At 49.6% G+C, this 70,525-nt stretch overlaps 1 protein-coding gene across 3 annotated transcripts; it reads left to right on the top strand.

Moving 5' to 3' along the window:
* Positions 1 to 28,249: 28,249 nt before the first annotated feature.
* TRIM29 (tripartite motif containing 29) lies at positions 28,250 to 60,434 on the top strand. 3 transcript variants are annotated; one of them, XM_054176095.1, is made up of 9 exons: positions 28,250 to 29,304; positions 37,553 to 37,648; positions 38,949 to 39,182; positions 39,523 to 39,721; positions 43,989 to 44,072; positions 47,424 to 47,483; positions 48,732 to 48,833; positions 49,990 to 50,066; positions 60,402 to 60,434. In XM_054176095.1, exons 1-9 carry the CDS (start codon positions 28,447 to 28,449, stop codon positions 60,423 to 60,425), a joined length of 1,734 nt encoding a protein of 577 aa, XP_054032070.1. In that variant the 5' UTR covers positions 28,250 to 28,446; the 3' UTR covers positions 60,426 to 60,434. The 3 variants fall into 3 exon arrangements, with proteins under 3 accessions (XP_054032070.1, XP_009899703.1, XP_054032069.1); XM_009901401.2 differs by lacking the exon at positions 60,402 to 60,434 and adding an exon at positions 53,426 to 53,574 and having other exon boundaries at positions 48,735 to 48,833; XM_054176094.1 differs by lacking the exon at positions 60,402 to 60,434 and adding an exon at positions 53,426 to 53,574.
* Positions 60,435 to 70,525: the final 10,091 nt, after the last annotated feature.

The following is a 70,525-nucleotide window of genomic DNA, read 5'->3' as shown; positions in this document are numbered from 1 at the left end:
GCAGCTACGCAGGAGCTGGTGGGAATGAGCATAATCCCCTGCATGGCTGAACGCATTCATCCGACTGGATCAGACCTGACACAGCAATGTGGCCTGGGAGAGTCACCCCCCAGCTGAGGGTGGCTCTGTCACCAGCTCAGGCAGGTTGGAATCTGAGCCCAAAGCAAAAGGTTAGGCACATTTTAGCCATGCTTTGCTGTGTGCTGAGTGCACGGAGCCAGCACTGATGGAGCCAGCACTCAGAAAGGACCTTGAGCCCTCTGAGCTAGTGGAAGGTGTCCCTGCCCTTAGCAGAATGAGCTTCAAGGTTCCTTCCAACCCCAACCAATCTATGAATCTATGCAGCAGTTAATGTAGCAGGAGGGATGGGCTGTTGGGTGGTTAATGGCTTCCCCTCACCCCTGACCTCCAAGGGGCCAAGAGCAGAGTCAGCCAGCACAATCCTGTCTGAAATTTCTTCCCCAGGGATGCTCATTTCCATTTCAAGCTTCCCTGTGTACAGAGAGGTACAAAAAAATAAGATGATGTGGAGACTTTTCCCACTTCAGTTATGAGCAATGAACCTCTCCCTTGCCCCTTTGCCTCCTGTGTTTAAAGGCAGAACTGCCCCAGTTGTGTTTGCAGCGAGAGGGTGGTGCATGTTTTTCTCTCCAATTGGAAGAAAACCTCATTGGTTGTTTCCCTTTTCATCCTCTTTCAAAGACAATAAATGCCTAAGGAGCTTCTGGGCTGCACTTGAGTGATTTAATAATTGACCTAATAAGACTACAACCCAACTCATGAAGCTGTTGCTTGTCTTTGGAAGACCAAAAAAAAAATCAGCTTCAGAAAGCAGCCAGCTCTGCTCCAAGTTCTCTCTTCCTTTGGCTAAAAGGAAGCTCTTCTTCTTCTTCTTCTTTTTTTTTCACCCTGAATCATAAAATGCCCTTAGTTCAGCTTTACAATTGAGCTCTTTCCCCTTCCAATCCTATTCCTCAGCAGAGTGCCATATGTTTCATACTTATGGCTTCCAAATTTTCTCGTGCTTGAAAGCCATTTGGCACTGGAGCAGCTGCAGGCAGCCTGGATTGCAGTTTATTTTCTTCTCCAGAGCAAAGGAAAAATCCCCATTTTGTGGAAACTTACTGACACACAGCAAGCAGGAGCACAGGGGGTCAGGGGTTGGAAGGGACCCAAAGAGATAGAATCATAGAATCAGTCAGGGTTGGAAGGGACCACAAGGATCAGCTAGTTCCAACGCCCCTGCCATGGGCAGGGACACCCCACACCAGATCAGGCTGGCCAGAGCCTCATCCAGCCTGGGCTTAAACACCTCCAGGGATGGGGCCTCAACCACCTCCCTGGACAACCCATTCCAGGGCTTCACCACTCTCATGGTGAAGAACTTCCTCCTCACGTCCAGTCTGAATCTCCCCACCTCCAGCTTCATTCCATTGCCCCTAGTCCTATCACTACCTGAGATCCTGAGCAGTCCCTCCCCAGCCTTCTTGTAGCCCCCTTCATATACTGGAAGGCCACAATAAGGTCACCTCAGAGCCTTCTCTTTTCCAGACTGAACAGCCCCAACTCCTTCAGTCTGTCCTCATAGGAGAGGTGCTCCAGCCCTCTGCTCATCCTCCTGGCCCTTCTCTGGACACCTTCCAGCACCTCCAGATCCCTCTTGGAATAGGGGCTCCAGCACTGGAGGCAGTACTCCAGGTGGGGTCTCAGCAGAGCTGAGCAGAGGGGGAGAATCACCTCCTTTGCCCTGCTGGCCACACTTCTCTTGCTGCAGCCCAGGATCTGTTTGGCTTTCCAGGCTGCAAGTGCACACTGAGAGCTCCTGCCAAGCTTCTCCTCCCCCAGCACCCCCAAGTCCCTCTCCTCAGAGCTGCTTTCCAGCCAGTCACTGTCCAGCCTGGATTTGTGCCTGGGATTGCCTCCACCCAGCTGCCAGGACCCTGCCCTTGGTCTTGTTGAACCTCATGAGGCTGGCTTGTGCCCACCTCTCCAGCCTGTCAAGATCATCGAGCCCAACCCTCCAACCCTCTCCCCAAACCCCCAACCTCAACAATTTAGGTTAGAAAGCAGCCTGGAGGAAAATGCAAATGTTTTTATTGTTTTGTTGTGGGTTGTTTTTTCCCTTGCAGCTTTAGCTGGAAAGGTTTCCTGTGCTTTCCTGGAACATGACTGTGAAGTTTGGCAAGTCCTGTTGGTCTGCTGAGCCCCTGAATCAAATCATGATCACCCCTCAAGTTAACCAAAATACCTCTTGACTTCATCTAGGGACAGATGCAGTGCATTCTATGTCACCTCATCTCCTGTGGTCTTAAAATTCAGAGCAGAGAGTTTAGTGAGTGATATTAGATTACATGTTATTATCCTAATTGTGTTTGCTTCCCATCAGAACCCCTGTGTGGGGTCTAACCGTGGGGAGCAGCTTGCAACTGGCTTAAACATCTGGGGAGAGTAGAATCATAGAATCAATAAGGTTGGAAAAGACCTCAGAGAGCATCAAGGCCAACCTATCACCCAACAGCCCATGACTAACCAAACCATGGCTCCAAGTGCCACATCCAATCCCTTTTTGAACACCTCCAGGGATGGGGACTCCAGCACCTCCCTGGGCAGCACATTCCCATGGCCAATCTCTCTTGCTGGGAAGACTTTCTTCCTCACCTCCAGTCTAAACCTCCCCTGGCACAGCTTGAGACTGTGTCCTCTTGTTCTCGTGCTGGGTGCCTGGGAGAAGAGACCAACCCCCACCTGGCTACAACCTCCCTTCAGGTAGTTGTAGAGAACAAGAAGGTCTCCCCTGAGCCTGCTCTTCTCCAAGCCCAGCTCCCTCAGCCTCTCCTCATAGAGCTGTGCTCCAGACCTCTCATGAGCAGGGGGAGAGTGACTGAATAAGCCACCCTGAGCAGAGCTGGTTGTATCACATCTCTATTTTAAGGGCCCTCCAGCACAACCTCACAGAGCTCATGACCAAGAATGGAGGAAGTGGGGCAGACATTCAGCATCACCAGAATTCAAGCCTGATTTAGCCCAAGCTGGAAGGAATGAGATGTTACACTTGGAATTAGTGAATGAGGTGGAAAATAGGTCTGGTGACTGACAATTAGAAGTTCAGAGAATCATAGAATGGTTTGGGTTGGAAGGGACCTTACAAACTATCTAGTTCCAATCCCCTGCCATGAGCAGGGACACCTTCCACCAGCCCAGCTTGTTCAAAGCCTCATCCAACCTGGCTGTGAACACCTCCAGGGAGGGCACATCCACAACCTCCCTGAGCAACCTGTGCCAGTGTCTCCCCACCCTCAGTGCAAACAATTTCTTCCCAATCTCCAGTCTACATCTCTCCTCCCCAAGCTTCAATCCATTCCCTCTCCTCCTATCACTACAAGCCTTTGTCAAAAGGCTCCCTCAGGGTTTCTTGTTGAAATCCACCAACTCCAGAAGTGAAGTCAGTCACAGTCACCCCACCCTGGGGGCTTCAGTGGAGGAGATGAAAGAGAGGGCTGGTTCAGGTCCAGGTAATAGTGATAGCTTCACCCACTGAACACAGCTCTTGACTAAGGCTTGTTGTAAATCTTTGAGGGCTGCTGCCAACAAGCCATCAAACTAGAGATGATGGAAAGAAATCCTCCCTGTTAGTTCCTGCAGTCCCTTCCTGCAGCTCCCCAAACAAGCTGCTTCATCTCCAGCTGCTGGGGGCCATTATCCCAACGCCTGACTCCTGGAAACAGTCCACTCTTCCTCATCTCTGTCTTCCTAGCTCAAGGTCCTCCTGCCTGATGTCCCTGCCAGCAGATGAGATGGAGGCAGGCCAAGGGACAATCTGTTCCTCATTGAGGTCATCCTGCAGCTTCCAGCTCGCTGCTGATGTGGCGTTTGGGGGGTGGAGTGGGAAAAAAAAGAAGATTAAAATGAAAAAGTCTCTTCCTGGCCTCACTTCCAGCACTGCTGGGGGACTGAGGAAGCAAGAGGAGCACAGAGCCAGCAAAGCAAACCCAGCTCTTCCAGGTAACCCCTTACACACCCCCATCCTCCTGCCAGACCAGTGGCTAAACCACAACAACTCACCAGCTGGGCACAGCCCCAGGACTTTAGAGGAACATTTTCTCTCTCCCCATTCAGTCTTTCCAAGGCCTTTTGCTGTGCTTGCCTCTCCCCCACTTATTTCAGAGCAGGGGCTTCCCCCAGCCCTGCTCCCAAAGGCCCCTCTGTGCTGGGGAGCTCCCCTTCCCCACAGCCCAGCCAAGCTGCTGTGTCAGTTTAATGACCCAGCTCAAAGTGCAGCTGCCAAGTCAGGCAGTTTCTCAGATTCTGGTGAAAAATCACAGCTGTCTGAGAGTTTCCTGTTGCTCTGCCTCCCCTTGTTTGTCCCCTGACTAAGGAGGTGGGGAAGGTCAGGCTGCAAAAGCTGAGAAGCTTTCAGTGCTGGGAGGTTTGGGGTTTTTTCCCCTTCCTTCCAGGGCATCAAAGGCAAGGTGCCTCTGCCTCCCTTTTCTGTAACATGTGGGAGAAATAAGCAGCATCTCTGGAGAAGCTACCTGCTCCCAAACCCCAGAGCTCCCAGCCCTCCCTCGTGGAAGAACTGGGCTCTGAGTTTCAAACCCCCCCAAAGAGGTTTGGCTCAAGCTGTTATCATGGAGCTGGGAGGGAGGCTGTCAGCCCTGCTGTGCTGCAAACCCAGAGCCCACCCCATTAGATGGTGTTTCATGGAAGCAGGGAAGTGTGCAAGAAAGCAGAAAGAGGGCACAAGAGCTGGAGTAGGACAAGAGCTACCGCTGGGCAGACTGCAAAGCTCCCTTTGTGTGCCCAAGGCACCGTGGCACGAAGCTCAGAGCCTGGCTAAGGACAAAACAAGATGGTCCTGCTCTCAGCTGCCCTGCCAACCACTGCCAGGCTGGACGAGCCCACGAGTCACTGAGAGTGCCAGGCCTGAGAGGATGCATCATGCTGTTTGTGGGGCTCTGCTGTGAGGAAGTCTGGAGGTCAGAATTAATTGAGCAGCTCCTAGCACTGCTGGAGAAATCACATTGTATTCCCTTCACAGCTCCTGGGGCAGCATTGTGAGAGAACAAGAATCCCTGGCTGGGCCAGAGCCACAAAAGGGTCAGGGCAGTCTTGTCTGTATTAGTGAGACAAGAGATACCTTTTGCTGGAGATAAGAGGCACTAACCACAGCAGGGGGGAAGCAGAGCCTGGCACTTTGTGCTCTGCCTGTTTAGAGCAGAGGCAGGAAAGCAGGAGCTCATGAGGCACATGCTGCATCCTGGTGGCGTGCACAGAGGGGCTCCTGGCCCTGCCAGCAGGCTCAGCAAAGGCTTTTACAACAGGGGGGCTGAATTAATGGGGAAAGCTGCAGCCCTGGGGATGCTGAGGGAGTTTGCAGAACCACTGGCAGCAAAGCCTGGGCTGTGGAAAAGAAATGTTCTGCTTCCTTGTCACTGACACTTCTGCTAGCTGTCCCAGGGAGCAACTGGGGGGGCTGTCACAGCAACTGATACTGAGGGTTTCCTTGGCTGCTCCCAGCTGTACCAAGAGATGAGGAATGACCCCAGGTCTCCAGCTCCAGGACAGCATCCCACTGGGTTATGATTCACAGTTACAGGAGCGAGGAGGCCGGGACGTGCATGTAGCTTCTTGCGTGCTAATCACAGCTGAGGATGGAGGTAGGGGAGGTAGGAAGTGTAGGGGGATGAATTCCCATTCCCTGCTATGAAGAGATCCAGACAGCCCACTGAGTCAGGGTGAGGTCAGCAGGGTGAGGCCAGACAGGCTTTGGTTCCCCCAGCAACTGCCTTTCAGTTGATGCCTTCTAGCCACAGCCCCTGGCATAGGAATCACACATACCAGGGGAGCCAGCTTACCCCTTTGCCTCTCTTTCTCACCCTAACCTTAGCTGAAGCCCTTCCCCACAATCACGTGGCAGACATGGCTCCATTTCAAGGGACAAAGTGCAGGAGTTTCTCATTAACAGAGAATGAAAACTGCCTGCTGTGATCCAGCTGCAGTAACTCTGTTGGAGGAGGGAGAAAAAGTGCTGTGGGGGAAGAAGGAGGTAGAAAAGGAAATCAAACAGGCACAGTTGCCTCACAAAGCCTGAGCCACGAGCTCTGTGCCTTGTGGTGTTGCCCCTGTGCTGCCTTCCTGATGCAGCTTGTTGAATGCCCACTGACCCCAGCATATCACACTGCAGAGGATCTTGCTCTGCTCCCTGAGCTTCTTGGGGTGTCTCAGCTGCAACGACCTTGACTTCAGCGTAACACCCAGCAAAAGGCCCTCTGGACACACAACAGCTATCTGAGGCTCCCCTGTCTCACCCAGACATCTGCAGCCCATCCCAGGATGTTGGGAGCAAGGAGCAGGAGCCTTCCCAGGCTGTTTAGGAGCGGAGAACTGAACGAAAAGGAGGAGCAGGAGCAAGGGAAGTGGTTGCTGCAGTGTTTATATCTCCCTCTGCTCTGCCCCCAAAAAGAAGCAAGTGAGATTTGATTGCCCCCAGGCAGCTCCCAAAGAATGTCACTGGATTTCAAAGGAAAAGGCCTCTTTTTTTTCCCCCTTTTTCTTTTCTTTTTCCCACCTACAGAGCTGGCTGCAAAACCAGCCAGGGCAAGAACAAAAAACCACCAATAAACAACCCCCCCAACCCATACTGTTAGTGAGAGCCCAGTACTGCCAAACAGGCAGAGCCACGTGGGCCAGGGCTGGGAGCAGGAGCGAGACAGGGAGGGAAGAAACCAACCCTTTATCTGCTGCCCGGGTTGCCTGGGCTGGGGGTGATGCATAGTTAGCATAACTGGGAAGGTCAAGTTTCATAACAGCCTGCAGAGAGGGATCTTCCTTCTTGGAGGAGCTAGGGGAGGGATAAGGAGGAGTGTCCGAGGAGCAAGCAGCCAGATGGGCTCTGGCACGTGGAAGCCTTTGCCATTCCGCAGGGAAAAAGAGGAATTTTGGCACAGGGCTGTGTGCATCACAGAGCCTAGGGAGAGATGGGAGAGCAACCCAGGCGACCTCCTTTGACGGCAGCAGATTCCCAAGCTGGGGAGATGAAGGAGCAGACAGGGCAGAGGTGGAGGTGGGGAGCCAGGTGGCTGTGGGAGAGGTAGGGTGACAGCAGAGGGCAGAAGGGAAGAGGCTGAGTTTGGCTGAAGCAGGAGCAGTGTTTTCCTTCCACCGCACTGGCTCAGCACCAGAGAAACCCAGTCCCAGGAACTGTGTTTGTAATTGTTTATGAAGTGAAACAAGCTGCTTTCCTTCTACCCCAACACACACATTCACTTGCTGGCACCTCGTGCAAGCAAGCTAATCTAAACTGAGCAAGGACCTGCCAGCATCTGCTGCAGCTTCCCTGAGCCTCCCCTTCCCAAGGGAGCTTACAGGCGGTAGAATCATCTTCGCCTTGTCCTCCCGGGAAATGCCTCTGCTCTTCCCCAGAAAGGGCTGGTGGTGTGGCTAGAGTGGCACAGTGTTCCCTTCCCACCTCCTGCTAGAACCTCTTGTTGAGGGTGAAGGGCAGGTTGCAAGAGACAAAGCCCTGATCCTATTGCCATGGAGATGTTAATTCAAGCTGAGTTCAAAGGAAATTGTTCCAGCTAAAGCTAACAAGCCTGGCAGGAAAGCCCTGCTGTCAGTTGAAAGAGGCCAGCTTCTCATAAAAAGGGAAAGGAGGTGGGGTCAGAAAGAGGGGGCCCCCTTCAAAACCCAGCTCCAAATAGACACAGCCCTCTTCCCTGCCTTTGAGCAAAGCCTCTCCCCGAGCACCAAAGCCACCAGCTGTGAAGCAAGCCAGCAGGTGATGCCAGGCAGTCTTCCCATTCCCGGACCCTTACAGAGCAGCAGCAGCAAGGCAGGAGGTGGAGGAGGCAGGAGAGCAGCCTGTGCCACCCAGGGCAGATGTGGTGGTGGGCAGGCACTCAGGCTGCCACAGCTGTGCTGGGTCCTCCCCACGCAGGTTGCTCTGCACTGGTACTTGCTGATGGCCACACACAAGGTCCCACACAAGGCTGGCTGCCTCCTGCCGTGCACCGGCAAGCACGGCGGGCAGGGGGGGAGAGGGAACCCTGAACAGCAGTGTCATAGCTCCTGCCTGGCTGCTGTGCAAACATTAACCACAGCATGTGCTCTTAGATAGAGATTAGAAAGATATTAGGTAGCTATTAGGAAAAAATTCTTTAGAATGGGGGTGGAGAGACACTGGCACAGGTTGCCCAAGGAGGCTGTTGGATGTCCCCTGCCTGGAGGTGTTCAAGGCCAGGTTGGGTGAGGCCTTGAGCAACCTGGGCTGGTGGGAGGTGTCCCTGCCCATGGCAGGGGGCTTGGAACTGGATGATCTTAAGGTCCAACCCATTCTGTGAATCTATGGGATAGCTGCCACCATGCTCAGGAGGCTGCAAGGGACTGGTTGGGGACAGGGTATGAAGCCCAGGGCAGTGAAGGTCTCAGTTTGTCACTGCTGCCACTCAGGTTTCCATGTAACCCGTGCAGCTCCAGGGTTTAGTGGAAGTATTTCAGTTGGTGTAATGATTAATTCTGGCAGGTGAGATTTGTTGGCTGGCACAATACCTGGTGCTCCTGCCTGGTGCTAAGGGAGTGCTTTGTCTCTGAGAGCTGAGGGTGACAATTCACAGCCTCTCTGAGAACGACCCTGTCATTATTTAGCATTGGTGGGAGGGGCGAAGGGTCCACTCAGAGAGAGGGCAGGTGTGCCCTGGCACACAGAACACCCCTAAGCTGACCCTGAGCAAGGGAATTGTGGGGGTGTGAGAAAAGCAGGGGCCAGAGGCTGGAGTGGACAGCAGAGAGCACAGAGCTGCAAGGTCAACAAACAGCTCTGAAAGGGATGATGAAGCAACCAGCTGCCAACCTCCTCTCCTGCCCTGCAGGGGCACTTTGAACAGCTCCTACCCTGCATCGGAGCAGGAGTGGGCCTGCTCAGTGCAAGAGCTGGAGAAGAATTATGAGCAGCCCAGCTTAGTATTAGAGAAATTAACTGTGGTTAAAATCAACAACAACAACATAAAATAAAATAATAAAAGGAGGAACAAAACCCCCAAGCTCAGAACAGCTTTTTCCAACTGAGCTACAGTATCTCCCCATCTACTCCTCCAGTGCCCAAAGGAGAAGTAGCTACTGGAGCTGAACTGCTCCCTGCCAGCCAGAGCAGATAGAGAAAGAGAGGAAGGTTTGTGTACACCAGATAGCCCTGGAGAAAGTCCTGGCTGGCAAAGAAAGTTGCTGAGGGAGTCCTCTGCAGCCCCTGGCCACCGCTGAACACGGAGCTGCCTTGCAAGACTTGCAGGAAACTGCCAGCAGTGTAGCTCCTCTCTCATCCCTCCACCTCCCTTTCCCTCTTTCCCTTCTCCATTACCTTCCTTGCTGCTTCTCTGCAGCCCCCTGCTTCTCCTGCAAGCTTGCCCTGCTGCTGGGCTCAGAACTGCTGCCAGGGAAGTGGCAGGGAGCAGTAAGAAAGCGCTGACAGCCGGTTAGTGCTGCGGCTTTCACGTCCCGCTGCTTTAGCAAGACTTGAGCTCTCTCCCACCTCTTCCTTTTCTTTCATCTTCCCCTGCTTCTGGGCTGTAGCTGGAGGCTGCAGCTGCTGCAAAATCAGGTGAAATTTGCTAATGGATAGCAGAGAGGTTTCCCACAAATCAGAGCAAGAACTATTTTCTCTCCTCTTAACTTTTCCTCTCCTCCTCGCAGGATGCCTTCCCCCTTTTCCCCCCACCTCTCCCTCTCTCAGACTCCTTTCCTTGCCAGCTGGCTCTTCTCCACCTATGTCACTGCTGAGAGCATGAGGGGCTCCCTCCTGAAGCAACACTGACTTGTGGCCTGCTCAGCAACGTGCCTGAGCAAGAGGAGAGAAAGTAAGGAAAAGGGGAAGAGCACACTCAGGTTACTATTCAGGCAGTGAAAGTGTGTGCAGTGAAGCAGAGCAGGAGACCTGAATGTTCTGGGGTCAGAAACACCAGTAGTGACACTTGGCATGGCTCTAGCCTCATTCCTCACTGCCCTGCAGCCTCAGAGAGGGTCACAGCGTGCCTGTGGCCTTACAGCCCTGTGTGGGGAGAGCAGAAACCAGCCTGGTCTGAAATGCCTCTTTGCTGTGCAGTTCAGAAACCTCCAGATTCTGAAGGGCACTGAGGTCAGCCCAGCCACCCCCAGCCCCCTTTGGCACCACTGAAGAGATGGGCAGCACAGCAAACCCTCCCAATGACTCAGCTGGGAACCTGCACAATTAACCTGCAGGGTGCAGCCCTTCCATGGGCACTGCTCCCAGCACAGCTGTGCACAGGAGCTGAGGAGCAGCAGCAGCACTTCTCAGGAGCTCTGTCTGCTCCTCCAGGAATGGGAAAGGATCTGCTGGAGTAGTATTAGGAGAAATTGCACACTGCCTTCCTGTAGGAAGAGAGAGAGGTTTGGGGTTGGTTTCCCCCCACCCCCAGCTCTGTCTACCAGTTTAGAAAAGAAAAACTGGGCCCTCCTGGGTGGCCACAATTAATTCAGTTCCCATTTGTATCTAGCCTTTATGCCCCTCTCTTGCAAAAGTTGCTCTGACATCCTGCTGAGCGAGGTAGCATTTCTGGAGTCATCTACACTAATCTCTCCCCACACCATCCTCTTTTCAATGTAGGCACTGAATTCGGTGCTCTGGTCCTGTGCTAATGCCGAGATGGCACAGACTTGCTAAAAACCCTGATGAAGGATCCAGGATCTCCTCCACTCTCCTGGACCCAGAGGGGAGAAGGTTTTTCTCTACATCCCCCCCTCACCAGAAAGCAAGCCCTGAATTTTGTTTCTACCAGGAACTTGGCAATTTAATACCTTTGCCTTCACTTGCCCCACATTCAGCCCTTTCCCCCACTGATGATTAAGTCCTTCTAAGGCAGTATTTCGACCCACATTAATCCCTACCTCGTGCTGACTGCAGAGCATCACTGTCTCTTCCTTCCTTGCTTTGCTCTTTCTGTTCTGCATTCAAAGAACTTGGAACTGCATCTTTTTAATGCCCATTGCAAGATTAATCAGCTTGGCTTTTGAGAGCTCTCACTGATTCCTCCACATGCCAGCTTCTAAGCTTGCTGCTTTCCTCTGCTGCTCTGGCCTGTTCCTACATGCCTTCCAGGCATTCTGATAACGGTTAGCATCCTTTTGAGGTGGCTATTCACCCAGCTAGACCTGGAAATTTCCCTTGGAAGTCATTCCCACCCCCCCACACTTTTGGTGGCTTTTTTGTTCTTTTTGGTTTTGTTGTTGGGTTGTGTTGTTTTTCTTCCCCTCTGAGCTCCTGAGGCCAATTTTCATTCCTGTGGATTTCTCTCAGCCAGCAAGGACTCGCTGATTTGAAACCAGGAACTTTATCTGCAGGATTTGTTTGCCTTTCCATTTAATTTTAATGGAATCAGCTGTTAAGCTCTGAATCCAAGGTTGCTTTTGCAGTGCAGTGCCCTCATTGCTTATCAAAATCCAGGCCAGGGCAATACCTTTCTTTCATTACTGGTTGAGTGAGTGCTGGGGAGGAAATCCATCCACTGTCACCTGCCACAATGTATTCCCTGCAGTTATTAGTGACACTGGTAGAATAGAATAGAATAGAATAGAATAGAGTAGAGTAGAGTAGAGTAGAGTAGAGTAGAATAGAATAGAATAGAATAGAATAGAGTAGAGTAGAGTAGAGTAGAGTAGAATAGAATAGAATAGAATAGAATAGAATAGAATAGAATAGAATAGAATAGAATAGAATAGAATAGAATAGAATTGATGAGGTTGGAAGAGACCTTCAAGATCATTGAGTCCAACCTATCACCCAACACCACTTAATCAACTAAACCATGGCACCAAGCACCCCATCCAGTCTCTTCCTAAACACCTCCAGTGATGGTAACTCCACCACCTCCCTGGGCAGCACATTCCAATGGCCAATCTCTCACACTCTAATCTCTCTCTCTATGAAGAATTTCTTCCTAATATCCAGGCAACCATCACCAGAACAAGAGGACACACTCTCAGGCTGCATCAGGGGAGGTTTAGGCTGGATGTTAGGAAGAAGTTCTTCATAGAAAGAGAGATTGGCCCTTGGAATGTGCTGCCCAGGGAGGTGGTGGAGTCACCATCCCTGGAGGTGTTTAGGAAGAGCCTGAATGGGGTGCTTGGTGCCATGGTTTAGTTGATTAGGTGGTGTTGGGTGATAGGTTGGACTTGATGATCTTGAAGGTCTTTTCCAATCTGGTTGATTCTATTCTATTCTATTCTATTCTATTCTATTCTATTCTATTCTATTCTATTCTATTCTATTCTATTCTATTCTATTCTATTCTATTCTATTCTATTCCATTCTATTCCATTCTATTCCATTCTATTCTACCCTACCCTACCCTACCCTACCCTACCCTACCCTACTCTACCCTACCCTATCCTATCCTATCCTATCCTATCCTATCCTAATGGTTGGACTTGGTGATCTTAAAGGTCTTTTCCAACCAGAGTGATTCTCTAACAGCAGCCACTAGATACATAAGTGCAAAAAGCTGACAGCACCAAGCATGCTGTGGACCAGCTGCCTGCTCTAATGCCCTGAGATGGTGCAGAACTCTGCTCCAACATCGTCAGTGCAAGACACAAACCAAAGCAATCAGTGCAGAACAGCAAGAGAGAATCTTCTTTTCTCTTTAATCTGCATTTGAGTTCCTCTCCAAGAAGCCCTTCCATTTCACCTCCTGATGTTTCTGCCCCCTCCTTGATCTTTAAAGCATTACTTCAGCTTGCTCAGGTGGGCAGCAGGCCAGGCTGCTGAACGATGCTGTTTGCTTGGTTTAGCATTGGCTCCTGTCAGGAGGAGCCCTGCTGGCTGAGCACACCGTTTGGGGCCATATGTGGTGTTATTTACACGAGGCAGGGAAGGCAAAAAATACATCACTTGGTGAAACATGAGTTGAGAGAAGAGAGAGATATAGGCAGAGCAGGGGGGGAATGTGCCCATCTGAGGAAACCAGCCCAGCCCACAGGAGGAATTAGCACAGTGCTCACAGAGAGGAGCACTGCTTTCCAAGCAAGCTGCAAGGGTCTGCAGCAAAGCCTCATAATGGGAGAAGAAATTGGACAGGTTTCTGGAATGGCTGCACAGAAGCTCTACCACCAGCTGAGAGACTAATTTAGTTTCTGGGTTTTTTCCTCTCCTCACCCCCCTCCCTCTTTCTCTCTTTGAATAGGAGAGCAATGTGGCCAAGGGCTCAGCTCCAGTCAGATTTCAGAGGCTCAGATGGGGCAGCCTGGGTCACTCGGTGGAGGAATAAACATCAGGGAAAGCTGAAGAGCTTTCTTAGGTTGTGCTTGAACTAGAATGCTTCAGAGCAGCACAGGAAGCACTTGAAATCCCCAACAGGTCCTGGCCTGTCTGCATCCATCTGCATTACCTGTTGTGAGGTAGAGCAGCCCCAGGACTGCACTACATCCCACAGCAGCTGGAGCAGGTAATGAAAGCAGAGCCAGGCAAGGGGCTGAAGCTGCCAAGAGCTCTGTCATCTTCCTGCTGCTCAGCACAGCAGTGCTCTGCTCTTGGACTGATGCTCAGCAGCAGCACTGCAGTTCTGCCATCCCCACTACAACCAATCTCTCCCCAGCACAGCCTGTCCCAGTACCCTGACACTCTTGCTGAGGGATGATGTGCCAGTGGAGGTGCCAGCTTCTGGAGTAAGATGTGAAACCAACTGCCTGACAGCCTGGACTGTAAAACTCCCCTTGGCATCTTCTGCCAGCGTTATCTTCCTCCCTCAGCCAAACTCCAGGTTAGAAACTGAACAAAGCAGCAGTGATGAGCTGCCAGGATTGTAATGAGCAGCTCCTGCAGACGCCTTCCTTGCCTCTACCTGTGATCACTCTCCTCAGAGCAGGTGCAGGGGTGTGTGCTCCCAGACAGGGGCTCTGTTTACTCCTCACTTGTTCAAATAGCAGCAGTCACAAAACCCCTCTCTCATAACCATCACTCAAGCAGGGAAGTGGCTGATTTGGCAAGGAAATTGTCATCAAGAGCAGTTTGCTGGAGCTGTTTACACTGTGTTTCTGAGGGTATAATGAGCCTGCTGATAAGATAGTGCAGGAACCAGTTGAATTGAATGAAGGTTGGGGGGGGGATATGGTGATGGGAAAGCTGCTGGCTGTATTCTGTCAGGTGGCTGGGAAATACCCTGCTGGCACTTAGAGAGGCATTTGCTCTCTGCATTTGTTTCAGGACCCTTAAGAAGAAGAGCATTCTGCAACGGGAAAGCAGGCCTAAGAGAGCTGGGATTTCCAGGATCATGTTTTTCTCCCCCAGGAGGGAATGTGGGGTGATTTCCCTGCTGTAAACCCAACTACCCCTTCCCAGCACCTGAGGCATTCCAGCAGGGAGGAAGAGACTAAGAGGCTCCATCGAACCCCCAAGGAGCCCTGCTGAAAACTAATAACGAAGGCATTCAGCCTGCTGGGGACCTTGCAGGACGTGCATGGACCAGGGAGCAGTGCAACAGAGAGAGATTGTCCTTGCTCCTTCTGGGCTGCAGGGCCTAGCCCAAAGCAGGGCAGGCAGCATTTCAATAGCAGTGCTTTCACCTTTCTAGCCAGGAAGATTGTATCTGGTCAAGCTCCAGTCCTGTCCTCTGCCCCTGACCTTAGCACAGGCACAGGAAAAGCTCTTTCTCCTCCCTCCCACCACACTTCCAGGAACACCAGGGGTAGACAGGTCCAGGCATCCACCTTACCATTAAAGAGCAGAAAGGGGGCTTGAGGTAACATTCCCCTACCTCTGCTCAGCTCCAACCTCTGCTGGGACAGGCAGGCTGGGGGGAACTGGCCCTGGCTGTCCTGTCCTGGAGGGGTATTCCAGCATAGCTGTGTTTTGTGGAGGTCCCCTTCACCTGGGGCTGCCACCACACATGTGTGTGCCACGGAGGACATCTAGTGGCTGGCAAGCCACGCCGGGGTGCCCTCACCCCACAGCTCCCTGCCTGCTGGGGGCAGGGCAGCAGGTTGCCCTGAAGATGCTTGTCCCATGGCTCACTCAGGGTGGGAGCAGCAGGGCTGAGGGCTGCTGGGGCTTTCTCTCTCCCACAGCTGTCTCTCATCTCCTCTCTCCATCTTCAGTGTTCACTCACAAGCCCTAAACCCATGGACATCATGCACTCCTGTAGCATGGAAGGGGAAAGTGAGGCTCAGTACCTGTGGCACCCTCCCAGCCCATGCCCTCACACAGCAGGCTGTGTGGGAGGTTGTGCCAATGCCACATGCTGTGGGCACATGGCAGAAGTTCAGCAAGGAGGGGTAAGTGCCTCCTGGGTACTCCCAAGCTGGACTTCCAGCTCTCCCCCAGTCCAGTGCAGGGCATGGGGATGAGCAGGATAAGGGGAGCTGGAATGGGCCAGAGGATGCTGGGGGAAGTGTGAAGATATGGCATAAGGAAGGGGGCATTTGGGTGGCCAGTAGGGCTGGGGGTCCTCTCCCACACCACTGGGATGCTAAAAGGGCCCTGTTCTGTAAAAAGCTCAGTGAAAGCATTCTGGGAGGGACCTCTCCACTCACTTTTTCTTTTCCCCTTGCTGTGTGGGCAAGGTGTGACCCCTGAGCACAGGGCAAGCTGAGCACAGCAGTCCACCAGGTGAGAGACATTGGAAGCTTCCAGCAATGCTCAACAGCACTGCATCCATCAGAAACACTCTTTAGCAAATCAGCTGCTCCTCAGCTAGCTGCTGATCAGCATGCAGGCTCCTCAGCAAGACACTGTACACGCTGCCTGCCTCCCTTTCCTGCTGCCACAGGGCTGGATGGCCAGGAGAGGGATGAGGAAGAGGGTGGGGGCAACTCCCTCTCTCTCCTATGGTGGCAGAGGTGCCTCTGAGTGCCAATATGTCCCCCTGTCAGGGGGAAGCCACCCTGGCAGGCTGTCCTAGCCAGCACAGAGGGTAAGATCATTGCAGGCAGGACACAGGGAGAGAGGCAGGGGCTGAGGCAAGGGCAAGCGCGCCCTTCCATTGCCTGCAGAAGAGAGCTGCAGCTCCTGCAGGCCTCCACCTTTCTCACCCAGCCTTCCTCCACCCTCTTGGCTTTCCTTCCTGGGTGCCAGCCAGCCCCATGACGCTGGGTTAGGCTGAGTTTGGACTTGATGGAGCCTCAGACTTCAGTGCAATTACTGTAATAAAGGCCAGGGGCTCATGCGTGCGTGGAGCCGACTGGAGGAGCGCGGATGGCTCCCTGAGCTCCCCAGGCTCCAGGGGCTCCCTGCCCTGCACAGCAAGCATCACCCCTTCTCCATCCACTCCCTGGCATTCCTGGGGGCCGTGGAGCTGCAGTGCCAGCACATGGCTCAGAGCTGCCTGGGAATCTCCCCCGTTCTTTGCCCTCTTTCACAACCATACCACCAAGGAGGAGGCCAGATCCTGCCTCTCTGCCAGCTGCTCCCTGCCGGAGATGCAGGCTTTGCCCGGAGGGAGCAAGGTGGGGAGGCAGGAATGCATGAGCTTTTGGGCCCTCTGGCTGCTGGGCACTTTCCAAAGCTCACATGCAGCTGCAAAAAAAGTTTTGCAACCTGAGCAGCCTCCTGCTCTGTGGGGCCAGCAAGCAGGCATGGGGACGGTGCTGGCTGGCACGTAGGGAGAGACCTGGCCTGAGGCTGTGCCCCTCGCTGCTCCTGCCACAGTCCAGTCTGCTACCCTGCAACTTTGTTATGGGCACTTAACTCAACACACAGGGCTGCTACTGCAGTGACAGAGCTGCCACTAAGTCCAGAGGAGAGCTCCACATGCTAGCCACACAGAAAGCCCTACCCTGGGGAGGTAGGTGAGAGGATGGGGTAGGCAGGCATCTGTGGGCAAGGGTGCAGGGGGTGGTCATGTCTGTGCCACTAGAATCTCACTGTCTCCCCTGAATTTGAAGCAGGCCCTGCTATAGGGCTTTCTTCAGCTGGAGAACCCTTCAGGGGGTTGTTCTGCAGGGTGAGGGGGAAGAGGGGAAGAGCTTTTTCTGCCACCAGGTCAAAGATGAGTGAAGCAGAGGCTCCAGTGCAGTTGGCAGGAAGATGGAGGCTGGTTACAAGGGAGGCTGTGAGGGGGATTCAAGGTGCAGATGACCCTCTGGGCTGCCCAGGGCAGTGAGCATGAATCTGGAGAGAGGCAGGAGCTGGGACAGAGGTGGGATAGCAGAGTGAGATCCTGAGCTCCTGCCATCTACCACAAGCCTTGGAAGAAGGCACAAACAGGTGCTGGAGGGCTGTGAGCTCAGTGCCAGTGACGTCCAGAGCTGCCATCAGCAGCCTGTCCCTAGATCCTTTCCAAGGCAAACATCAAACATTTTCCATCAGATATTGCTCTCCTTGGGTGCCAAATTTCACTCCCTTTTGTGCAAGCCAGGGCTGGTGTCCACATGCTCCCATTTGATTGCAGAACCCTTCCCAAGCCCCAGACACTCAGCAGCCCCTGGATAGGAGCAGACAAGGGACCTGGGAAGGCAACCACTGCCTGCCCCCGAATGCCAGCAACCAAAACACAGGCTCTGTGCTGCTGCCTGATGGAAAGCAGCCTTGCTGACCTTCCCTGGAGCTTGCTAGGCCTGCTGCTTTCACCTGGAGAAGGGGATGATGTGACAGAGTTGTTTCCCAGGCAGTTGCCACCACTCCAAGAGCAGAGGGTGGGATTCTGCTGCACAGGGATTCTGCTGACCAAGGACAAGCAAGTCCAGGCGAGGCACACAGCACAGCACTGCTCCTCATGAGTAAGAGTGGTGGGTGCTATCCTTCCTCAAGCTCTGGTCCTGACCCTTGCCCTGCCTGGGCTTCTGGCAGGTTGTCCTGTAGCCATGGCAGTGACCAAGGAAGGCTCAGGCCCCAAGGTCACTTTCTTAACTATGTTTTGTATTTCTCTCCCAGAATTGTTCAGATTTGTATCTCCTTCTCCCACAGGAGAGTGATCAGAGGCCTGGCAGCCCTGCCACATGAGGAGAGGCTGAGAGAGCTGGGTTTGTGCAGCCTTGAGAAGAAAAGGCTAAGGGGAGACCTTATTACAATGGACCAGTACATAAAGGGTGGCTGTCAGGAGGATGGAGGCTCCCTTTTGACAAGGAGTCCCAAGGGGTGATGGGGACAAGTTCCTGCTTGGGAGATTCCCATTGGAATTCAGAACTGAGGACAGTTAGAGAGTGGAACCATCTCCCAAGGGAAGCAGTGGAGTCCTCTCCATTAGACAGTTTGAAGCCTCAGCTTGGCAGGGTGCTGAGCCAGCTCATCTCAACTCCACTCTCACCTAGAAAGGTTGCAGCAGATGATCCTTGGGGTCCCTTCCAAACTGGCACTCTGGGATGCTGTGTTTTCACTCTTTGTCTCTCCCCTTTCACCTTTGCCTCATTTTAGTTTTGCTATCCTTTTTTTTTTCCCTTCTGTATTTCCAGGGGAAGGGAAGAGGGGAGTAAATCAAGAGGCACACAAGTGCTCTCACACACAGGCTGGATGTTTGTCTTGCTCAGTCATTGAGTGAATAAGCAGCCTTGTTCCAACATGTTTTCCCATTTAACTTCCCAGGGGCTTTTCAGAATGAGAATTCCTCTGAACAACCAGACACAAGAGCTGAGCTCAGAGTCATTTGCTGAGCACGATGGCCTCATTCCTCAGGCTTCCCCCCGCCTCCCCCCCCCCCCCCTCCCCCCATCCTGTGCTCCTGATTTCCAGGAACCCAACAATGACACAGACCAGGGGCCCACCCACCTCCCATCTCCCTTAAAGCCTCCCCAGCAGGCAGGGAAGCCCAGCGAGGTCAGGCTGCAGCTGAGCTGTCTCCTGGCATGATGGAGCAGCAACCCTGGCACAGACAAAACCTCTGATGGAGCTTTCTGTGCAGGGAAGAAGCCACAGGCGGCTGAGACCTTGCCTGCTAGGGTCATGCACATCTGTGAGACTGCTCAGACCAGCCCTGCTACCCTGGGCAGGTGATGACTTCTCATCCCTCTAAGCAACTTCCCTGCAGGTGGACCTGTCTCAGGAGGCTGAGCCTGCTGCAGACATACAACTCCAGACACTAAGGCTCTTGCAAGAGGTGAAGAAAGATTTGGGGTGGGTGGGCAGCACTTGTTTGGGGTGATGAGAGACTGGCCAGGGCTAGAGCTGATCCCACAAGCCTGCCAGCATGCTGGCACCAGCACCTGCACTGTGAACAAGCACAGCACAAGGGCAGGAGGCACCCTCCCCTTCCTCAGCCTCACCTGCAGTGCTCTGTGGGGCAGAGGTTGCCCTGTCCTGCTCTCCCTCCCACCATGCTCAGCAGCTCAGTGGCCATGCAGGCCTGGACACCTTGGGAGGGGCAGAGACACATTTTCTGTCTCCAGGGGAGGCCAGGGCAAGGAGTGCTTCTCCATGCACACCTTTTTGTGCTGCCCTTGCAAGAGACAGCCACTGCCTGGGGAGAGGCTTGGCTTGCTATTGCCAAATCCACAGGATTTCAGAGTACTTTGTGTGCTCCAAAGGGCAACTGCAAAGTATGCTGAAAGTTAACATTTCCCAGCATTAGAGGGAAAAGAACATCCTCATGGAAGAGTACACAGAGGTCCTGGGGGCTACAGAGCCACTTACACCCCAGGACCAAGTCCTTTCTTTCTGGAAGGAGAGCAGCCTGGTGCAGCTGTTCAGATATCAATAAATTCAGTTCTGCCAGCTGCAAAGCAGAAAGTGTTTTATTACTTCTTCCACAGCCCCCAAACTCATAAGATTGTCTGACCTGTCAATTTTACATAACTAATAGCTGCCTCTTGTAGCCTGCTTTGCTCCCAGAGATCCCACAGCACTTTAGAAGCTTATAAAGAGGTTGGAGCAGAACAGAGCACAGAAATCCTGGTCCCCAACTAAAGAATGTTCCTTCCTGGTGTGAACAAACACCTGAAAGGTGCAACCAGCTCCATCCAACTTCACCCATTTCAGCTTGTACCAATCTCCAGTGCATGAAAAGGAGGTGGGAAAGAAAGCAAAACCTGAACACCAATAGAACAGAACAGAATTAACCAGGTTGGAAGAGACCTTTGAGATCACTGAGTCCAACCTATCATCCAGCACCATCTGATCAACTAAACCATGGCACCAAGTGCCTCACCCAGGCTCTTCCTAAACACCTCCAGTGATGGGGACCCCACCACTTCCCTGGGCAGCACATTCCAATGGCCAATCTCTCTTTCTGGGAAGAACTTCTTCCTAACATCCAGCCTGAACCTCCCCTGGCACAGCTTGAGACTGTGTCCTCTTGTTCTGGTGCTGGCTGCCTGGGAGAAGAGACCAACCCCCACCTGGCTACAACCTCCCTTCAGGGAATTGTAGACAGCAAGGAGGTCTCCCCTGAGCCTCCTCTTCTCCAAGCTAAGCAACCCCAGCTCCCTCAGCCTCTCCTCAATGACACAGAAACCAAGTTAATCATCCAAGGAGGTGGAGGGGGGAACAAAATCCCTCCTGGCCTCTACAGGCAACCAGCAGAAGTCTTGAAACAGAGGCTTAATTAAATAATTAAACCCAACATGGACATGGTGCAACAAGTCTTGTAAGCAGGCTGAAGGCATGCAGTATCAGCCATGCAGTTACACAATCTGCTGGTGACTGCAGCAGGCTCATCCTGAGTCCACTTGGGGATCCTGGTGTCCAAGACTCTGTTTCAAAGGCCACCTGTGAACTCTGCTCCTGTGATGTTCAGAAATCACCTTCTAATTCCTAGCTCAGACTTTTAAATGATGAAACTCACCCTGGCTGATCTTACACTAGCACTGCCCTTTAATTCAAAGAGATTTCCTTCTTTAGCTGGAATTCCCTTTCCTGCCCTCAACCTGAATTTAATGCTGACTACTCCTTTTCACCTTCAGCCATTTCAAAGTTGAAGACTCAGCATAACCACTAGAAAGGGGTCCTCCTCCAGGCAGTACATATCCTCCAGTCACCACCTTTTGTCCTGTCACACCCCCTCTCCCTCCCTCAGTGAATCACCTTCCTTCTGCACGCTCGCTGAGTATCGTTGTTGCACAAGAGGCCTTTAGAGCCTACCTGTAACTTCTTCCAATAATTAAGATTCTTCATTGTCCAGCTCATAGCCTACAGGCCTATTTAAGCCCTGGGAAGCTTGTGTTTGGCCTAGCATTGCGCCCTGGAGGAGCTATTCCAATGCTCATGGTACCCTAAAAATCCAGGTCTTTGTGTTCTGAAGCCAGGTCCTGACCATCTTTACTGAGCTCTCAATTCAGCATGCCAAATGCATCCCCCAGGCAACAGGATCCTCCTGGTTCAGTTTTGCTTCCCTTCATCCTTGGACTCAATGATCTTAAAGGTCTTTTCCAACCTCAATGATTCTCTTCTCTGAGTTTATTCCCTTACCACTTCTGGTGCTAAAATCTTGCAGCATCTGTGGATTTCTTCGGTTAAAATCACAGAATCACCAAGGTTGGAAGAGACCTCAAAGGTCCTCAAGTCCAACCTATCACCACAGACCTCATGACTAAACCATGGCACCAAGTGCCACATCCAATCCCCTCTTGAACACCTCCAGGGATGGGGACTCCACCACCTCTCTGGGCAGCACATTCCAATGGCTAACAGCTCTCTCAGTTTTGCTTCCCTTCATCCTTGGACTTAATGATCTTAAAGGTCTTTTCCAACCTCAATGATTCTGTTCTCTGAGTTTCTTCCCTTGCCACTTCTGGTGCTAAAATCTTGCAGCATCTGTGGATTTCTTTGGTTAAAGTTACCTTCCATTTGGTCCCATGGAACTGAAAGGTGGGTCTTGAGTGACCTAACATGTCCCTGCCCATGGCAGGGAGGTTGGAACTAGATGATTTGATAATCATAGAATCATAGAGCTGTTAATGGAACTATTTGATAATGGAACAAAACTAGAAATGGGGAGATTCAGATTGGATGTTAGGAAGAAGTTCTTCCCCAGGAGGGTGGTGAGAGACTGGCACAGGTTGCCCAGGGAGGTGGTGGAAGACCTCATCCCTGGAGGTGTTTGCAGCCAGGCTGGATGTGGCTGTGAGCAACCTGCTGTAGTGTGAAGTGTCCCTGCCCATGGCAGGGGGGTTGGAACTGGCTGATCCTTGAGGTCCCTTCCAACCCTAACAACTCTGTGATTTTCAAGATCTCTTCCAACCCAAACTACTCTATGACTCTACTCTGAGACACAGAGCTGATCATCACATGGAGGCAGTGAGCCCAAGTTGCCACAGACATCTGAAGTCCATCTTGGATAAATCTCAGCTCTGGGAGTACCTCCCAGCTTTAAGCACACCTGTAGCATCCTTGTGGGTTTATTTCTCCATGGGCTCTGTACAGGACAGCTGTGTACAGGACAGCTAAGCACAGGACAGCTGTGTACAGGACAGCTCTGCTGAGCTCTCTGGCTGCACTGCTGGCTGAATGTGATCCATGTGAAAGCAACACAAAGCCTTGAACTCGTTCTGCCTGCTCTGCTCTTGCACTGGGAGCTGGTTGGTGCTTGGTCATTGCCCAATGGCATCTCCATGCTTGATGGATTGATTTCATGTGCTCTCTTGTAGCAGGGCTAGCCTGCATGCATTTCAGCAGACGTTTGCTGGGCTGTGGGTTTCTCTCATTTCATGGTGTAAGAAATGAGAAAGGACTGCAAATATGTAGGCTGTGAAAGGGAGTGTGAATTAGTGGGCAGAGCAGCAGAGCAGGCAATCAGCAGGCAGGTTGCCTGCTCCAAGCTGGGTTGGAGTTGTTGTGAGAACCAGGGCCAGTGAATCATGGGCTGGTTGATCTAATTCTCTGTGATTCTCCATGACTTCATCAGTCAGTGGTGTTTGCAACTCTGCTCCACAGCCTGTCTAAAGGAGTGCCCTGGGGTTGGCTTAACTGTTTCTGTCCTTCTTAGCTTGCAAGGGACCCAAGTTTTTCACTTCTCCCATCCTGGGGAAATTTATGTTTCAGGTACCTCCCCTGTGAATATGTTTTGTGCAGCACAGTGGGAACACTTTTGGTACAAGCAATAAACTACACAACATTACAATGAGAAAAAAAAACCTGAGGTCAAAACAAGGACAAAATCATCATGGAATGTTAAAATCATCATCATCATCACCAAGAATTGCTGTACCTGAAGGGGACCTGCAAGAAAGCTGGGAAGGGACTTTCTACAAGGGCTTGTTGGGATAGGATGGGATAGGATAGGATGGGATAGGATAGGATAGGATAGGATAGGATAGGATAGGATAGGATAGGATAGGATAGGATAGGATAGGATAGGATAGGATAGGATGGGATAGGATAGGGTGGGATAGGGTGGGATGGGATGGGACGGGACGGGACGGGATAGAATAGAATAGAATAGAATAGAATAGACCAGACCAGGTTGGAAGAGACCTTCAAGATCATCATGTCCAACCTATCATCCACCACCATCTAAATGAGATAAGAGGGAATGGATTGAAGCTGGAAGAGGGGAGATTTAGACTGGAGATTAGGAAGAAATTCTTTGCAGTGAGGGTGGGGAGACACTGGCACAGGCTGCCCAGGGAGGCTGTGGATGTGCCCTCCTTGGAGGTGTTCAAAGCCAGGCTGGACGAGGCCTTGAGCAACCTGGGCTGGTGGGAGGTGTCCCTGCCCATGGCAGGGGGGTTGGAACTGGGTGATTTTAAGGTGCCTTCCAACCCAACCCATTCTATGAATCTATGACTGTAGAAGGCTCACAGTCATGAAAAACAAGAGAAAAAGAACAAACAAAGACAGGCTGCATGGAAATCCGAGGGGAAGCTTCCTTTTTTTTTGCAGAAAAACTTCAGCCAGTGGCAGAGTCTCTGCCTCAGTTTCCCTAATTGCTACATGGGGCTAGCAACACAGAGGCTATTTTGCAAAGGTGTTGTCAAGTTTAATTTGTGAACCTTTGAAAAGCACTCCGAGCTCTGCAGATGAAAGGCTCTGCAGATGCCAGCCGTGGGTGGATGCTCTGAGTCAGAGGCACAGCCGTGGCCATGCTGTGCAGTGCACTGGAGAGATAGGAGACACTTGGCCTCTGCAGAAGAGGTAGGGGTAGCTGGTGCAAAAACAAAAGCCCAGATGATGCTTATACAAGTGTGAAGTCATGCCACAGAAATCGGGAGCCACCCTCTGGGAGGTGCAAAGACAAAGCCTGCAATGGAGACATCCGGGCTGCACTTTGGTTTGGCTTCTGAATTGGATGGAATACATTTGTGTGCACCAGGCTGCTAAATGTGGTAGGGAGCTGAAGCAGAAATTGTCTAACAAACCATCCTTTAACTCCAGGCCTCCTCCTGTGATTGATTCCCAGGCAGAATTAGCCAGCACTGGCCCTGGTTCTGAGCACCAACAAGGTCCTGCACACCTCAAGTTTCAAACAGGTGTGAACAGCAGGTTTCCCAGAAGGGACCTGAAATAACAAGCCAGAGGTGGGGTCCATCTGCAAAGAGGGTTTTTTTGGCATGAAAAAGACATGGTGAGGTCTGAGGAGGTGCAGCAAGACCATAGGGAAAAGACTGGGACTGGCTTTTGGCCTCAGAGCAAAGCTACAGTCCCTAGAGGCTTGGCAGCAGGAGTGAGGCATTTAGCTCTTGCTGGTCACACATGGACCTGCTGTGGCTCCACAGGTAACTGTGAGCAGGCCTTGCTCCAGGCACTAATGTGGGATGCTGCGAGAGTGAGCAGAGGTTGAAAGGGGACTGGTGAAAGGGACATTACACACATCTGACTGGCAGCAGCAGGGAATGTCCCTTGCCCACACACCAGTGACTTCCTTTCCTTCTGCAGACTTGAGGGAGGCTCAGCCCAGAGTGCCTGCAAACAGATTCTGCTTCAAGAAATCCACTGTGCACTTGGCTGCCTTGGTCTGTGTGTGTTCATGCACCTGAGTCCCCTCTTTCTGCCTGACAGAGAGCATTTCACCTGAGGATTCTCCACTGCTAAGTCTCCATCTTTTAGTCTGGAGAAGAGCAAACTGAGAGGAGATCTTCTTCATGTTTATAAATATGTGAGGGGTGGAAGTCAAGGAGAAGGGGCCAGGCTCTTCTCAGTGGTGTCCTGGGACAGAACAAGGGGCAGTGAATACAAACTGGAACACAGTAAGTTCCACCTCAACATAAGGAAAAGCTTCTTTGCTGTGAGAGTCCTGGAGCCATGGAGCAGGCTGCCCAGAGAGGTTGTGGAGTCTTCTTCTCTGGAGACTTTCAAGACCCTTCTGGATGTGTTCCTGTGTGACTAACCCCTAGGTGACCCTGCTTTGGCAGGGCTTTGGACTTGATGATCTTCAGAGTTCCCTTCCAACCCCTACCACTTCATGGGTTGTCCAAGGAGGTGGTTGAGGCCCTGTCCCTGGAGGTGTCTAAGAGCAGGTTGGATGAAGCTCTGGCCAGCCTGATCTAGTGTGGGGTGTCCCTGCCCATGGCAGGGGGGTTGGAACTAGATGATCCATGTGGTCCTTTCCAACCCTGACTGACTGACTGATACCATGATCCACTGATCAAGCAGCAAGGACAGAAGAGCAGCAGAACCTGCAGCTTTATGGAACATACCAACTCTCATGGAGGGCTGACAACAGTCATCTGAGTCTGACTAGGGCAACCTTAGATCACAGACCTTGCAATGTCTTACATCTCAGGTATTGCCTTCATCATGAACACTGCAACAAATGGAGGAGCTCAAGCCATGGCTGGCATCAGAGCAGGCCAGGCAAAGCACAGCCTAACCTGCCTTATTGGAAGGTCTCAGTCTTGTGTGTGCTTTTACACGGTCAGAAGAATCCAGCTCAGTTACTCCCAACTCTGCCTAGATTGACTGCATTGAACTCATTGCCTCTAAGCTTTCCATCACTAAAACCAAGCTGAAAAAAAATTCAGCCCTTAATCTTTTGGCTGCCTTACCCACTCCAGAACCTTAGCAAAGTGTCAGAGAGCAAGAGAAACCAAAGCTGCCTTCTTCCACGCTAGACCTCTGTGCACAGATGTTTGTTGTTAAGTGTTAATGCCAGCTTGGAAAAACTCTGCTGAGTCTTTTCTGTACACGTGAGAACCAGCACCTCCACCCTCCAGTGTTTTTAATCACTTGGAGATCTAGAGGACTGTTGATGTTATAAAGAAGGCAGGCAGGCAGCCCAGGAAGCCAGGGGAAAGAAATATCTCTGTGTCAGCCAATCTCTTTCCTTTATGAAATCTGGTGTTAAAGACAATAACATTGCCCTTTCCTATGCCAGAGAGTCACTCCTGGCTCACAAAACCCTCTGCTCCTCTTAATAAAAACCTTTGTCTGATAGAAATTACTGCAGAAGGCCTTTCCCAACAACCATTATCCACACCAAATGCTCCATACTGAATCATTACCCCTACACTGAGAGCCATAAGAACATACAGGCAGCAAGAGGGGCTGGATCTAGGAGTCAAGGCTCCCACTTGCATTTCAGCTGAGGGGCAAAACCTTTCTCTCTTTGCTTTTCTCTCATTTTGCACAGCCAAAGCCCTTGGAAGCCCTATCAGCAAACCAGGTGTTTCCTGGCTGTCTCATTCTCCTATCAGATCCAAAATGTGCTCTGTTGCTGTTTTGGGCTGCACCTCTATTTCCTCCACACCTTCAAATAAAATGAGGAATTATTACAGGCTTAAAGTTACATTCTGCAGCCACACCACCATTGCACCCTGCAAAACTTAAGCCAAGCACAAATCCTAGGCAGGGCTCATTTACAACCTGGGCATTAACCTCACAACAACCTCACTGAAATTCAGAGCATATTCTACACTGAACTGCTAGGATCTGAGTGGAAGATCAATCATCTGCTTTTGAAGTTGATGAAATTCACCAGTGTTTAGGAAAAACCTTTTCCTTCTGAAATCTGCTGTGATCCCAACAAGGTGAACACTTCCCAGGAATACAGCCAGGGGAGACAGATCTGTTTACAAACCTCTTGTCAGTTCTGGTTTTTTTCTTGCAAGAAATACTTTGGCCACCCAGCTGTAAATTATTTCCAGGTGTGTCCCAGGTATATCTGTCAGGGGGCATTTAGACTGGAGATTAGAAAGGAATTCTTCCAGTGAGGGTGGGGAGACACTAGAACAGGCTCCCCAGGGAGATTGTGGATGCCCTCTCCCTGGAGGTGTTCAAGGTACAGGCTGGATGATGCCTTGAGCCTAGTGGAAGGTGTCCCTGGCCATGGCAGGAGGGTTGGAACTGGGTGATCTGTAAGGTCACTTCCAAAGCAAACTATTCTATTCTCCAGCATCTGAAGGGGGCCTACAAGAAGGATGTCAGGTAGTGATGGGACTAGAGGGAATGGAATGAAGCTGGAGGTGGGGAGATTCAGACTGGCTGTGAGGAGGAAGTTCTTCACCATGAGAGTGGTGAAGCCCTGGAATGGGTTGTCCAGGGAGGTGGTTGAGGCCCCATCCCTGGAGGTGTTTAAGCCCAGGCTGGATGAGGCTTTGGCCAGGCTGATCTAGTGTGAGGTGTCCCTGGCCATGGCAGGGGGGTTGGAATTAGCTGATCCTTGTGGTCCCTTCCAACCCTGATTGATTCTATGGTTCTATGATTTATGGGATGAGCTACCTAGGAGACATAGAATTGTTAGGGTTGGAGGGGACCTCAAAGATCATCCAGGTCCAACATCTGAACCTTTATCTCAGTGAGAACATGCAATGAAGTTGGCACTGGGGGTTTTGTTTTACTGGTGACCTTAGTGGAGACTGCATGGCCTGTGGGGAAAACAAGCCAAGGCAATTTCTCCCTTCAGTCAACTATGTTCTGATACACAACCGGGCTACTTCCAGCTCCGGATGGATGGACTGGCACAAACTCAGCATCAAGACAAAGACAACAGGGTCCCTTAACCCCAGCATTATCCATATGTTTCCCCTCCCTGTCCTGCTGAATACAAGTAAGCCCTGAGGGGGAAGCCAGCTGCAGAATGCTTTATTCTAGGCGTTCAGGTTAATTACAACCATCATCACTTTGGTCCAGGGCTATGACCCAGTTAACAAACCCACCCACAGCATCTCCATGGCCTCTCCCACCCTGCCCATCTCTGCAAGGAGGTAACCTCAGCTCCTGGCAACGAGGAGTAGAAGGATTTTGGAGCCAAGTGGTTGAACTGGTTGCTACATCTTAATGATTTTTTTTTCATAGGGTGTGTTTTTTGGTGTTGGTTTTTTTTTTTTTCACCCCATTTCAATGTATATAAACAGCTCTTCCTCCCAAACCTGGTTAGACAAGAACCTTCCTGGGTGTGCCTTGTATAATTAACAGCACAGCTGTAGCTTCAGATCTGTCTCTTTCCTTCTGCCTGCGTCTCCCCAGCACAAGCCAGGCGCTCTCCTCCTCCTCGCAGGAGCTCCAGGTGCGTCACTTGGGCAGAAACTTTCCTGCCTTCCACCTCCCTTCCTTGCTGAGACAACGACCGGGCAAGACCCACCTGCTTGGGAGGGACAGGAGCTGGAGGAAGGAGTGAGCAGTGAAGCCCTGTTTAGACAATGGAAACAGGGAGTGCAGCAAGGACAAATGGGACCGCTGGGAAGCCAGAGGATGTGAAGAGCCCGTCGGCCCCGAAAAAAGAAGAAGAAGCGAAGAAGACCACGAGCCCTGGTGGAGGTGAGAAGGAAGCTCTGAAGGGCACTGGTGGTGGTTCTTTGGAGACAGGGCAAATCAAGAACTCCCTCTTCTCTGGGAGTGACTGGAAGAGGCCCATTATTCAGTTTGTGGAGTCGTCTGATGAGAAGAGATCGACCTACTTCAGCATGGATTCAGCAGATTCAAAGAAGATGCAATATAGCAGCGGACAGATAGGAGACATGAGGAGACCAGCCCTCTCCTTTGCAGAGAAAGGCGATCTCAGGAAGTCCCTCTTCTCCTTAGATTCCAAAAAGAGCTTCCTGCCTAGTGAGGGGGAAGGGAGGAAGTCATTGTTCTCTGCGGGGCAGATAGGGGACCTGAAGAAAACTTCCCTTCCTCTGGTGGAGACGGGGGACCTGAGAAGATCCACCTTCAACAAGCCTGACAGAGCAGCTGGGTCACGGCCCAGGGTGAAGCTTGAGGATGTTCTGTGTGATTCCTGCATTGATAACAAGCAAAAAGCTGTCAAGTCCTGCTTGGTGTGTCAGGCTTCCTTCTGTGAGTTGCACCTCAAGCCCCATCTGGAGGGAGCAGCTTTCCGAGATCACCAGCTTCTGGACCCCATAAGGGACTTTGAAGCAAGAAAATGCCCTGTGCATGGGAAGACCATGGAGCTGTTCTGTCAGACAGACCAGATGTGCATCTGCTACCTCTGCATGTTCCAGGAGCACAAGAACCACAGCACAGTGACAGTGGAGATTGAGAAGGCAGGGAAAGAGGTAATGCTCTTTTTATTTTACCTTCCCATCAATCTTTTTGATGGACCTCAACTTTTGCTCTCCAGCCTACAGTCTCTTTTCAAACCATGTCTGCAGTGTGGCAGGGGTGGTGGCTGGGATGCATGTAGTGGAGAATTGATATTGCCCAGGTTCTGCTGCAGTGCTCTCCTGACTGCTGGTGACAGCAGCATAGCGCTGGTGGTGTGCAGCAGATTGGATTGGGGTGGTGGAGGACCTGGTTTCCACCTCTGATTACACCACTGACTTTCAGCAGAAGCTGAATCAAAACCCTGTGTGGCAAGTTTAAAAACAAACAAACAAAAAAGCCCACCCAAAAAATCCCAAACTCTGTCAAGTTTTGAGAGTGTTTGTGTGGTGCTACCCCAAGCCAGAAAGGTGGAGAAGTTCAGGACCTCCAGAGTGCAGGCAGTCAGAGCAGTGACTGCTCAAGCCGGTGGTGGCTGCTTGGCTACTGCTGGAAATTGCCATCTCAGGTACTTGGAGTGAGATCATGGGGTTGTTGTTCTGTTCTGGATAGAATAGTGTCAAGCCACACCTAGGGGAAGAGTCTTTTGAAATTTAGATGAAGAAAAGAATAACCCAACCCTGGTGCAAACACAAAACATTATCCTTTCCCCTGCAGCGTTACTACCTCAGGGTTTAGAGGATGGACACCTGGGGAGATGATGCTGGCATGTGGAAGAGTGCTCACTCTACTGAAAAGTCTTCCACCTCTGTTTGCTTTAAGTGTCATGCTGTTTGCTTTCTGGGTGGAGGTGTGGTGATTCCACTAGCTCCAGTAAAGATCAGGGGCTCCCCACGTTCATTGCTGTACATCCCCGCTCTAAGAGCATGTCCTGGCCTAGAGACCTCCTGAGCTAAGCAGACAGGACAGGAGATTACAGAAAGGAGACTCCTGAAATGATAATGTAAAGCTCCTTGCCTAGAGACACACTGCCTGTGGCAGGAACTTGAAGGGCACTAAGAGCTGCTAAGTCCTACTCTTAGGCACAGCCCAAGCTGGTGGCTCTGATGTGGTGAACAAGCAAACACAAGTACCAGCTGCTGGAAATTCTTGAGCTGCTCTTAACTGGGAAGAAGATCTTAACTCTAAGGTGCTGGGCAGATTTCTCTCTGGAGGCTGAAAGAGCATCAATATCTGGAGCTTATTTCTGCCTTCCTGTGCAGGTTTTGGGTGTTTTCTTGTAATGCCATTTCCAACTTGCAGCTTTGCTGGAGCCAGACAAGGTTTCTGCCCTGTTTCAGCCAGTCTTTCTTTAAGGAAACTCCTGCAGGGCTTGCTAGCCTGCTGTTTGTTTCATAATTGCTTAAGCTCGTGGTTTTGATGTCAGCTGTGAACATAACATCAGCCTAACTCTCACCAAGCTGTGTCTAGTGTCTGCCAGGTTGTCAGATCCCTCTTAGGCCTGGAAAGAGGTTAACAGTTGCTCCCTGAGGAACCAAAGCTAATCAGAGCCTTCTTTCTGTGGCTGGCTGCACCTAGAACACCTTGCTTTTAATCAGGCAAAGATGACTTCACTTAAGATTAAAATGATGTCTGATTTCTTTCTCTGAGTCCTTGTGCCACTCCATGCTTTTAGATCCTGTTAGATCCTGTACTGTCCTGTGCTGTTTCTGCTGCTCTAAGCCTGAAGGATTTAGGGCTTTATCAATATGAATCATACACATGTGCAAGTTTCTCCTCACAACAAGTTTTGATCATGTTGTAACTTGAGTGAGCATTCAGGCAGACAAAAACAATTACCAGGGTAGCTGTTGCTTACAAATGATTATTCCTAGCCCAGATTTATTCACTTCAGGTGGAGCCTTAGCAAGAACCACAAAGGGGAATGAGCATTTCCAAGTCCCTTGTGTGCACCACCTATCCTTTTCAAGTCTTGCAAATCAGCTGAGCTGGAATGTGACCACAAATTGGGAGAGGAGGGAAGTGTGGCTGGTGCTGCTGGCCTTTGTGGAAGGAGAGAGAAAAAAAAACTCACATCAGGTCATCCTCATCCTGCCCCATTTTCACAGCCTGGTGTCCCAGCAGCTCCAGGGTAGAGTTAATACCTCCAAATTTGCTAGCTATGCCACTGGACTGGTGACCAGAATATAGCTGTATCCAGACGGACCCTTACACACAGAGTGGGTTGTCTAGGAGCAATTGGCTTACCTGCAAGGGTTTCCCCTTCCCTGGCCCTACAGCAACTCCAAACCTGGAGAGGAGTCCAGCAGAACTAGAGGGGGATTCTGTGCTGTCATACACTTAAGCCTGGCTGTCAGTTGGGGTACTCAGCAATTTGGTGGCACAATAGTGTCCATAATCAGGTGTAATGTGCTTGGTTCAGGTCTATCTATCCCTTTACATATTGCAGTATTCATGTAGGCCACAGTCTCTTTCATGACCTTATTTTTGCTATAAGCCTGCAGGGAAGAGAGGTGCTGGACTTCAGTGTTGAGAAAGCAAGGAGCAGTGTAAGATCCTTCTGCAGAATTAGGTAGTTTTGGCTTGCTCCACACTGCAGAGACAGTGCAGCTTAAGAGAAGAGGAATGCAAACAAGCCAGTACACAGACACCTATTAGGCAAGCAGTGGAAAGCCTGATATCTCCTCTGTCTGTGAGACAGAGCAAGAACACTGCAGCACTTTCCACTTATCAGGAGCCTGGGGTAAGAGTCACTCATCCCCCTTTTCCTGATGAGCTGCTGAGAAGACAAGAGAGAAAGGCTTGGGGAGGAGCAGGGAGACAACTTGGCAGGGAAGACAGAGACTTTTTTTCCCTGAGTTTCCACCCAGTGCTGTTTGTGTATTTTACCCAGCAAACCTCTAATGCCTTCCCCAGACCCACTTTGCATCAGTTTCCTGCTGCAGATTTAAAGGAACATCCCCAGGAGAATCAGTAGAAGAAAGAACCAAGAAGAAAGTCTGTGAGGCTGAACAATAACCACACACAGCTGAAAAATGAGAAGTGCCCATAGCAGCCTGTAGGCTCAAATGAAATGCTCTGGCCAGCTTGGTTTGTCAGCAGGACTGGAGCCCTCCACCCTTCATTTTGAAAGGGGATCTTTGATTCCAAACCTGTTTTCAAGGCCTGCTCTCAACACCAGACAACTTCATAGATGCCCACCAGCCAGAGAGCTGTAAATAACCCCCTGCTACTACCCAGCACCAGCCTTAGCACTCAGCATGTCAGGTCGTTTCTAGTGGCAAGCACTTGGAGTCTTTTCTTTCTTTGGCTTCAATTCTTTACCTTGAAAGCAAAGTTCACATTGCACAGCAGCTTCCAAGAGGCAGCAGAGAGAACTCCCATGCAGAAATGGAAGCTGGCTGGGTGTTCCTGGTTTCAACAAAGGGAATTTTTAAAAGGGGAGACTTCACAGAGTTTGAGCTGGGCTTTGAAGTCAGCTGCCCACGGAACTGGATCCAGAGGGATTTCCACCTGAGCCCTCTCTGTATTGCTTTCGCTGTCTGAGCAGAGAGCAAACAAGGGTGCATCCATCTGGCTGTGGAAGGATTTCTGGCCTTCCTCATTGATGCACAGCTAGGGTGCAATGTGGCTGTGAGACCTTATCTACACAAGCTGTGGTTGCTTTGTGGACACAGCTTAAATCAGGTGCCCTTTCCACAGAGATGATGCATGGACCTGCAGGATGTTCTTCCTAGCTGGAAGGCTGGGGAAGCTAACCTGCTGCAAACAGTGATTCAGGCTGGATTTGCCTGTTTGCCTGCATTCTCCACTTCCATTCCAAAAATAAGCTCATGAAAGAGACTGGAACCTCCATTATTAATATTGCAAGATGAAAGGGGTAGAGGGCAGAACCCAGAGAAAAGCTACCAGTCACAAGTAAGGAGTTACCTTTCAAATGGTGCAAAGCAGAGAGCCTTTTCTGGCCGCTGGGCACTCGTGGCATTCATTCTGTGACATTCAAGACCTGCCTGGATGCATTCCTGTGTGATCTGGTACAGGTGGTCCTGCTCTGGCAGGGGGTTGGACTGGATGATCTTTTGAGGTCCCTTCCAGCCCCTGGCATTCTGTGATTCTGTGACTTTGGCAGGATGCTGGCACATTCTCCAGAGGCTGGAGCCCACTGACCTCCAGCTCTGTTTAACAAAGGCTTAGCTGGCCAAACCTAATGACAAAACCAGCAGAAATAAGGTCTCAAACCATTTGCTTAGTTCTCAGCCATGTCATTTCCAGGCCCTGTACTGGAACAACTAGTTTAAACACTTCTTCTCTAGCTTCATTATTGCATTTGGTTGTTGCTGTCAGGCAATTAGCATAGCTCTCCCAGGCTGGTGACACAGGGGTGTTCCCTGATTCAGGGCCTAGGTTCCCAGGCCATTAAGACATGATGATGCTTGTATTGCTGGCTTGCAAAAATGAGTTGCATCATGATGCAAGACTCAATCTCACATAGACTCAATCTCACATCTCTAGGCCCTTTACTGCACAAGGGCTGGGTTCAGTTGTGGATGTTTAGGTGTACACTCTGAACACAGACTTGGGCCTCTTGACTGTCCTAGTTAGCTTGGACTCTTAACAGGAGATCCTCTTAGCTCAAAGACTCTCATTTGTCAGCCTGCTCTAGACAACCCAAATGGTCTAACCCTGTATTTCTTAGACCTTCTTCTGTGATGTTGTTATTTGTGCACTGCAGGGACTCCCCCCCACAATGGGTGGAGATGATCTGATGTCCTGCAGTAGGACCTTCTGAATCCCAAGTCTCACCTAATGGGTTTAGTTCTGGGTGGCTTATCACTGATGGGGATCTGGGAGTGTTGACCCTGGAAAAGCTGAGAAACACAAAGGAAGTGAGGAGAGAAGTTTCTTCATGAGGGATGAAGCTGAGAAGTTGACTCTCCCTGCTGTAAATGTAACACAGGATGTACATCACAGCAAAAGCAATCTCCCAGCCAGCCCCAGAGTGAGCAGGGATTTAAAAGCCTTATGAAATCACCTTTGCTGAACCCCTTCAGTTGTGGTGCATCTCCAGAGCACCCCCACTGAATCTCCCTCCTTGTGCCCCTGCCATAAGTTCTTCTACTATCCCACAGCCTCCCTGAACTTCTTTTTAACATTTTTAGCTGTAATGTTTGTCCCACCATGCAGTGAAACACCTCCCTAGCTGCTGTCTGTCCCACGGTTTCCTCCTGCCCTCAGTAGGAGCGTTTTAACCCATGCCAAGCCCAGATGACTTTGGTATTTGCATTCTGACTATTGCAACTATCTCTGTAATTTCCATGTGCAAATCATAATTCCAACTCTAAATTGTAGTGTGGGGCTGCTCTCAAACAATTGTTGCATCCCATCCCAGAGGCACTCCAACTACCTTTCTAGGTGAAGGGATGTTTTAACTGCAACAAGCTGTTAGGAGTCAGCTATCACTCTTGGGCAAGTAATAGTTTGCAGAAATCCTTTGAGAGCCATCTTAATTAAAAACTGCTCTAGAAGCCTAATATTGTTATCACCATCTTCCAGCCATCACCTGGTTATTCCCCTCCCCTGCTGCCTTTCTTTTCAAATCCCTTGTGTCTATGTGGCTGTGAAAGGTCTGCTCCTCTCCAAAAAACATAATCCTCCAGTTCTTCTCTGTGTGAATTCTCCTTGTGAGAACATTCTGATATTAGGGATGAGAAGGAAAAGAAGACCTCCCATTGTTTAGGAGGTGTCTGCTTTCCACTTTGCTAACAGTTCATGCCACTTGGATGTAGCTGAGAGGGGCAATCTGCATTCTGGTGTAATTTCTCCCATCAGTGACTGGAGTGCAATGGGAGTACTTTCATCTCGTTGCACTCCCCTGCTGTGCCAAGATGGGTGCACACCTTTGTGGCTTGATGCAGAGGACAGCTCCCAGTGTACATGAGAATGGAAAAAAAGAGAAAAAAGAGCATTCATTCCTCCAAGTTACTGTCTTGAAAATGTGAAAGCTACAGGATCAAGCTCATGCCTTTACTCTCCTGATCAGCAGCAGAGCAAATTTTCTCATCTTGGTACTCATATGGCTCCCTGATGAGCCTGTACCATAAACCCCTCCCCTGTCTCCTCTGAACCCATGCAGGAGTTTCAGCTCATGATGGCAGACTACCGGGGGCTGTCAGGGTGTATGGATTACTTTTAGAGGGTCAGTGCTCTTCTAACTCTCAGAAACAAGGACAATTTCAATGACAATGTGAGGAGGCAGCTCTTCTGGCATTGAGACAGCTTTGAGTACTTTCACCTCTTTTGTTCCCTCTTTCTTCTGTTTTCTATAGCAGTAAACCAACTCTCAATTTGCTTTCCCTCTATAAATAGAGATTTTTCTAAATTGGAACAGCTAGAGTCAATGGCTCTCAGATGCAGATGTGCTTGATTCAAGCTCAAGAAGAGGCTCAGACACTACAGTGACTGGCACCAAGACAAGAGCCCTGATGGGCAGATTGCCTTGGTCTGAGCTGGCTGACAGCTTGTTGTCTGCTCTCCTTGAGTGGAGAAGTGAAAACTTTTAGACTCCCACCCTGAGGGCAGCTATGATCACAAGGGAGGACCTGGATTTTCATGTTGTATTAGGTTCTTGGATAGGCAGAAAAGCAGTGAGAGCTACACCTGGTGTTTTAACAGCAGGGAGACTGCACTGCTGCTGAGGTTGCTGTGGGAGGGTATTCATCCATTTCTCATTTCCCCTGTCTCCAGGTGTTGGCCTAAATGTAAGAGCCTTGGGTTAACACAGCCATTTGCCAAAGCATCCCACAAGAACAGGGACTTTTCAGAATTTTCCTAGCAGGGCATAGCTCAGTTGTGGAATATTTCTGCCAACTGAATAGTTGAGGCAGAAGGCTCTGGGGAGACCTCAGGGTGTCCTTCCACTAGCTGAAGGAGGCTGCAGGAGAGCTGAGAAGGGACTTCTTACAAGGGCTTGTAAAGACAGAATGAAAGGGAATGGATTGAAGCTTGAAGAGGGGAGACTTAGAAGGGAGGGTGGGGAGACACAGGAACAGGTTGCCCCTGGAGACTGTGGATGCCCCTTCCCTGGAAGTGTTCAAGGCCAGGCTGGATGAGGCCTTGAGCAACCTGGGCTGGTGGGAGGTGTTCCTGCCCGTGGCAGGGGAGTTGGAACTGGATGGTCTTGAAGGTCCCTTCTAGCCCAAACCTTTCTATGACAGTTCCTAAACAGCTCTTGGGATGTCTCCTATAAGCAGATTGCCTGTGGTTAGAGCTGCCCTGTGAGGCATCTGTACACACATGAAATGCAGGCAGATCTTGAAATGCATGAGCAAAGGCTTTGTCATGATGTGTTGGGCAGGGATGTGGTGAATATGAACGACTGAGGGAGGGGCTGCCCAGAGTTAACGGCGCGAGGCACTGCCGGGCAGTCAGGTGTTGGTGTGACCCAGCGGCCTGGCATGCACACCAACCACCGGGTGGCACCAGGGGCTCCTGCTCTGGGAACTGCCTTGCACTAGGACCTTCTGAATCCCAAGTCTCAGCCAATGGGTGGTTTATCACTGATGGGGGCCTGGGAGCGATGCCCCTGGAAAATCTGAGAAACACAAAGAAAGAGAGGGGAGAAGTTTCTTCATGAGGGATGAAGCTGAGAAGTTGACTCTCCCTGGTAGCTGCTTCTGAGCTTCTCTGGGAATCCAGTGCAAAATGAAATGCAAATCCCAGCGAAGCTGCTGATCTAAGCCAAGCACAGTTGCCTCTACCTCCTCCCTCCGCTTTAGTTTTTGTGTTGTTCTATTATTTTCTTTCTTTTTTTCTTTCCAAGCAGTCCCCAGCTTCATCAGAACATGAAAGCTCTCAATTCAGAGCAAATTAATCCACGATCCTGTCTAAACAGAATCTCTGCTGGAGGCATCACCCTCCTGTTGCAACACTCGTCAAACGTCATTCCTTAATTACATGAAAACTGTTACTGCTGCAGAGGCACACCCTGGGATGGGCTCTGCACTGCATACACAGCTGAATTTTGAAACAGGCCTCTTCCCCCCTCCAGCTAATGACTGCAAGGTGATTAAAAGCGGCTCCATGACAGTAGCCTAAGTAGGTGGGTGCTGCTCTCTTTGCTGAGGGAGCTGAATCCCTTGACCCAGCCGGCAGCGCTGGGTCCGTGCCCCGGTGTCAGCACATGATCTCCATTTCAAGCAGTGCCAGCAACCTGTACCTGCCAGCTGTTGTTGTTCAGGGCCCAATAGCTAAGTGGGAGCACAGTGCCTCTTTGAAGCTGGCCACCCTCAGCCACAGTTCACCAGACTCTCCTTTTTCTCACAGGCTGAGCTCTCGCTGCAGAAAGAGCAACTGCAGCTGAAGATCATTGAGGTAGAAGATGAAATGGACAAGTGGCAGAAGGAGAGGGACCGTATCAAGGTGTGTATGGGCTTTCATTGCAAGCTCTCCTCTGTTTTTCCTGTACTTGTCACTTTCTTTCCACTCTCTCACACCTCCCCCCATCTTTCCTCCATTTCTCTGTCATGTCCAGCTCTTACTCACTCTGTCCTTTACCTAGTCTCTACCTCATCACTTTAAAACTCACTGATGCCAGATCTTGGAAACAACAACTCCTACTGAAGTCATCTTGCAACATGCCCTGCGGGAGATCAAGAGGAGGCAGCACAGCCTCTTTATACCACCATCCAAGGGCACCTCCCTGCTTTGAGTCCCTTGGAGTTCTTCAATCACCTGCAGCCAGGCTGATTCGGAAACAAAGGTGTGCTGCTTTCTTTCCCCTGCTAGACCACACATGAAAATAAACTCCAGGAGGGCTCTGGATTGGCCAAACAGAGATAAGGCAACAGGAACAGACACAGGTACACCAACAGATGCCTTGTTTGGAGTGGAGCAGCTCATCTCCATACTGAGATACATCTCCCTTCTAATTCTTTCACCATGAGAGTTAGGCAATGGTGTTATTGATATGTATGCTTTTTCCTGCCATAAATGAGCAGAGCAGTGAAAACACTATTTGGAGACACCCCAGTAAATTTGCATAATATTAATAGCCAAAGCCATCCTGCTCCCTTTTATGTGGTACATGCACACTGGCCTGCCAGTTCTTGCTTTTGGTTTGCTTCATGATGATGATTGTTACCATTCTTACCATTATTACTGTTGTTGTTATTATTGGAGGCTTGACCTAGAAACTTTCCCTCTGAATAGAGCTGCATCCACAGCCCTTCTGATGAATATTTCAGAGGGACCTAGAGTTCAGGTTTCCAGAATGAAAGGGTAGGAATTTGGCTCAATAATTCTTGAGGAGCCAGCTCTGTGCTTTAGAAAGTTAAATAGTGTTTTAAAGGGCCACCTGAGAGTGCTCAGCTCATGAACTGAAACAAAAGATATATAAGTTATATATAAGATATATAACTCATATATATGAGTTATATAACATATATAGGTTATATAAGATATATAACTCATAGATAAAATATATAACAGCATGCCCTTTAGATTCCACACACACAATCATGGCAAGAACAAGGAGAAACTCTTCTGACACAACATCTCTGACACCAAACCTGTAGCCACATCCTCCATGCTGAGAATGCTTGGAGCTATCCTCCCTCCCCCCATATAGCCCTCTTTAACAAACCACTCCCTAAGGAGTTTAATGGTTTATTTCTCCTGCATCTTTCCTGCTGCCTCTTCTTTCTGCCCCTTCCCTCCCCAGAACTACACCACCAATGAGAAAGCCACAGTGGACCAGCATTTCAAGGAGCTGATCCGTGACTTGGAGAGGCAGAGGGATGAAGTGAAGGCTGCCCTGGACCAGAGGGAAAAGATTGCATCAGAGAACGTGAAAGAAATCGTGGATGAGCTGGAAGAGAGGGCAAAGCTTCTGAGGGAGGACAAGGAGAACAGGGAGCAGATCCACCAGATCAGTGACTCTGTGCTCTTCCTGCAGGTAACTGAGCTCTCATTTTCCCTTTCTTTTTTCTCCCAAAGCCAAATCCTCAGCTGGTGTGAGATGCACCAACCTTCTCCGGCTCGATGCACATGTATGGCCAGGACCAGCTCTTGCATTTGAAGCTGAGTCTGCTCTGGAAGGTGCAGAATGAACTTAGGTGTGCCAAGGCCTGGCTCTTTTCTGGATGGCTACAGCTCACTGGCAGATCATTTATCTGCCCTCTCCATCTTCACTGCTCTCTTTTGCATTTCACACTACTTGGAACCTAACCTTAGCCAGTTCCCTGGGGTACAGCCTCCATATTCCTCACTAACCTCTCTCTCATTTTTTTTGGCAGGAGTTTGGGGCTCTGATGAGGAATTATGTCCCACCTCCATCTCTCCCAACATACAGTGTGCTGCTTGAAGGGGAGAGCATGAGCCCATCCATGGGACTCCTCAGGGATGACCTCCTAAACGTCTGCATGAGGCATGTGGAGAAGATCTGCAAGGCAGACCTGGGCCGCAACTTCATAGAGAGGAACCACATCGAGAATGGTAGAGTGTCTTAGATCTGCCCCCTGCCTCCCCAGGCAAAGCCTAGCACAGAGCCAGGGGAGATGAAGTGTGATGAGTGGAATCATCTCCCAAGGGCAGCAGTGGATCCCCCTACACTGGACAGTTTTAAGTCTCAGCTTGGCAGGGTACTGGACCAACTCATTGCAGCTCCACTCTTACCTAGAAAGGTTGGAGCAGATGATCCTTGGGGTCCCTTCCAGCCTGGCATTCTGGGATTCTCTGAGTGTGCTTTCACAGAGGAGAAATTATGCAAGGACCTAGGGAAAGGAGGAGAAACATTAGCTCTGGCTGGAATTCCTTCTGGAATGTCAGAGCTATCCTAGCAGACCTATGTGGGGATGGAGCCAGCTGAACTAACAAGGTGTGTAGGGAACCCAGGGGTCCAAACTAGACCCATTTCATGTTACAGCTTTGCAGCACTTCTTTGTGTTTGAGAATGGTGACCCTCCTTCAAGAGGCCAGCAAGGACACTGCCTCACACCAGGCTCCAGCAAGCCCCTGCAGGTTTAGCATACCAGGTTCTCAGCAGAACCCTGCAGAGATGCCCCAAGGCAGCTCGGCGGCTGGCTGGGTACGCTGAGAAGGTGGTGGCAGAGATGTGAAGGTACCATCCCAGCATGGCAGTTCTGAAAGCCTGTCATTAGCCTGCTTGTGGAGCTCAGTTAGCACACGTGCTGTGCTGGTGTGACATGCCATTTGAAAACAACCCCTTGCAGCTGCTGCTTGCCTGGCTGCAGCATGAAACACGCTGCAAGCAGCTGTCACTGGGAATCTGATTACAGATTTGCCAAGGTAAAAGGTCTTCCTTTTAGCATTCAGGTTAAGCTACAGCTTGAACCAGCATAACTCTCTCTGATCATATGTCTGGCTGTTCTCACCTGCCTGATGTGTTCAAGGGACATGCAGGACCAAATGGTCCTCATGTTTAAGGATGGCTGATCTATCTTCTGTGGACAGAGAATTCACTGTGAGGAACCTTCTCATTTTCTGTGTCTCCCAATTACTTCTGTAGAAAGGACTTGATCTGGCTCTGTGCAGCCTGATGTAGTTAGAGGTGTCCCTGCTGACTGCAGGACAAGATGGCCTTTGAGGATCCCTTCCAACCCAATGCAGTCTGTAAATCTTTGTCTTGCATCATAGAATCAAAGAACCATTAAGGTTCGAAAAGACCTTTGAGATCATCGAGGTCACACATAAGATTGGCAGGACAGGGCACTAGAATGAGACTCCACAACCAAGGTTCACTTGCCAGCTCTCCCACAAACAGCCTTTGTAACCTTGGGCAAGTTACTTAATCCCATGAACTGACCTCTTGCACTAAGAATAAGGTTATCTCACCAGGCTGCTGTAAGGATCTCATCTATTAATTATTGTGGAATCCTAGCTCCTATAAAAACAAAGGTCAAGAAGCTGGATAGGTCACCTGAGGATAAAATGCACCTTGCTGCTCAGGAGGATGTGTGACTCCAAAAGTGGGAGTAAGGTCCCTTCACACCACACAAGCAGCTGAGGAACTCTGCAAGGGCACAGTGGTTTCCTTCAAACTCACAGTTCCCATGCTAACACATCACCTTTTGCTTGGGCAACAGCCATGCAAAGCACTTCCTCTTCTTTCCAGAAAAGACAGATCCATGTTACTAGTTGATATGATAAAGAAAAAGGGGAAATAACAACAACAACAAACCCCCACCCAAACCTCCAAACCCAGACACAAAGCAGCCCAAGAAAAGATACATAGAGATCAAAACACCATAACAAGAAACTGACCATCATTTGTTTTGCGACATTCACCACTGCAACATCCCTGCTCAGACTCTCAACACTCCATGTGCTAAGGTCTGATGAGAAATCTATAGAATCATAGAATCAATAAGGTTGGAAAAGAGCTCCGAGATCATCAAGTCCAACCTATCACCCAACACCTCCTGACTAACTAAACCATGGCTTCAAGTGCCACATCCTATCCCCTCTTGAACACCTCCTGGGCAGCACATCCCAGTGGCCAATTACTCTTTCTGTAAAGAACTTTCTCCTCACCTTGAACCTAAACTTCCCCTGGCACAGCTTGAGTCTGTGTCCTCTTGTTCTGGTGCTGGTTACCTAGGAGAAGACACCAACCCCCATCTGGCTACAACCTCCTTTCAGGTAGTTGTAGAAAGCAAGAAGGTCTCCCCTGAGCCTCCTCTTCTCCAGGCTAAACCACCCCAGCTCCCTCAGCCTCTATAATCTGGCTGTAAGCTAATTCAAGCAGCTGACAGCCAACTCAGAAGCAAAAATCATTTAGGGACATTTTTATTTCTTCTTCTTCTTTGTTCATCTGAGGATTTGCAGCATTTCCAAAGGGGTTTTGGATGCCTGACTGCCCCCAGCACTTGTGAAAACTGGAAGAGCAGCAGCAAAGCACTTTACATTCAATGTACCATAAGTCAGGGAGTTATCTTCCACCTGCTGAGCTGGGCTTTTGCCCATCCTGAAGCAACTACTTTTTACTTGGCCACGTGTGGAACCCAGCAGCAGTGTGAATATGGTCAGTTCTAGTACCTCTGGATAAAGAGGTACTCCTTGGTCACTTAGAATAGAATGGAGTAGAGTAGAATAGAATTGAATGGAATAGAGTAGAGTAGAATAGAATAGAGTGGAGTAGGGTGGAGTGGAGTGGAGCAGAATGGAATGGAATGGAATTAACCAGGTTGGAAGAGATCTTTGAAATCATAGAGTCCAACCTATCATAATGAGGGTCCCCTCCACGTTACTGATGTCACAAGCCCTCAGTGGTACTTGAAATCCATGGGATTCAAGCCCCCAAATGGTTCAGAGCAGGGCAAGAATTGAACACTTCTGAAACCTGGCCACTTTGTAGAGGCTTTGCCAGAGGTTTAATGGCCACAGCTGGGACTCAGCCTAATGAGTCCCAAGGGATGCCAATAGTGGCATCCATTCAGGTGGGAAATGTTACTTATGGTGAGTCTCAAACTTCAGGACTCTCCCTTTTTCAAGCCACAGTTACACTTGAAAGAGGACAGCACTCTGCATCTAGTGACTGCAAGGAAACAACTCCACAATTACTTAATGGATTTAATTAACTCAGACTCCCCCTGAGTCATTATAACAAATTCATTTGCGACCAGCTTGATCTTCTAGGGTGAAAAAAAAAACCAAAACCCAACCACACAAATACTTCCCAGGAAGAAATATTGTATTAATGGAATGAAACCTGCTTAATAGCAGACTCCAAAGGGAATCCACTTTCTTCTAGTTGTCATAACTCAGCAGTGTGACAAGGAGGCAAATAACAAGAGAGCATCCAGGGAGTTTAAATAACACAGAAATAAATTTGGGAAATAGAATAAAAGTTTGTTCAGTGATTTAAGAGTGAAGAATGGAACTGTTTAAACATTGGAGCCTGCTTTACCCCTTTACAGCCCTTCAGGCATCTTTATGAGCAGCTGTACAGAATAACTTCTCACAGATTGCATTGGGTTGGAAGGGACCTTCAAAGGTCATCTTGTGCAAGCCCCCTGCAGTGAGCAGGGACACCTCCAACCGGATCAGGCTGCCCAGGGCCCCATCCTGTGGATCAGTGTTAGAGAGCCCAAACCAGGCTGTGCAGGACCTGGCAAAAGGGTAGGTTTGAGCCGCCCTGCATGCAGGCTGAACCCAGCATCCTCCTCCCAGAGCTCAGGTAGCTACAGCTGTTTGCAACTCAGGTTTAGCATCTTTCTTTAGCAAGTGGAGAAACCAACCCCTTCAGCCTTCCCAGCACTGACTTTCTTGAGCTTTGGAGTACTTGCAGTTCAAGATCTGCTGGTGGAAAGCCAGCCCTGTGCACAGGTTAAATACAAAGAAGCCAGCCCCAAACCACTGCTTTTGAAGTGGGATGCATTCTTAGCCACACAGCAGTATTTTGGTATGCCAATGCCTCGACTCTGGAGTCTCCCTATGGATTTTCAGGAGACAGAGTATCTACTGAATGGCCAAATGCTTCACCTGTGCTATGCCTCCAAGGGAGCTTCCTTTTTTGTCCCAGGCTGAAGCTCTGGGCAGCTACAGCATAGCTTCACCTCCCAGCCAGAGTCCCACAGAGGAATCACAAGGTAGAGAAACTTGTTTTCAAAGAGCAGAACCACCTCTCCTGCAGCGCTTGAGGAAGCCAAGTCCAATCTGTTATCTCCTTTCCCACTCCCCCCAGCCCTCTCAAGGCCACTAAACTGCCTCCTGCAGCTCACCCCCTGCTCTGCTCCTCTAGGTGACCACCGGTACATGATGAACAACTATGAGTGGAATCAGCCTGACAACTTGAAGAGATTTTCCATGTTCCTGTCTCCCAAAGGTATGGCACTCTGGTGGTGGCCAGGCTCCCTCCAAACACATCACAGGAGAGGAACACCATTCATGGTTTGTCTCTCCTATTTCCTGCTGCCCCATGGTCAAGATCCACCCCTCTGCATTTCTCTATGCTGGGTCTTTTCTCCAGCCTGCAGAGCTCTGGGGAGTGTTTGCCTTTTCATATCAAACAAGGCAGCAGCACTTTCCAGCTCTATGAAGGAGACTTGGGGCCACCAAGCTCTTTCAAAGAGCGCAGTTTGTAAATACAGGGGAGTTTGAATGTGTTACTAGGCTGAAGTCAGTGTTATTCTCCACCAGAAGCTTATCCCACTGTGCTACCAAGTGTGAAAGCTACACTGAGCTTGCTCTGAATTAGGTTTTTGCTTTCACCAGAAATTATACTTTTTCCCTACAGGGAAAGGATAGAAGTGAGGAATGTGTCCTGACATAGCAGGAATCTGAAGTTCCTTTCTGAGCTCTGACACTGACAAGAGCCCTGGTGTCTTGCTGATGTCCCACTTGTTGCATGACTACAGGATAAGTCTCTGCAGCAATGGACTGTTTTCACCACCTCCAGCTGTAAAATGGTAGTTGCCTGTGTGTAAATTTAGTGTTAGGACTCTCCAGACTTCACTAAGTTAGTGTCAGGACTCTCCAGAAGCAGAAAGTGTTAAAAGCCTGTAGAAAAAAAAGAAAGAAAGAGAAAGAAAACAGAACAGAAAGGGTAGCACAAAGTAAGGACCCAAATTGCCTCTGGTCTCTAGAGAGCAAGGCTCTGCCTGGATCTGCCAGCTGTTTACAGCTGCTGTTCTGCAAAGTGGGCAGAGATATGCCAGGAATCAGCAGTGGCACTCCCTTGAAGTGCAGCGTTGCCTGCTCTGTGGTTAGGCTCTCCTAGGATAACTCAGATCCCAACACTGAGCCTTTTGTCTGGATTTCCACTTTGCCCTTCTCCTCTGCTCCCAGCCCACGCTTGGCAGCTCACTGGCAGCCCTGCCTGGAGCTGTGGGGGTGAGGATGCCCTTTGAGGCAGATACCAGGGGCAGAGGCAGCTATCCCAGTTCAGCATCAAGAAGCTGTTAGCAGAGCTGTTTCCTGCAGGCCCCCCTCCAAGGTTAGAGGGCAGCCTCTTCAGCAGAGAGGAGCATTCACCAGTGGTGGGTTTGCTTTGCACAAAGCCTGTCTCCAAACAACACCTGGATGGTTATAGCTGCTGTTCTGCCCCAGCTGCTTCAGGGCTTTACAGGCTCTGTGCTGTCAGGGAAACACATGTTCTGCTAAGCAGAGCTGCTGGTGCTGGAGAGAGACCACAGACTGTCCTGCAGCCACAGCCATCGTCAGCCCTGCAGGATGAGGGAAGCTAAAAGCTCTGCAATTGCACAGGCTGAACCCACCTCTACCCAACATGTGGGGCTTTGGGTTTGGGTGGAAATGGCTCAGGATGCATCTGAAGAATGTGGTGATGGGAATCCCAAATGTATCTGTGACAGGGCTGAAATCTAGTGAGGCAAAAGGAGTGGCAAAGCCAATTGCAGCAGTGCCATGGCATGGCATAGCCTGGCTGCTCTCTGCTCTGGACCACAGTGCCTGGACTTCCCTAAGCTCCTTTCTGGAGGATCAGTTGTTGAGACCTGGGAGCAAGGGCTCCCTGGCTCCCAGATGAGATCCAGCATCCTAGCCTCCTGAAGGATGTGCTTGGAGCTCAACAGGGTCTGCTAGATATTTCTGCCAGCAGGGACACTTGCTGGATGCAGCTACAGGGTAGTGTGAGGGCTGCACAGCAGCTTGCAGCTCAGTGACCTGCTGCTGCCTGCAGTGGACTTTTGAATATACTAATAGCAGGGGAGCATTTGTTCCACCTACACATCCTCCTTTTGATGGGAGCACAGACACTGCCTTCTTCCAAAGCTACTCATGCTGGCTTTTCTACCAACAAAGTTACTTTGGCCCCAGAAAGTAAGAACAGGATTGCACACAAGGGCATTGAAAAGCAGCTTAAGCCTCTACCCTCCACCTGGGTGAGGGCTCAAGCATGACAGGAAGGAACCAGCTGCTGGAGCCACACTGCTGGGGACTTTGAGAACAGAATGAATCAATAGGCAAAACAGAGGACTTGACCCACTTAGCTTGCATGCTGGCTAGCAAAGGGATGAATAATGCCATGTACCCATAATCATTTCACACTCCAGAGCTTTCTGTGCTCTGTCCATGTGTCATGGAGGAGTCTGGTGCTGCCTCTGCTTCATCTTTGCTACAGAATTCCACAAAAGGGGGGGGGAACAGGAATTGAATAAATGAAGAAGACCACCCTGTGCATTGCATAATGTGCCCAGAATATCTCCTGAGAGATTTGTAACACACCCTCTTTCTTGCTAGGCTGGATCACTGCAATCTGCCTGAGGCCACAGTGGGAAGTTTGTTTTGCTGCACTGAGGAATGCTGCCCAAGCAGTGCTCCGTGCTAATTGCAGTGGCCCATGCTAAGAAACTGCTTGGATTTGAGCTGAACTTCTCTGGGTTTAAGCTCTTCTTGCATTCAAGGAGCCTTCCACTGCTCTTGTCATTAAAGGCAGTATCACAGAGCATCTGCCTGCAGGGATGTCATAATGAGGCAGAGAGGAAACATGAAAGGTTTCAAAAGCTGCCTAAAAGATAGATGAACAACCTGTTCCACTGCTCGACTCCTTTCTGTCCTCTTCCACTGAGCTTTCTTCTCCTGATGTTGCAAACCATTTGGCCAAAGCCAGGAGGAGGTTGGTTTGAATGAAGAGTAGAAGGGACTCAGGTAGACAGACTTAATTAGGAAGACAGCTCGAACAGGAAAGCAGCCCACAGGATGGCAGCATAGCAGCTCCAAGCATTCGTCTCCCTCTCGCTCTGCTGGGAGCCCAGCGTCTCACCAAAGGGGTACAACAGCACAGCCTGATGTCCTGGTGAAACCCTGCAGCGCATTGCCTGTCACAGGGGCTCAGACGATGCAGGCATGAGCGAGAAATGTTCCTCTCCAGGTGTCTCTTGGGCTCTAAATGCAAGCCTCTGCCTGCAGCTCTCTTTGCACAATAGTCATGCTGGGCAGGCAAACCTGAGCTGGCAATTCAGTGCAACTGCAGACAGCTCTGTGGCAGTGAGATTGCTTTGATTTTGAAATGAGAACTTTCTTTACCGTTCCCTAGGACCCAAATTAAAGGGAAAAAAAAAGAATCAGACCAGGCTTTCCTCTACTCTCTGGATGCAGATTTCTGGTTTGGGGCTGCTTCAGAATTGGTGGGGACTGTTTCATGGAGCAATGCCAGGCACAGGCCTTTGAGCCAGCTCCTCAGGAGCCAACTGCTGAACTGGATGCTCTTGTTTTACAGCCAATTTCAACCCACGATCATGGGAATTTTCCTCCTTCCAAGCAACTGAGGAAACACTTGGTATGGGTAATTCCAACTTCAGCTTGAAAGGATCTAACCCCCCGTGCCACAGCTTTCTAGATGGCTAACCAACCTTTTGGCTTCCCTCTCAGCTGTCCTATCACTTGTCAATCACTGTCTCACAGAGCTATATCTTAGCTGAATCATCAGCACCATCTGCATGCCCCCAAACCCAGGGCCCAACGGCTCTGGGTGCTATATCTAGGGGAGAAGGGCAGCTCTGGACCTTGTTGTTCAGACAGTGAAAGCAGAAGATGGGAACTTTGCCAGGCTCCTGAGATACCTCACCAAATGCAATCAACAGCAGCACCAACATCACCCAAGGCAACCTGTACAGGTTGTGGTAGTAGCAGAAGGGGACTCCAGCCAGCCTCAGTCAGTCTCAGAAGCACAAGGCTGCTCCTGTCCACCACACATCCACCTCTCACCTGGGTCATAAGTTCTCAAAGCCAGACCCTGTCTGATGCTCAGTCTGTACAGCATCTGGCACAATGGGGAGGGGATGCTTTGAGCCAGTGTACTGAGAACCAGCAGCAGCATGTCTTGACTTTTCTTCCCACATCCTCACCTTCCTTTTACTTGCCTGGATTTTCTTATTCTGGTTTGTTCATGCTTAGAGGGTCCTGCTTTGCTTTTCTTTCAGAGGGAGCCGATAGGCAGCCACAGCCACTCCGCCTGGGGAGCTCTGGTGACTCACAGCTACACCTGTCCTTCCTGCTTTTCATGCCACAAGACAGGGCTCTCTGCCTCTCATTGTCACTGCTCTAAGAGTCATTCTGGCAGCCAGGGCCTGACCTCAAGGAGGCCGGAAGGGGAAGCCTTGCTTTCATTCCAGTGAGCTTTGAATCAAGCCTTAGCTGCTTGGAGGCAAGGGAGCTTCAGCAGCTATGTAGTTTTGCCTCTCTTTGGCAGTCTCTGGAGATGCATTTTTACCTGGGAGGAAGCTGCTGCTCTTCAGTGACACCTGCACTCTGGGTCTACCAAGGGAAAGGCTCTTCCCTGCCTGTCTGGAGCACTGAGATCTCTCCACACTCACACACTGTGTACACCAGGACACCACAACTGCCTGCTCTCATCTGCCTTTTCTCATGAAAGAGAAAAGGGACAAACCCCTTTGCTCCCCTTTCCCCCCGAGCTAGCTGAAGGTAGTTTTACAGGATGTGGTTTTGAATGCTTAGGCTTCCCCACTGCAGCGTGGAACCCCATGGAATAACACCACAGAATAACACCACCTCTTCTATCTTCCAGTAGGCAATGGTACTAAGCTGCCTTTTCAGTTCTCCTCGGTGGGACAGAATCCTCCTGGTGACTTCAGCAAACAGTCTGATGGGAGCCTCTTCACTAAGACCGGTACCAGGCATTTAGTTTGTTTCCACCCCCTTCCTTCTGCCTCTTTTTGTTTGGTTGGTTGGTTTGTGGTTGTTTTTTTTTCAGGTGATAAGATATTTAATCCTGTTCTTGCTCTCCCAGAAAAGCCCTGGAGCAGTCCTACACTTGGCCCACATCACCTGCCCTGACTTTCAGTCTCTTAGGGACAAGCACAGGAGCAACTTAACCTGCTGCAGCAGGGAGGCAATTTATTAGAGTTAAAAGAGTATGAAAAAAGTTACATCTAGTGCATAGGTGAAAGAGTTTTAAATATTGTGATGAGTAGAAGTGGGGATTTAAGGTGGGTTTAGAGGCATAGGAACTAGGGAGAGAAAGACACTAGGAAGTTGTGTGCGTGGCCATTTACCTCTCTAGCTTCATCGGTGGCTTAAAATAGCTCTCAGAGAATCACCCTGAGAAAGCAGTAATCACTGAGCACAACCTTAAAACAATGAGAAAAGCAGCAGCTGCCTGTCCTCCTTCAGCTGAGCCAGAACCCCCCCATTCCCCAGCTCATAATCCTCTTTTCACTACCCACTAGTTCAAGGGCACCAGAGGTGGAATCCAAGAGCATCGGCACCTGCCAAGCGGAGTCAGTTCTGATTAATTTGCAACTGGGAGACGGTGGGGGAAAGGCCATTGCCTGGCAGCACTGAAACTGGTTGTGATTCAGCAGGGCTGGTATTATTTTTGAATCAGGATGGAGCTGGTGTGGTGGAAAGGGGTTAGGGCTTGTCATGCTGCCAGAGGTACTGTCATTAATTTCTGACATGAAACCCAGGCCTCGGCTCTTTGCACTAATTAAATAGCCTGTGGTCTCCCTTGCAAGAGTCAGAACACTTAGTATGGAACTTGGCCTAAATTTAATTGGACTGATTGCATTCCACCTCTCTGCATTCCTCAGACATTAATTAGACAGACCTTCTTTACTCCCTTTTCCTAACTGATTGGGTGGTGGGATAGGCATCTGTCTGATGGCTGTGGTGTCCCACCCCAAAAATGGCTGCATTTCAGTATTAAGCAATGCAATACTAATTATGTGGCACTTCCAGTCCTGCTACTCATCCTGAAGCTCTCAAGGGGAGACAGGGATGGTGGCAGGGACTGATCTATAACTGGCTGTTTTATGTTGTCACAGCTTATCCTTCAATAGTGAGACATCAGTCTGCAAAGGTGACGCCACAGACATGGAAATCCACTAAGCAGTCTGTATTGGTAAGAAACATACCCTTGGTGTGAAAGCTTGTGCACAGCTTCAGCAAGAGAACTCTCTGTCCTAGGGACACCTGAGGCTTCAGAGACTAGGGCTTGTGTCCTTTGCAGATGGGAAAGTGAAGGCTTCTGTTATTCTATTATTCTTTTTCCTGTGGTTAACTTCATCCTGAGGAGGATCCAGATTAGCTCTCCTGCCTCCACAGCTCTAGACTGTAGAAATAATCAATACTTCAATATTGCCTTTGGAAAATATTTTCCTCTCATCTAAAATTTGATCCAGCCTCCTAGAAGCTATACATAGCTCTGGGCAGCCTGATCTAGTTGCTCCTTCTTATGGGGTTGGACTGGGTGACCTTCAGAGGTCCCTTCCAACCCACAGCATTCTATGATTTTATCAAGTACTAGAGCAGGCATACCTCTGTCTGTAGTCCTTTTTCCTCCCTGCAGGGATTTCATACACTTCTAGCAGTCTGTGCCACCTAGAAAGCAAAGGTTGTGTAAATTACACCAAACCCAGCCATATGAAAACATCTTCCTCATTCCATCCGACGCTAGGCAGACGCAGCATCAAAGACTACATCCGTCATTCACTACACCACCTCTAAGTGACTCATTTTGCACTGCTAGCAGGTAACAGTAGGCTATAAGGGGCAGAGCACAGCGATGGTTTAGGTCTTGTCATCTTAAATACAAAAGGTTAGCAAACAGTTAATGCATAACCACCATCAGTGAATCCATTTTGCCTACCATCCATTCACACTGTGCTGCAGTAAGACCTTGCACGCTCTGAACTAAGATCATGAGGTTTCTGCTTCCATCTCTGCAGATAAAAATCTATCCCTTTTTTTTTTCTCTTCTAATTATGATTACAGAGTTGTGAAATATTATTTACTGCTCCACAGAAATAAGACTTGTAAGGAGAGGGTCCAGAATTGAGAGCATTCTGAAAGAAGAAAACAGAGGGAATACCCAACAAGGTGGCTGCCTAAGGACTGCAGCTGCATGTCTGTGCCAAATTTTGAAGGCCCCACCAGGAGATGAATGACAGTGAAAGGGATGTTCCTTGGCACACTGTATCACTTTCAGAACACCCAGAGCCTTGTGTCTCTGAATGTGATACAGCAAAACCTAACTCCCAGGAGGAGCAGCAAAGTTTTGCAGTGTCTCCTCTCTTGGTTTGATCACTGCCTCCTAAAAGATCATAGAACCATAGAATGGTTTGGGTTGGAAAGGACCTTAAAGGTAGGAGCCAGTTCCAACCTGCCATACATAGGGGCACCTTCCACCAGCCCAGGTTGCTCAAGGCCTCATCCAACCTGACCTTGAACACCTCCAGGGAAGGGGCATCCACAACCTCCCTGGGCAACCTGTTCCAGTATCTCACCACCCTCACTGTAAAACTCATCTAGTGTACAGATGATCTGTAAAGATGATCATTTGCTGTAAAGATCAGCTACTCCATCAGGTGTGTGCTCAGAGGGCAATCTCTTCCCAGGAATCTTAGATGCCACTCTGTCCACCCTAATGGTGGTGTTATGCTGGGGGAATTTGGTCAGGAAAGTGAAGTGTCTGTTAGCACTGGGCACTGGTGAATGCAAGCAGAATGGTCTCAGCAACAGGCACCCTCCTGCACTGCAGTCACTGTGCTGTCATCCACAAACACAGCCCTGGCTTTCCTTCCTCCCCACAGACAATCCCTGGCTAACTTCTGCCACCTGAAGCCACCAGGCTTTTTCTGTCTCCCTTTCTCCCTCGTGCACACACTTGTAGCAGCTATTTCCCTTTTATATTCACCAGATAGCCCTGAGCTGAACAATTGAGTTGATAAAAGCAAGCAGTTAAAAAAAAAAAGTAATATCCCAAAATAGAAATCCATGCACTGGACTGCAGGAGCTCTGCAGGAGCTTTTCTGGTCTATTGGGTCAGTAATCTGAGCTTTAAAAATAAACTTAAATACAGAAGTAGTACACATTCTAAAAGCTCTGTAAATAGGCATTTTCACAAGCAATGATGCTGTTGGAAGAGGAATCTCTTTAATCCATGGGGACTTCTTTAAAATGAAGCATCTCTCTCCCCACCCCACCCCCTCCAGCTCTTAATTACATTGGAAATTAAAGCCATAAAATGAAAAGAATTTCAACAAAAGGGAGCATTGTGCAGGAGGTGTTAGGAATCTGCACTGAGCAAGGTGGGTTGGGTTGGCTCTGCCCATGCTTCCAGCCTCCTGCTATGCCTGATATTCATAGATCCATAGAATGGTTTGGGATGGAAGGGAGCTTAAAGATCATCCAGTCCCAACCCCCTGCCATGGGCCCAGACACTTCCTACTACACCAGGTAGCTCAAAGCCCTCATCCGACCTGGCCTTGAACACCTCCAGGGAGGGAGCATCCACAGCCTCTCTGGGCAACCTGTTCCAGTGCCTCCTTCCAGGGATATCAACTAGTTCAGGGCACAAACATATACCAAGTGAGATCTGGGCAGGGGATCAAACCTAGGACAGATCAGACATTACAAAACCACAGCTGTTGCTGCTTGCCTTGGTCCCTGCTCTGGTGATGTGCACATTCTCATCCAGGTTAGGTGTCTTGCCTTGAACAGTGCAACAAGCTCTCAGCATCAGTCACTTGGCTTTTGTGCTTTGCAATCACCTCAAGGCAACACTAGGCTGCACAGCACAGCTTATTTGTGATGGTACAGATAAGAATGAAATTCCAGGGATAGGTCTTGCTGAGAAGAGATACAGTTAGGGACTGAAGTAAACAGAGGTGGGGAGACAGAATCTGTCAGTTCCTGTAGGCTCTGCCCCTTCTCTCTATCTGCACTTCTGTTTACACAAACACATAGTACCTGTGGAAATGTGAACAAACAAGGCACCACTGTGTGAGAGCTTCCATGCTCAAAGAGTTTTGCCTTGCCAACCAGGAGCACAAAGAAATCCATGCAGCTTAGCTGATCATTTGCAGAGCAGTGCGTGGCTTGCAGTGTGAAACCTCCCAGGAGTTCTCAGGTTAGTGAGCAATTAAAAGACACTGACAGAAGCATAAAAATAAAGGTGACATTCCTCTTCTCCCAGAAACCTTTCATCAAGCCATGAGTCATAGTCTGAGATTTTATATGATGCAGAGACTCATTTGGCTCTGGAACGAGGTCCATGCAAAGCATAAATCAGAAAGCAACACCATTTGCATCGGATCACTCCAACAGCCCCAGCAGCGGTGTTGCTGTGCAAAAGGCAAGGCTGAAGGTGTCCAGGCAGGAGCATGTTAAGCTACATATGGTTGGGCAAAGTGGGTGAAGTGTAGGTGGTCAGAAAAAGAGGGCAGGCCAAACTCACATGCCCCAAATTCTCCATTGCAGTCACATTACCGCCCCTTTTACGTCAACAAAGGCAATGGAGCCACTTCCAACGAGGCACCTTGAGGCCTGAAGATTTAGGGAAGAGCTGGCAGCACTTGGAGTGAAGACTCAGCTGCGGATTTTCATGGATGTACCTGCTACTATATTAACCTTACTGCTCTAATCTCTGCCAGGGAGAGGGAAGGTGCAGAAGGGAATAACCTTGACTAGAGGAAACAAGGAGTTTTTCCAAGTCACCTTGAAAGCTCTGCAGGCCTTAACAATGTAACCCCACCCTCTGCTGTCACCTCCTTGTTCCCTCTCTGCCACTGCCCTTCCCTTTGCTTCTGTAGAGCAAGCTGCTCTGTTTCTCCTGGGAAGCATGCATGCTTGGGTAGCACCCCCCTGACTCTGCTATACCTGTTGCCCCCTTGACCTGAGTGTGCTCATATGACCATAGCTGTTAAGTCCTGGTGAAAGTCCCAAGCTGGGGTGAAAGGAGGTGAAGGTGGGCAAATACCTTCCTGGAATAGAGAGGTTCCAGCTAGCCACTGGGAGCAGCCACAGGAAAAAAAGCTCTTCCCATGCCCCTCCACCCTGTCACCCAGCCCTGCCTGAGATGGGGACACACAGCTCTCACTGGGATCAGATCCAGTGCTGCCACCTCCCTGAGATCCCTGCAGACTGCCCCCAGCCCTTGCCCTGGGCAGCAAGCTCCCTCAGAGCCCTTCATCAGCCTAGCTCTGCTCCTGCTGCCTTTCCCAAAAGCCAGCCAACAGGAGCTGCTACAGCCCCAGGCCAGCTACTGGTGGAGGGTGGAGAGGTCTTCTATCCCATTACAGTCCCCCTCCAGCCAGCTTTTCAAATTAAGATATAGGGGGGGGGAAATCCATCCTACTAATAGAAGATTGATTAGATGCCAGAGGTGTTGGATGCTTGTTTGGTTTGTTTTGTGGAGGTTTTCTGTTGTTCTGTTTGGTGTTTTTTTTAATCCCCCTAAACCCAAACTGATTTATATATTGTGGCTCAGGTATTTTTTATTTTAGTGGGTGGTTGGTTTTTTTTCTGTAAGAGGCAATGAGAATGAGTAGCTTTTTCCTCAGGATAATATGTTTGATTTGGCCCCTGGATAGACTTAATCACGTCAGCACTCAGCTTGCAAAGCAACCAGGGCTGCTTAACCTTTCCATCATCTCGCTGAGGCTATTTTCTTTCCCCTTGGACAAAGCTGAGAGATTAGGTCCATGCTATGCAAAAACCCTTTCCCAGGCCAGCCAGTCAGAGCAGATGGCCCACTGCAGGATCAGAGCCTTCAAACGGTGCTAAGCAGCTGCAGAACACAGAACCAAGACCTGACAGCTACTTTTCATGGTTTGCTTTAGTCAAGTGGGTTTTGGAATGGCTTCCCCTTACCTTTCCTTCTCCATACCACCCCAAAAATGCTTGCAAGACCTTGCTGAGAGAGGTCACACTTACTGCTCCCTGAAAATGACTTTCTTGCTAATCCCTGAGCAAAGATTACTTGCTGCTTTTTAATCCAACACCTCAGACAAAACTTCTGAGGCTGACAGTTGGCTGCTCCAGAATACTTGAAATGGCATTGACTTCATAATTATTTTGGGGGGGTTTATTCTTCAGTGACCAGAGGGGAAGGGGGTAGCATGGTAGAGAAGGATGTAAAGAAAGGGAAACTGGGATAGAGTTGCTAGGAAATACACTGAAGGGTCTGAGTATGTGTGTGGAATGATAGAAGTAGCCCCTACACCAGGTCTCATTGCTTGCTTTGTGTCCCCCACCCACCCCCCTAAAGCAGGCACCCAGGAATGACTTGGGTCCCTTGTGTTCCCATGAAACTTCCACTGCCCACCTTAATTTTCCAAAATGCTGGCATGATCCCTCCTCTTCCTTCAAAACATGGATGTTAAAATCCCCCCTCCCCTTTCTTGCCTGCCCTAAGGAAGGCTTCCTGCAGTGCTGGCCAGGATCTGCACTGCCCCAGCCCGGCGCACAAATGACCAGCCTGAGGATGCCAGTGCCTCCTTCCTCCCACTGTCCCCTTCCCACCAGCTCTTCCCTGCCCCATCTCAGCAGCCCCCTGGCTCCCCATCCTCTCCTCACTTCAAGGGCCTCACTCAGACCTCATATACACCTTTCACCCTGGTACACTCTGGCAACAGGAACAGAGCTGCTCCCCACTTGCCTTAGCCTGGGAGGACAGGGGGCCTCCCCTTCCAGCCCCACTGCTCTCCCCACATCCCTTTGCCCTATCAGAGGAGCAACAAAAACCGGGGGGGGGGGGGGGCACAGCTCCTGCCCCACTCTGCAAGCCCCAGGGCACTAGCAGCACAGCTTCGAGGTGTATTGTGCATGAACTGTTTGTATCATGTTTGTCTTGATCAGCAAAGCAAGAGGAATTCCACCTCCTCAGACAGGACTCGACTGCGCTGATGTAACTGAGGCCCTTCACGTGTGCAACACATACTGCAGAAATAAAGGAGAAAGCTCCATCTCTGACCAAAACCAATGGGGATGAGGTCTCTTTCTGTCTTTGGGGGGGGGGGGTGATTGTAAGAGCCTCTGTGAGGTTCAGTCTTGTCTCAAAATAGCCTTTCTAGGAGCAAGCAGTTTGGAGAAGCTGTTTCCCCAGCTTCCGGAGGCTGTGTTTTCCCTCTGGATGTTTTGAGTCAGGGTCATGTCAGGTCAGAGAAAATTCCCACATCCTTCAAGATCAAAGCCTGACCAATGGGCACACTTCCACTATAATACTTTAAGACTACTGTGCAGATGTGCCCAAGAAGGTTAGCTCCCAAACATGGGCACCACCAAGTCCTTCCCTGTGAGGGCATTTCTAGAAACCCCTCAGCCCAGTCCTCACCCCACCCCACCAGCTCCCACTGGAGGAAAGCACTTGCTCACATATGCACAGGCCACAATCAGCCTGGGATAGACAAGCTGAGCTGAGGTTCTGTTGGACCTGAGTCTCCCCAGGAGGTTGGTTCTGGGGACCATTGTTGCCTCATGGCAATACAGGCTTTGGTTCTGCATGCCTCAAGTTTCCTACCTAGATCATGGCTTCTCTTGTCTCTGAGGGAGAGAATAAATCCCTTGTGGGCTGCTAAAATGCAAATTCAAGGCCAGACATGCACAGCAGCAGCCCTGGCATTTGCATTAAAGAGTGATTGTAATGGGAATCTGTGGGGATAAGACAGCAGCAGGCAAGGCTCATTCTTTTACCCCGGATACTCTAAGGCAGAGGGTGCCCAGCATGTCTTCCCTCCCAGGTACTAGATACCAGCTCTTGCTGCCCAGACATTGCTGACAGTGATTCCTGAAGAGCAAGGATACTAGCAGCTCACTGGAGGAGGCAGTAAATCCTCCTTGTTTACCCCACACGGGAGCTTCCGGAGAACGGAGCTCAGCTCTCTCCCATCAATTCCGCTCACTGCCTCCATTACTGTTATTACTGTGATTAAAAAGCAATCAGAGAGAAATCTTCTTCCTGTCCTGAAATTGCTGCAAACATCTCGGTTCCACCATTTAAGCATGAGAAGAGCAAGTTACAAGCACACTCTACACTGCTGGGCTCTGTGACACTACCAGAAGCATAATGGAGCTCATCGCCTGAGCAGTTAGAGGCAGTGAGCAGGACCGGTCGTGCTGGCAGCATGAGGACGGAGTAATGAACCTCACAGCTGCAGGGCTGCGTTGTGCCTGCTTAGGAAATCCAGTCAGAGCTGCCCTAGGCACAGCAGAAGGAACCTGCAAGCATAGTCTGAGCCCAGGGCTGCTGCACACCCAGCTGGGAGGCTGAGGCCAGCCAGCCCAGTTGGAGAAGATAGGACGATGACCTTTGGAGGTCTCTTCTAGCCCAGGCCATTCTATGATTCTCCACTCAGGCAGATCAGAGGGGCTGGGTATGGGATCAGGCCTCAGCTCTCCATCCCAAGGAGATGCCTGGGCAAAGGGATGGAGGTGTTGGGTGGCTCTAATCCAGCCCATAGCTACAGGAGAGCATGAGACACTCAAAGCTGGGTCAGCTGAGCAAGATTCAATGACAGAATTCAGTCAGGGTGTCTCAGAGGGAAATGAGCAGCCCTGACACCTCTTTGGAGGGCCTGGATGCTGATGGAATCAGGAGTGGTCTTCTTTCTCCCTCCTTAACATTTAAGCTTCAGGGGCTGGTTTGTTGGCCTCGAGACAGCAGTTTCTCAGCACAGATTTCATGTGTAAACCCCACTGCCTGCCAGCTCACCCCTGTGCCCCAAGGGGAGTGAGAATGGTGTGGGGATAGACCCTCTTCTTGGCTATCAGCTGACTGCTAACAATTCAAGCAAGCAGCTCCAAAAGCTGATCTCTAATAACCCATTCAGGTCCCTCCGTCGCTTGACTTCTGCCACCAGAGCAAGCCCGGCCACGGCTTCCTCCTTGTACATATTAAGTAGGAAGTTTTAAACTGAACAATTCTTCAGGGGGCATAAACAGGAATAATGAAATCTAATTGCTTGTGAATCTTGGAGAAAAAAAAAAAAATCTATTTTTTTGGCAATATTTTAATGACATAAATTTGCCACTCTCTTGCACAGAGACAACACGGAAACAGAGTGTTGGAATTTGCTAATTAGAGAGCGTAAAAGACAGGGCAGGCATCCTTAATGAAACTGTTGGGATGTTCACTTCAAGGCTAGGAGAGCTTCTGAATTGTCATTGGCAAGAGTCTGATCTTTAGGCTTTCAGCAAGCTATCAGCAAGCTTGAGGCCTGTGTCCAGTTCTGGGCCCCTCAGTTTAAAGAGGACATTGAGACTCCTGAACGTGGCCAGAGGAGGGCAGCGAGGCTGGGGAGAGGCCTCGAGCACAGCCCTGTGAGGAGAGGCTGAGGGAGCTGGGGTTGCTTAGCCTGCAGAAGAGGCTCAGGGGAGACCTTACTGCTCTCTCCAACTCCCTGAAGGGAGGTTGTAGCCAGGAGGGGGGTGGTCTCTTCTCTCAGGCAAGCAGCACCAGAACAAGAGGACACAGTTGCACCAGGGGAAGGTTTAGACTTGAGGTGAGGAGAAAGTTCTTCCCAGAGAGAGTTGTTAGCCATTGGAATGTGCTGCTCAGGGAGGCGGTGGAGTCACCATCCCTGGAGGAGTTCAAGAGGGGATTGGACGTGGCACTTGGTGCTATGGTTTAGTTGTCAGGAGGTGTTAGGTAATAGGTTGGACTTGATGATCTCTGAGGTCTTTTCCAACTTGGTTGATTCTATGAATCTATGATTCTTCAGGCCACAGACCTTGAAATGATGCAGCACAGCAGAGCCATTCCTCCAGCCCATGCTGGAACCAAGGTACAAAGGGACAGAAGTTTCAACCCTCAATCAATGCCAGATTGTGCCTCAAACATTTGATAGTCTTGAAGGCTAGCTTAGAACCTGCCTTTAAGCACTCACTGTTTACAGGTGAAGTTTAGCAAGTGGCTCTGTCCCACGTGGGAGTGGGGCTGGAAGCAAACAGGAAAGGCCTGGCACCTGTAGACAGGCTAAAACTGGTAGTCCAACTACCTCAGTGTGTCATGAGAAAAAGCTTGTTATCTTCTTCAGCTTTCCTGGACTAGCTCACAGACTGACAGGGTAAAAACACCTCACAGCCTGGTACAAGTGCAGCGCATATCTCACAGCTCAGCCACCCAGAAAGAACCCCCCAAAAGTAACACTAAAAAATACAAACCCAGCTCAACATGTTCTTTGCACTCCAGCTTCTCCCTTCACTTGGGGTTTTTATACAACTCTCAATTAAATCCTGAGAAATAATTGCTGAAATCATTCTTCTAAAGAGAAAGAATTGTAAGGAAGCTCCTTTTACAGTTCAATATTTCCCTTAACTCGGGGAAAAATCAAACCCCAAATATTTAAGCCAGATAAAAGATGCATGAATAGCTGTGGCACTTCATTTGCACATTTTAATGCACTTGAGCTGGTAATTTTACACACTCCCATCAATCATGTGTCTAGCCCTGCACTCAGACAAAGCTTCCTGCATATTGGAGTAATGAAGGATAAACTTTTGGTCCTTTCTATGACTTGTTTCAACACTTCCTCCCTGAGCAGGCAGGTGAGAGTGGCATGCAGTCCCCTCAGGAGACAGAGGCACAGAGCAAAGCATCTTCTCTCAATTGCTAGTGCTGAACTCTGTGCTCTTGGGCATGTTTCAGGAGGACTTCAAGCAGATTGTGTCAGGCTGTGCCTCAGTTTGTTGGCTGTGGTGCTTTACAATCGTGCTAGCCAGTCTCCCTTTGATTGCAGTGTGGGACAGTCTTCCTAGGGCTGGCCTCCTCAACCTCTGGAGATTTCAGGACCTATCTGGATGCATTCCTGTGTGACCTGCACTAGATTCTATGGTCCTGCTCTGGCAGGGGGGTTGGACACAATCTCCGGAGGTCCCTTCCAATTCTTGACATCCTGTGAGCCAGTAATCCAGCTAGTCCAGCTTTGACTAGCTCTGAGAAGAACTTGATGAGTCCCAGATGTCCCTGAGTCCTGCTGAAGTTGGAGTGGGCTAAATGGGCCACCAGATCCTGAGCCAGCAGGAAGGCAGGCTGCTTTGCTGCTGCCAGGCACTGACATCAAGCCCTGCACCAGCAGCACCAACTTACATTGGTTGTATTAAATACCTCAGCACCAGACCAGCTTCTGGACTGCTTCTGAGTCCCTGCAATTCAGGTGGTGCAAGACAGCTGTCTTGATTTTAGAGGAACATGCAGAGAAATCTTTTAGTGGGGTGCTTGAGAGAGGCCTGTCTCAAACCCCACGACGAGAGCGTTAGCACTCAGGAGCTCAGCCTTGCACTTCTCTGCTCCAGCAGTTTGTCAGACCCCATTACCTTTTCATGTGCCATTTGGCTGCTGTCAGCAGCAACAAAGCTTCTTAACAGGGAAACCTTTAAAGGCCACAGCCTGCATGTGTGTGCTCTTTACGTGGAGCCTCCTTCAAAGAAAAGATTTACTTCACATTTTCTCTTCCAGCTCAGGACCTCCAGGGGACGATAGCTCCATAGCCATGCTTCCCTGCCTGCTTATGGATTCTGTGAGTACTTTCCCATTGCAAATCCTGGAGGATTTAATATCCACTCTGTAATCTACTGGCACCACCAGGCATTATCTAACTAAACCTTAAATTGAAAGTGCTACTCTTTCCATTCTCCCCGAGCCGCTGCAGAGAAGTCGAGTTCTCGGAGCCTGCTGTAATTTACTCTCGCTCTAATTAAAATACATCAGGACCTGTGTGGAGCTGATGGGTGGAACAGCAGTGTCTCAGGTCTCCCAGCCAGGCTCTGCTTCATCAGATCTGCCTTTGTTCCATCTCCCCACGCACTGGCAGGAGCAGCAGATGCTGAATTCTCCACTCCTGCTTTGCTGTGGCTCTGATTTAGGTTTTGGAGTCTCCTCCTCTCAGGACCTGTCTGGATGTGTTCCTCTGTGACCTACCCTAGGTGATCCTGCTCTGGCAAGGGGGTTGCACTCAAGGATATTCCTTCCAACCCCTACCATTCTATGATCAGCTGAGTTTTGGTTCTACTGGGGCCAAGGATTGTCACTGAGGGTGTCCAACTCCATGTCCCAGACCATCACCAAACCCCAGCAGCAATGATCAGCAAAGAAACCATTCAGCAGTGTGCTTGGTTCTTCAAGAGGCAGGAACTGATCAGAGCCCACAGAAACACTCTCCACCCACCTCACTTCCTGGGTATTTGATGGCAGCAGTGGCTACCTTGCTAGGCTAGCAAACACACAACTTGTAATAGAGATCTGGTGGTGAGGAGAACAGGCAAGAGGGACTTAGGATACAGATTTAGTTCAAATGGACATAGGACAATGATATAGATTTGTGTCCTTAACCTTCCTGTACTGCCATCAAGTTCTCTCTAGTTCTTCTTCCTTGTCATCATCATACTCCCTTTTGGCTGAATCACCAAACTCCAAACACCTACCAGCAATATTCAGTTCTGATTTCCAATTTTATTAGCAAAAAACCTCAAACAAACAAAAAACCCCACAAAAATCCACAAAACACCCAAAAAGGCTCAGTCCCCATCAAGCAGGTGGAATGCATCAGATTTCCACATGGATAGGGTATAGATTCTGCTCTGCAGTAATCAATCCCCACTGACACAGAGCAAATGGAAAATGAAAACTTTTAGGGGGGAATCAGTCAGGAGGTACAAACCCAAAGTGCTGGAGTGAGCTGCAGAGCCAGGCCACCTGGTTCAGCAACCCATCTGACAGCAGCAGATGCTCCAAAGGAAGCAGCCAGCAGACAGATGTGGGATAAGCTGTGTTTTGGGAGAGCTGCTTCTTCACAGCCCCATCAGCACTTAGCTTATGGTCTTAATGCTGCTTTTAGTATTTTTCAAACCTATCAACTGCACATGTGATGTGTCTCCCTATGACTGCAACAGCTGAGCACCAACATCTCTGGTGCATTTAGTTTCCCACCACTTATGGCAAATGTAAATCCCCATTTCACTACCACAGGGACCAGAAGCAGGGAGAAGGTGAGATTTGATTAAGGTCAAAGCAGGAGTTTACAGCAAGGCCAGAACCCGAGGTCTACTCTCTAGCCAAAAGAGGATTTCTTCAGGCATACCTAATCTCATTATGAATCCACTTGTCTGTCAGCTCAGGAGCATGTGGCATCAAAGAGCCTACAGTCTAGTCTCACAACAATACCTCTCTGAGAACAGCTCTGGTGCAGACATCTTGCACATCTGAAAACCACTTGGCAGATGAGAGGTGTTATTAGTGCAGGAATACAGGGTGACAGCAGAGCTCCACTCTCTGTCCAAAGAATCACAGAATCACCAAGGTTGGAAGAGACCTCAAGGATCATCAAGTCCAACCTGTCACCACAGACCTCATGACTAAACCATGGCACGAAGTGCCACATCCAATCCCCTCTTGAACACCTCCAGGGATGGGGACTCCACCACCTCCCTGGACAGTACAATGGCTAATGACTCTCTCTGTGAAGAACTTTCTCCTCACCTCCAGCCTAAACTTCCCCTGGCACAGCTTGAGCCTGTGTCCTCTTGTTCTGGTGCTGGGTGCCTGGGAGAAGAGACCAACCCGCTCCTGGCTACAACCACCCTTCAGGTGGCTGCAGGCATCACTGGGAACATTGGCATTGCCAGCAAAGGCAGAGAATGTGGCAGATGTAGGGATTCCCCCCACCCTTTACACTCCAGTGTAGCACATTTAGTGGGACTAAGAGAGGCTAAGAAGTTACCTCTTGATCACAACGAGGGGGTTGGCAAGGCAAAGTTGGGGGTGAGTGGAGCATCTCAACAGCCACAAACTGCACCAGAGGAAGTTTAGGCTCGAGGTGAGGAGAAAATTCTTCAGAGAGAGTTGTTAACCATTGGGATGTGCTGCCCAGGGAGGTAGTGGAGTCCCCATCCCTGGAGGTGTTCAAGAGGAGATTGGATGTAGCACTTGGTGCCATGGTTTAGTAGTCAGGAGGTGTTGGGTGAGAGGTTGGACTTGAGGATCTTTGAGGTCCTTTCTAACCTTATTGATTCTATGATTCTAAGATGCCCTTTGAATGGCTAAATGAATTCCCCATGGGAAAGCAATGCAGACTCTGACACACAGAGCATGGTGAATAGGGTTGATTTTTTTGTGTGTGCAATGCTTTGGACATGATGGAAGGATTAATTAATATACACAATCAAAGAAGCAGAGGAAGCTAAACAGAATAAAATCTTTGCTGATTAAAACCAAAAAGGAAAAATTACTGTGAGACAAAGAACCTTTTTCTTCAACATCTATCAAATAATGAATGTTTCAGTTGGGAAAATAAGTTTCAGGGAGATGTGATGAGGGAATGATCCCAAACCCATTAGCTTCTGCTCAAAGAACAACTGCATGGGAAGCAGAGGGATATAACCAAGAACAAAAATCTCATCCCAGCACACTCTCCTGCTCAGTAGGCACAAGGGACTTTCACCCTTCACAGCTCACATAACAGCTTTGTGTTTTCATTACCCAGAGAAATTATTCATATCCTTGAACCTCTCTTAGATATTCCCCATCCAGTGCAGCCAGTTTCACCTCAAGAAATAGAAGTTTATATATATATATAAAAAGATCTATGATAGAGGACTGCCTTAGGCTAATGTAACTCAGGAGCAAGGTCACAGAGCAGTTTGTGTGTACAAATACAAATGCAGAGCTCTCATCTCCCTGACCCAGAGCAGCAATTCTGGGCACTCATCTCTAGCATGGCAAGATCAAACTCCTCAGTTTGCAGTGAGGCTCACCAAGATGGTCCATGCTGAACCAGCCATGCCCAACCTGTGTGCTGTATTATTATGCTTTATTAGCATGGCTGTTAGGAACTCAGGGCATCAATTTGGATCATCTACTGACAGAGTTCTGGCCAGTGCAGGTATGCTAATCATGAGGAGGGTTTTTAAGGGCACTATCTTTTCATTTCATAGATAAGAGAGGCTAAGAGTGTGCAAATAGCCACAGTGGCTTGGCTAATGAGCAGTAATTTGTTGAAGGAGCAATTAGTTTCAATAAGCAGCCTACACTTTTCCTGGTCAAGAGAGGGGTAGAGTCCAGACTCTTCAGTTCCTGAGACACTCCTGTCAGTCACTCATGGTGAGGAAAAATTTCTGTTTCAGTACAGTTTGTCTTAGTACCAGGCAGGCAGTAGCACAAACTAATACCCATAAACTGGCCACTTCATAGATTGGGTTGGAAGGGACCTTTAAGAGCATCTAGTTCCTGCTCTGACAAAATGTGATAGCCACACGCTGGTGCCCTCCAGGTGACCACTGCCTCTTTGCCTTCCTCTTTCACACAGCCTCAAAGAAAACAGCAGCCTGCCTGCCCCCAGCACCTCTCCCTTCTGACTCCCAGATAGGTGTGAAAGAGCCCAAGCCACAGCAAGGAGGAAGGCTACAAAGTTCCTCTCCAAGACAACTGCATATCAAGTAGAAATCACACAAGCACTCTTGATAAACAGCAGGCAGCCCTGCTCCTGCCAGCTAACAGGATTAATCTAAATGCACACAGACACAGCTGGGCAAAATAAAAACATTTCACAGAGACTAAATTACACCACTTAATGGCAACCTGCCTTCCCTGCTCCCACTCCACCCACCGCTCTCCCCTTGCTGCTGCAGCCATGGCAAGGAAGAAAAACTGCATCCCTGCCCCTCCAGCCATCTGGCAGGACCAGTTCAAATGGCAAGCAGACCTCAGAGGTGAAGCCCAGCCACCTAGCTCTCATTAGAGTAATGGGCAAGAGAGAGCCAGGTGTTTGTGGACCTGGACAGATGCTGATGGGAAGCGATACATCTTCAATCATGACTGGACTACGTTTTGAGAATGAAATTTGGACAGAGGGATTGCCTTTCTGGCTCCACACTCCCCATTTCCTCCTGGGCACATCTCATTTATCTTGGTTCTCACAAAGCCCTGTGCAGAACTGAAGAAAACTCTGGCTGTCATGACTAATGCCCCAGCACCACGTTTTCAGCATGCGTGGGGCTGTGGGTCACGAGGCGCAGCAAGCATCGCAGCAGGCACCGGCTGGCTGTGTCTGAGAGGCCAAACCTGACAGTGCTGGAAATGGCCTGGCCTGGCCCTGCCCCATAGCCAGATCCCAATTAGAACCAGTAAGCAAAGCTCTGTGTGGGCTGGCTCCACTCACATTGTGCTCACCAGGAAGGAGAGCAGCAGTCAGCTAGGAAGCAATTGCCTGACTCATGTGCATTTGCTCAGCAAGGAGAAGCTGAGTCTCCTATCCCTCAGAGCACAGAGACCTCAAGATAACTAAGAAAAGGCCATATCCTGCTGTGGCAAGCTGCCCTTCCACTGGCTACTCATTCAGGACAGGTTATGAACCCTGTTTGAACCCCAAATGTAAGCTACTTCCAAGTGCTTCCTAATGATTCCTGTGCACTTAGGGGGTACATCCTTCCTTCTCCAGAGACAATGACAACGTCTGCTATGGTAATAGCAGAACCTTTGTGGTTTCAAATCAAAGAATTCCAGAAACACTCCAAAATTACTGTAGCATGCAGTGAGAGATGGGTTTTCTCTTAGCAGAAATGACAAGCAGCCCTTAGAGACCTCAGAGAGCACTGATGGGAGGTTAAATACAGAAGCAATAAGCAGATTTTGAGAGACTGTGAAGAACACAATCTCCAAGCAGACAGCTGCTTACCAGCTTTCTAAACTAGCAACAGAAGGGAAGCAGTGCTGCAGGCTGGGGTCAGAGTGGCTGGAGAGCGGCCAGGGACAGAGGGACCTGGGGGTACTGATCTAGTGTGAGGTGTCCCTGCCCATGGCTTGGGAGTTGGAACTAGATGATCCTTGTGGTCCCTTCCAAAACTGACTGATATTATGATGACAGGCTGAACATGAGCCTGCAGTATGCCCAGGTGGCCAAGAGGGTCAATGGCATCCTGGCCTGCATCAGGAACAGTGTGGCCAGCAAGAACAGGGAGGTCATTCTGCCCCTGTACACTGCACTGGTTAGGCCACACCTTGAGTACTGTGTCCAGTTCTGGGCCCCTCAGTTTAAGAAAGATGTTGACTTGCTGAAAGGTGTCCAGAGAAGGGCAACAAAGCTGGGGAAGGGTTTGGAACACAAGCCCTATGAAGAGAGGCTGAGGGAGCTGGGGTTGCTTAGCCTGGAGAAGAGGAGGGTCAGGGGAGACCTTATTGTTCTCTACAACTCCCTGAAGGGAGGTTGTAGACAGGCAGGGGCTGGTCTCTTCTCCCAGGCAACCAGCACCAGAACAAGAGAACACAGTCTCAAGCTGCACCAGGGGAGGTTCAGATTGGATGTTAGGAAGAAATTCTACACAGAGAGAGAGATTGGCCACTGGAATGTGCTGTCCAGGGAGGTGGTGGAGTCACCATCACTGGAGATGTTTAGGAGGAGACTTGATAGGGTGCTTGGTTGCATGGTTTAGTCAATAAGGTGGTGTTGGATGATAGGTTGGACACAATGATCTTGAAGGTCTCTTCCAACCTGATTTATTCTCTTCTATTCTGCATGGAGCACTCTAAGGGGTGGGCAGTACTATATGGCATTAAATTTCATCAGAATCTCAGCAAGAAAATGCTAAGAGTGGTCATCTAACACCCATCAAGATGATTGTGGTTAGCTTGTGGCTTCCAGATGGAATCTCCTTTTCATTTCATGAATATTAATTGGCAGGATTTAAGCCACAAACAAAATATAGTCTTGGGACAAGTCAAGTTTCCAGCTCAAAGGATGTCACTGTCTTTGCTCTCTTCCTTTCAGAGCATTTATAATTTTGCTTGTGGGATGCAGTTCAGCTGCTGAACATCTTCCTGCCTGGAAGCAGGTCCCTGAGGAATGAAGAGAGATGGAGCTCAAGCAATGTAGAATTCACTCCTGTACAAATGGCTATTTCCTCTTCAAGGATAACTAAGTCTGTATTTCATAGCACATGGGAAAGATGCTTTCTATTTAAAGCAGATGGGATAAGAGTTTAGGAAAGGAGGATGAAAAGAGATCATGGGAGGAAAGGTTCCTGGAGATGTAGGGATTTTGAAAGCAGAGACAGGCTGGCCCTTTGCAGACAAGAAATTACACAGGGCAATTTGTACTAAGAACTGTTCTGACCCATCTTAAATCGGCTCTTCAGAGTCTCCCCTGAGGCACCACAGTAATTTCCTTCAGCTTTTACTCAAAGGCCAGACTCTCCTCTAGGCAACTTCTTTTTCACAGGTTGTTTGGGTGATCTTAAGTAGCAATTGCATTACCAGTAAGATCAGTTTCCTTCCTTTCTGCCAATCAGCACATTACAAACTCTGTTACCTGCCACAGAACGCAAGTTCCTGCCTGGGGCTGTTGCTTCAGTAGCTTTTACAGCCCCGAATCCCATGTAAATGATGCAATGGTCAGATCCCCAGCCGGGCTGAGGCTACCACGCCTCAGAGCAGCCTCCAGCAGCGATTCAAAGACGACCTGTTTGGACTCGGCTCAGGGCGGCAGAGCAGGATGTTCTTTGTCTTGGATCATCCTAAGCACATCACCGAGAGGCTACTGTTCCAAAAAGTGCCTAAATGCCTTTGTGGGAGGTGTTTTTTTTCCAGGGGCCATGTCTCCACCAGAAAATGCTGTGCACTTCTGTGACATTGAGGATGTTCTGGTACCTGGACAGACAGTGCTAAGCCCCAGACAAAATCCTCAGGGACACAGAATGGACACACAAAGCTCCTCTCTGTTATTCCTTATTCCATTGCGTTGTAAGCAGCACTTGTTAAAGTGTTTTTGCCAGTAACCTTTCACACTAATAAAGGGTAATAAAGAAATAAATATTATGTGAATGCTAATTCAAATGCTACCACTAATAATGCAGTGGCTCATTGCTTCATTTCTGTAGGGGGTGAGGGGAAAACACCTTTTTAGATCAATTTGTAGTGTCTATTTTTCAGTCATGAACTAATCACACCATGGGTATGGCCAGGTGCAGAGTGTTCGGCGAGATCAGGCTGCAGATACTCTTTGAAACACCTTTTTCTTCCCCCCCTCCTCCTTTCCTTCCTTCATATCCCTCTTAATTGAGTGATGCTCACCTGCCCTCCCCCTTTTCAGCCCATCTGCAAAACACCACCAGGCAACCACTGGCTGCCTTTGCATATTTATTCTATTCTTCCCTAAGAGAGCACAGAAATAAACCTCACAGTCCCAGCAGCAAATCAAGAAATGCTGCAGTACAAATATCTAAAAATATTTTTTACAATAGTCATCTTGGTATTTACATATTTGGTCCCAGGCTCCCCATCTAATTAGACTCTGAATCCCATATTCACTTACGCTGCCAGAGAGCTCCATTGTTTTCATGCTTTAGGTCTGTGACTATCTAGAGGGCTACAGAGTAATCCCATTTACGTCTTTGGTGGAGGATGAGGCAAAACCAAAGAGAATTTAATGCTTAAAAGCGAGGAGGAGCCTTGGATGAGGATGGCCAAGGAGACCCAAGCACAGTTGGTGCTATGGAGCTTCAGTGCAGGGCTCAGATGTAGGGCAAAGGCCACCTCATCGAATTCATAGATCTGGTTGAAGATCTCCACACGAGCCAAGGCCTAGACAATTATAACACAATCCAAAGAGAAGCTACTAGGCATCAGAAGACAAAACAGCACTGCCAAAAGCTGTGGAAACATCAGTGACAAATGACAAGAGCAGCAGAGGCAGGAGCAGTTGCCAGCAGATTGTGCAGGGATTTGAATTATCCACAGCTTGTTGCTGTTGCACCCTCTCAGACGCAAAAATCAAACCCCGCTCTTTCAAGTTAGATTGCTTGGTTATTTATTAAGGGCAGAGAGGAAGGGGAGAGGAAGAAGCCAGAGAAGAAGCTGTGGGAAGACAGCAGAAGAAAAGAAACTGAAGAGATGCAAACAGGGAATTTTTTTATTCTAAATCATTGCCTCTGTTTCCCTGCCCTGTGAAAGGCTGATAACATCTGTATTATCTGTGTCTGAGTGAGAAGCAAGCTTGCTCCAGCAGCATGTGCAAAACTCCTTTGCCATTCTTGCATGATAGGGGCCACTGAGATGTGTGGCAGGCACTGAGCCTTTATCTGATACCCTGCCAACTTGTCTGAAAGCCTCTTTTTACCCCCAGCAGGGGCAACAGCCACTGGTGTGGCTGAGATGGGGGCGTGTTGTTGGCACAAAGGTTCCATCCTGGCATTTTGTCTGGTACAGAAATGAATTTATAAGCTTAGGATTTGTCCCCTAGTGGTTAACGTGTTAGAAAAGCAGCCAAGAAGGAACCCTGATGTGCCAGGGAGAGATATTGCTAAAGACATTCATTAGAGGCTAAAGAAATTCTGGCTCCCTGGTCATGGCTGACTTATCTTCTAAAATACAGAATCAGAATCACTTTAAGCTTAAAGTCAAAGATGCTCCAGGGATGTACACTGGCTCAAGGGGCAGACAAGAGACCACCAACACTTTTAAGGGAGCAGCAAACCTGCCCCACTGCTTTTTTAGCAGCAGAATGTTGCAGGGAGATGACCACCTTGGAGTTTCTGCTGGCTTGTGAGTTTCAAGCTACGCAGAACTCAATCTGTAATTCAGTGATCCCTGGAAAAAAAGACTGTGGGAGCTTGGTCAGAAAATGCTAAGCATAGGCAGCAGGTTGAGGGAGGTGATTGTCCCCCTCTGCTCTGGTGAGACCCTACCTGAAGTACTGCAACCAGTTCTGGAGCCCCTATTGCAGGAAGGATCTGAAGGTGCTGGAAGGTGTCCAGAGAAGGGCCATGAGGATGAGCAGAGGGCTGGAGCACCTCTCCTATGAGAACAGACTGAGGGAGTTAGGGCTGTTCAATCTGGAGAAGAGAAGGCTCCAAGGAGACCAAATTGTGGCCTTCCAGAATCTGAAGGGAGCTACAATAAAGCTGGAGAGGGACTTTTTGGGTGTCAGGTTACGATAGGAGCAGGAGCAATGGAGCAAAAGTAGAAATGGGTAGATTCAGATTGGATGTTAGGAAGAAGTTCTTCCTCATGAGGGTGGTGAGACGCTGGCACAGGTTGCCCAGGGAGGTAGTGGAAGCCTCATCCCTGGAGGTTTTTAAGGCCAGGCTAGATAGGGCTGTGAGCAACCTGATCTAGTGTGAGGTGTCCCTGCCCATGGCAGGGAGGTTGGAACTGGCTGATCCTTGAGGTCCCTTCCAACCCTGACAGTTCTATGATTCTCTGTAAACTCTTGCTTACAGCACCTGAGGGCATAACAAAAAGATTCTCCCACTGCCTGGAGTCAGAATGCTTTATGACCCTAGCTCTAGTTATTTGTCCCCACAAACCCAACTAACCTGCAATATAAATTATAGCAAAAGGAGGGGATAATTTTTCCTCCTTCTTCCAGGGAGCTTTACAATCCAAGTTAATTGTAAGCAGCCGTTAGCTCCCATAAATAATCAGATCTATTGCTGAGACACTGAATAAATCCACCCCAAATATGCCAACCACTAGGACTGGGGGAAAGTTTAATCAAAGTTTTGATATGGAATCACAGTCAGCAGAAAAATGCAAGTACTTAAAAGTCTGCAGTCACCACAGAAGCCCTACAACCTGGAAAGCTTTGAGGGCTG

The sequence above is a fragment of the Dryobates pubescens genome, chromosome 34, assembly GCF_014839835.1.
Source record: "Dryobates pubescens isolate bDryPub1 chromosome 34, bDryPub1.pri, whole genome shotgun sequence".
In the NCBI taxonomy this organism is placed as follows: domain Eukaryota; kingdom Metazoa; phylum Chordata; class Aves; order Piciformes; family Picidae; genus Dryobates; species Dryobates pubescens.
The sequence above is the reverse complement of the archived record's forward strand: the minus strand, read 5'-3'. Positions and strand labels throughout refer to the sequence as shown.

Coding starts and splice junctions, on each gene's coding strand:
- TRIM29 (XM_054176094.1), top strand. CDS start 28,447: ATGGAAACAGGGAGTGCAGCAAGGACAAATGGGACCGCTGGGAAGCCA. Junction 39,183..39,522: donor ACTCTGTGCTCTTCCTGCAG/GTAACTGAGCTC, acceptor TTTTTTTGGCAG/GAGTTTGGGGCTCTGATGAG. Junction 48,834..49,989: donor GAGCCTCTTCACTAAGACCG/GTACCAGGCATT, acceptor ATGTTGTCACAG/CTTATCCTTCAATAGTGAGA.